General features: G+C 48.4%; 2 protein-coding genes across 31 annotated transcripts; one reads left to right on the top strand and one right to left on the bottom strand.

Moving 5' to 3' along the window:
• Positions 1 to 17,907: 17,907 nt before the first annotated feature.
• LOC136472960 (carboxylesterase 1-like) lies at positions 17,908 to 19,586 on the bottom strand. The gene has a single exon (XM_066470661.1). It carries the CDS (start codon positions 19,510 to 19,512, stop codon positions 18,514 to 18,516), a length of 999 nt encoding a protein of 332 aa, XP_066326758.1. The 5' UTR covers positions 19,513 to 19,586; the 3' UTR covers positions 17,908 to 18,513.
• A 1,091-nt stretch (positions 19,587 to 20,677) lies between these two features.
• LOC136476998 (uncharacterized) lies at positions 20,678 to 55,175 on the top strand. 30 transcript variants are annotated; one of them, XM_066474994.1, is made up of 6 exons: positions 20,678 to 22,434; positions 22,599 to 22,631; positions 22,749 to 22,785; positions 22,892 to 22,927; positions 23,006 to 23,058; positions 23,158 to 24,483. In XM_066474994.1, the coding sequence occupies exons 2-6, from the start codon at positions 22,623 to 22,625 to the stop codon at positions 23,251 to 23,253; spliced, it is 231 nt and encodes a 76-aa protein (XP_066331091.1). In that variant the 5' UTR covers positions 20,678 to 22,434; positions 22,599 to 22,622; the 3' UTR covers positions 23,254 to 24,483. The 30 variants fall into 25 exon arrangements, 5 of the variants coding, with proteins under 5 accessions (XP_066331091.1, XP_066331089.1, XP_066331088.1 ...); XR_010763808.1 differs by having other exon boundaries at positions 20,678 to 22,785; positions 23,158 to 23,373; positions 23,738 to 23,788; positions 24,121 to 24,483; XR_010763826.1 differs by having other exon boundaries at positions 20,678 to 22,631; positions 23,158 to 23,373; positions 23,738 to 24,483.
• The last annotated feature ends 16,472 nt before the right edge of the window (positions 55,176 to 71,647 follow it).

Raw genomic sequence — 71,647 nt, forward strand, 5'->3', positions numbered from 1 at the left:
GTAGGTGCCAACATTTTTACCCTACAGTGTTCTAGGCGCCATCAATTCTCATACCAGGCGAACACGATAAGACTCCCCCACATGCCTCTAGGCATCAACAGTGTTGTGGGCGCCGTCATTTACCATACATGGTAAATGCGGTAAAACCTCCCACATGCGTCTGACAACAACAGTGTTGTGGACGCCTACCATCATCTTATACCCGACGGCATGGGCAACAAGACTCAATAGCATACATACTCTCTCTCACTTGTAAAAGCCATCCCCTTCTTCTATAAAAGGGGATACGCTCTCTCCCAACAGGAGGATCCATCAGTTCACTTACATCGATTCACCCTCTGCTAGCATTAGACACTCTAAAGCTACATAGAGCGCACGCTCGAACACTTAGTACATAGCGGAGCTCCTGTCACTCTTGGCCCTTCAGATCAAAGTCCGACCGGACCTCTTGTACCCCCCCCATCTTACTCCCTTCCGTTTGTAACCCCACGGCAAACTTCGAGCACCTGGGCTTAGGAATAAAGTCACCAATCGACTTAAACTGGACGTAGGGCACGTTGCCTGAACCAGTATAAACTCTGTGTCATCGAGTGCTATGCCACGTCCGATCACAACATATGGCAAAACTACAAATATTTACGTGTTGGTCACTTTCTGCACCGACTCAAATAAACCTAAATATAGCACCAATAGATAGACTAGCTTTTTAGAAAAAATAGTACCAATTTCATTTTTATTTAAAATGAATAGTTATTGTTTTAGATATTTAATAATATATTTATTACTTTGCAAAAAATACATAGGCAAAACCAACTTTCAAACCAGCCTTATGTCTAAAGTTGTCCAGTTTTAATAGTTCGATTGTCAAAGATGGTTTTGAAGTTTGGTGTCCAATATTGCACTCATGTAATAGTTCAATTGCCAAAAAATAGACTTCTTCCTTCTTAGAAATATAGACACAGTGAGCAAACAAGCTACTTGTATCACATCATCAAATAATTCATACCGCCACATAACAGAAGGAACCACTCAAAAAATGCCTGTGTAGAGGGAAAGTATGTTGATTGCTAGTTTTGAGTTGTATACTTGTATCTGAGTCTAAGATTCCATGTTGCTTAGAGCATACTATATCCTCTTCTTTCTTCATTTTCTATTTTTCTTAATACTGTTTCTTTTGTAATGACTGTAATAAAGCTTTCTCTTTCCAAAAGATCCGCATTCCTCCCTAAAATCTGTTTCTTATTACGGAGGACACTTAGTGTTAGGCCAAATGTCCAAACACATAGTTATGAGGAGGACATAGGTCGAGTTTTCAATGGAAAAAGCTCCTTTTATACCTCCCTGAAATATCTTCGTAGTCTGATTTTCCTCCTCAAACTCTAGACCTAGGCATCTTACCCTCTCAACTCTCACAACCATTTAAACACCACGTTGCCCGGGTTAGAAGTGGTTTTCAATGCGATTCTATGTTTTCTAGTTTTAAAGTTTTTCTAATAAAGTACCTAATAAAATATTTAGAGCACATGAAATGTCTCTAAAATTTTAATAGTTATGGGAACATCCTAGAGATTATATTGGGACACGGCAAACCCAAATAAAGTTTTCAGAGCTCGCGGAATCATCTCTAAAAGCTAGGGAAAATGTGCACAATATCAGAAAAAATATGAAAAATTCCCAAAACATTCTAATTGATGGCTAAACACATTTCGAAAACTTTCGATAACAAAAATATGAGATTTAATCAGCATCAATGCGTAAGATGAGTGCATTCAACATTAAATTATGTTTCATTCTTGTTGGTTGCCTCTCATTTTTGTTGCAGAAAAAATTTAAAAACACATGTGGACATCGATTAGAATGTTTTTGGGAAATTTCTTTTTTTTTGCATATTTTCTCATTTTCCTAGAGCTAAATAAAAATTTTAGAAGCTTCTAGAGATATTTTCACAAGCTCTAAATATTTTATTCTGGTTTTCTGTGTCCAAATATATATCTAGGATTTTGTTTTCAGAATTCTTAGAAGCCTATACACTTTCCTCATGGGAGTGTATTTACTGAATTTTTTAAAACTAAAATAAGGGTGAAACTACCTTGCAAACTATTACTAACCAGGATAGGGAGGTAATTTAAATGGTTTTGAGAGTTGAGAGAGTGTATAAGATGTTCGGTTTTACAATTCGACGAGGAAAATCACATCACTACGATAGTTGAGAGGTGGACAGGACTTTTCTTTGCAAATCTGCAAGTATGCCACGGCCCAATCTACTCGTCCCACAGCAGCTGGAGTTCGGCCCGATATTGTGCGCACGGACTGTTGAAAAACTTATTGGGCCGGGCTGAAACTGCACAGCGCGGTCCACTGGCAGAAGTGAAGAGGACTCATCAGCCATTTCTTATTCAAAGCCCGTCACAGTTTCCCCTTTTTTTTTTGTTCAAAGCCAAAGCCCGTCACGGTTTCTTTCTTTTTCTTTTCTTCGTCTCCCGCTGTCTCGGTCTCACCATTGTCCAATCCGCAGAGGCAGAGATATGGACATTAAACAAGAAGAACAAGAAAAATCATGATTTTGCTGGGTGATTAACGAAGGCAAGGAATCCGAGGGTGTTTTCTCGGTTCCAGTTGACTCCAACTCCAGCTGATAGGCCGTAGCAGCCAGGCCTGTTCGCTTGAACTTATTAGCCGACTTATCAGCTAGAATATACAGTATTTTTCTCTCACAACAAATCAGCTTCAGCCGACTTTAATACCAGCCGAACAGGTCCGGACGCTGCTGTGACATCAGACAGGACATCTATTGATACATTAATGAATGTCAAATGGTGAAGCTGAGGTGTGCCAAACCGGCCCATAACCAAGGAGGGTCTTTTCTTCGTTCCAGTTGACTCCATCTCCAGCTGGTAGCAGCCAAGGTGACGCTGCTGAAAGCTGAGACATCATATCAGACAGGTCACCGATTCATAGATTAACGAATGTCAAATTGTACTGGACCAGGATAATGACATGATGATGCATATATGCACGCGAGAAACGAGATATCACGCGCCTCTTTATCTGGCTCACTGGAGATAATGAACTGGATGGAGAGCACAGATGAGACGTGGCTTTATAGGTTTTTTTGTTTTGTTCTTCTGCTACTGCTGAAACAGCCCTGGTCCACTTGATCTGTCGACTGTCTGTAGCAGTGTCGCGGTGTGCATCCGGGCTGCATCATACACTCGGTTAGAATAGCATGCAAGCATGTGACTGAAATTGTGGCTTAGTTATCCACAGGTGATAAGAGTGTCAGAGACATTCAGTGGTCAGCGCTAAACAACCAATCGAGATCAGGAGGCTGAACAACAATTTAGAGTACCTGTCAAGTCTCTTTCTGTCTCAACAATCAGTCGGTTGGCTGGTTCGTATCGTTGCTGGTTCGTGAAGAAGTACTGCTGGCTGGTTTATATGAAAGAAAAATAATGTTCCGGCTGGAAATTTACGATCGTTTACGATAAGCCATAGCCAAACGAACATGCTGAATATATGTCCCTATTTCAAGATATCGAACGTACTAGCTTAATCTGGTGCAGTATGCAAGTATGTGACTGAAAATTGTGGTTTAGTTACCATAGGTGATAAGAGTGTCCGAGACATTCAGTGGTCAGCGCTAAACAACCAATCGGTATCAGGAGCCCTGAACAATAATTTAGAGTACCTGTCCTGTCTCTCTATGTCTCAACAATATACTCTCTCTGTCCCCAAATAAATCAATTCATAGAATCCGTATCATTCAAACTAACTAACTTTATAGAAAATAGTAACAACATCTATGACATAAAATTAGCATATTATGAAGATATATTTTATGGTACATCTAATCATACAAGTCTGATATCATAAATCTTGATGTTTTTTTTTCTACAAATTCGGTCAAAGTTTAAAAAGTTCGACTTAAGACAACTCCAGGAATTTATTTATTCAGGGAGAGAGAGAGTATGTCTCTATTTCAACACATTGAACATTCGAACGTGGCTTAATCTGGTGCAGTCTTGAGTGTGATACCATAAATGTCATTACCTTGAATGTGATACCATAAATGTCATTACCTCTCGCTCCCTCCATTCCTGAATAAATCAATTCCTGAACTTGTGAGTCAGACATTTTTAAGTTTAACTAAATTTATAGAAAATAGCGCCATGATTTATGATATCAAAATATATTTTCATAATATACTCATTTAGTATCAAAAATAATTGTGTTCTTTTCCATAAATTAAATCAAACATAAAAATGTTTGATTTAAGATAACTCAGCATTGATTTATTTAGAGATGGAGAGTAAGGTTGGTCTTAATGGTAGTTTTATAAGAGTTTCATTGGCATTAAATAAGCTAACATAACATAGTATAAATGAAGAGAAAGATGGTAACAGTTTCGATGGATGAAATGGATTTCAAGGGGATAGAACTTAATTTACACTGTTTTCAACACCTGAAAGTCCTAGAAAGAGGGACATGAAACCCCGACCTAATATAATTGTTTGCTCACGACCAGAAAATTGATACCTCAATGCGAATACCAAGTCTGTAGCTTGTAAGAAAAATGGATCCTAGGCCCATTTACTTTGGATATTGGAGTTTGATAACCAACACAACCAAATTGGACTAATGAATTTGCAAGTGTTTATTTTGTAGTTCATTAGGATGCAAAACGTGACTTGGACGAAGGCGACGTGATGATCCGATGATTAACACCTCAAGAAAGGCATGTGTAGATGCATAGAAGACATATAATATCACGCAAAGTCCAAGCACGAAGATTGGAACCAAGCCGGACGCAAGATCGTGAAGAAACGAGTTCGACAGAAGTGCCCAGGCGCTGATCGGACGCTGAGCGAAGCACTGACCGGACGCACCGATGACACTATTTATCGTCTTGGTAATATGTTCAGCGTGACCGGACGCAGCAGCACTGGACGACCGGACGCACGAAGTGCAGCGTTCGATCGTTTCCAGAGAGGTTTCAAAGCGGCGCAGTTGCGACCGGACGCGTCCGGTAGCATGTGACCGGACGCCATCAGCGTCCGATCAGTTGATCGCGCCGAAGACCAAGTGACTGTTGTGAGTGACCAGACGCCGGCGGATGATTAACCGAACGCAGGAACTGCAGCGTCCGATCGAGTCCAGAGAGGTTCCAGAGCGGCGCCAGCGCAACCGGACGCGTCCGATCGATGATGACCGGACTCAGCCCAGAGTCCGATCAACGCGCACGCTCCAACGGTCGGGACGACCGGACACGTCCGGTCAGGACGTGATATGCGTCCGGTCAGTAGCAGAAAGCTGGGTTTCATTCCCAACAGCTACTTTCTCTGTGGGGCTTATAAATAGATCCCCCAACCGACCATTTGAGTGAAGTGGAGCTGAGGAAACATACCAAGGGTGTTGATACACCATTTTAGTGATCTCTACTTGTATAGTGCTTAGTGATTCATTAGGTGATTAACATAGGTGCTTTGCGAAGTGCTTAGGTTAATTAGACCACCGTTTATGCGCTTGCTCTAGGTTTAGGCCTAGTGTTTAGTGAGGTTTGCATACCTCTTACCACTCGGTGCTTGCGCACACCATTGTTGTACATCAGAGGAGCTTGTAGTCTTTCAACTAATCACGTTTGTGGTGTGGCCGCCACCGTGTACCGTAGGGAACAAGGACCGCGGCGTTTCGACCGAAAGCTTGATAGTGAAGACGGCGGGGAGCAGTCCGGGAGAGGCTTGTCGAAAGGCACACTGGAGACCCACTTGCGCGTGGGGAAGGCCTGAGGCTATCCATAGAGTTACCCATCCGGGAGCTTGGCCCTTGCGAGGGATTCCTTGCGAGGGTCTCCAACAAGAACTAGGGGAAAGCTTGCGCGCTTCTTGATACCTCGGTAAAAATACCGGAGTCGTCGACGGGAGTTTGCGTATCTCTACCTTACTCTTTAGCTTTCGCATTTACATTGTTTGAATAACTCCTTTTGCGGTAGAGATAGCAACACACTAGCAAAACCGAAATTGCACACTTAGATAGTTTATCTTTTTGCATAGGTTTTGCTAAGGTTAGAAAAAGAGACCACAGTTTAGAGTTAGAGTTTTAAGTTGCCTAATTCACCCCCCCCCCCCCCTCTCTTAGGCACCACAGTCCCCTTTCAATTGGTATCAGAGCCGGTTGGCTCAATTTGGACCTTTGGCTTCACCGCCGTTGAGCCGATGCTAATTAGAGTGGTTGGGATGGATACCTCTAGGCCTCCGCACTTTGACGGCACTAACTTCCCCAACTATAAAGCTAGAATGGCTTGTCACCTTGAGGTGGTAGATTTGGGTGTTTGAAGAGTCACTCGTGACAAGATAAAACCCATTAAGAATCCTGATAAACCCACAAAGAGTGAAGAAAAAGAAATTCACTTCAATGCTAGAGCTAAAAATTGCTTGTTTGAATCTTTTAGCATGGATGTGTTTAACCAAGTATCCACTTTAAATACGACACATGAAATTTGGTTAAAACTCTAAGAGCTCCATGATGGCACAACTAATGTCCGTGAGCAAAAACATTATCTAGCTAAACAAAATTATGATTCCTTTCAAATGAATGATAATGAGCTTGTTCGTGATGTGTATTCTCATTTGAATCTAATTATCAATGAGCTCCATTCAATAGGATTAACAAAGCTAGATGAAGCGGACATCATGAGAAAGATCATCTCCATGCTACCACAAAAGAAATATGCAAGCATCATCACCATCCTTCACAATATGAAGGATTTGAGCACCATGACCCCAACCATAGTCATTGGCAAGATAGTGGCATTTGGCATGTCACGCAAGATGGGTCAAGAAGAAGCCTCTTCATCAAGCAAAGGCAAAGCTCTCGCATGTAGTGAGAAAAAGAAGATGAAGGGCAAACGAGTTGAGACATGCTCAAGCTCAAGCTCCTCAAGTGAAGATGAAGAAGATGATGATGATAATGATGATGATGATGAAGATTCAAGTGATGATGATCAATCTTCCTCCTCCACCTCCGACCTTGATGAAGAATCAATGAAACTTATCAACAAGGTGTAGAAGATGATCCAAAGGCTCAATGTCAAGGGTGTGCCCATCCAAACTCAAGATTTCATCTTCACCAATCAAAGAAATGAGCAAAGAAAGAAAGGATGCGGTGAGTTGGGGCACTTTATGAAAGTTTGTCCAAACAAGCCCATACCCAAGACAAAGAAGAAGGTGTGCAAGGACAAAGCCCTCACATCAATAAGGTCATGGGATGATCTTCAAGTGAAGAAGTAGACCATCACAAGAGACGAGGGCACAAGCACTCATCATCAAGCACCTCACGTGTGTGCCTTATGGCACGAGGTAACAAAAAGTCTATCCCTAGTGATAGTGATAATGGTAGTGATAGTGATGATGAGCTACCTTCTTTATGATAAAATTGTGCAAGAAAATCTTAACTTTGCTAAAGTTTCCACTAGTCAACAAAAGAAGCTTGAAAAATTTAAAAAAAACTAGATAGCTCACAACAAGCTTATGCTACTTTGCTTGAACAGTATGAAACTTCTGCCAATCTTAATATGGAGTTATCTACTAAAATTGAGCAACTTGAGGCTAGTGCAACAAGTGCATGCACAATCAATGATGAGCAACTTGTAAAGAAAAATGAAAAATTAAAGAAAAAGTCAGCTAGCTCACAAGATGCTTATAAAAGTTTGCTTTCTAAAATGAAAACTATGTGCAAACATTGTGATGAGGTAACTAATAAAGTTTCAAATCTTGAAGCCGTCGGTACTACCCCACCGAGGCACCTAAAAAGGAAGGTTCTATTTTTTACATGCCTAAAAAGGATGCCTCTACTTCTTGTAATAATTTATGTTTAGACTCACCCTTGTGCAACTAAGTTTGTGTTGAGAAAATTATTATAGAAACATGCACACAAGAGGTCGCAAAGGAAAATGAGTGACTCAAGCAAGAAGTGGCTCATCTCACCAAGGACTTGACTCAAGTGAAAGGCAAAACGGAGCAAGCTCAACTTCGTCAAGATAACATCGTCAAGGGAATGAAGAAGCTTGATGAAGGACAAAATGTGGTTTGCTACGTATGCCACAAGAAAGGCCACAAGTCCTATGAGTGCAAGGTGAAGAATGGGGGAGGAGTTAAGAAGAAAGAGAAAAATAAAAAGGATACAAGCAAGCTCTCCAACACCTACACCAACAAGGTGGACAAGAAGGCCTCCACACCATACTTGTTAAAGAAGAAGAAAAATGACAAGGTGTTGGCCATTAAGGTGAACAAGCAAGCCAACAATGGGGTCAAATGCTTTTGGATGCCAAAAGAGATCATTTCAAATATGAAGAACACTAAGAAGGTTTGGATCCCAAAAGGGAAGTGAGAAGTCCGATGGACTACGAGAAATTTGGAGACTTGGTATAGTTTTGGGTGCATTTCATGGGGTGCATCACATTGGATCATGTCAATTGCCAAGTGGGTTAGTGAATACTATGGAACCAAATTCCCCTCCCCATGTTAGGTAACTAGATTTAATTTCTTGCAATTTCAATTAGCATCTAGTTCCTTTTTATGCCTATATTTGCATTTGCATGTTTAATGTTTTGTCTTGCATACACTAGATATATCTTATGGTAGGCTTGCTCGGTTTCACTCTTAACCCTTGGAGCAAATCTATGGTTTAAATTGTTTAGGAGCACGACACATAGCTTGTTTTACAATTGTTCATCTAATATGTGCTAAAGTCCAAATTGTAGATAATTTATCCTAAATATCACTTTCGAAAATGATTCTCACATTCATGTGATGTCATCTTTCAAGTGGTACTTTTGATTCTAAAATCAATGTGCATGTCTCCTACAAGTATTCCATACTTGTGTGCACAAATTTAGGGAGAGGTTACTCTACAAGTTGGATGCTTTGAGACTAACACCTTTTCAAGTTTATCATGTGTGCAGTAGTCTCATTGCAAGGAAAATAGAGTCCCCGGAGTTAAGCATCATACTTCAAATATCCACCACCTATTGCAAAGTGGTACAAATCAAACTGGTTTTCACATGTGGTATTTCTAAACTGATATCATCATGTTGATTTCATTTTGGTATTTATATGCTTTCTCCATGCATTATATAGATTAAACTTCTTTGAGCATTAATTTACCAATTATGCATAAACTTGATTCTCCATCATATGTATGCATATATTTAGGGGGAGCTTAGTCTATATAATGTGAGAGTCAAATTTTGTGACCTATTTCACTCTACATACAAAGGATCACAAAGTTTGACCCTCCCTTGTGCTACTAATATCTTTTTTTCGGGTGCTTGATTCCAAAGGGGGAGAATTTATAGGACCAAAAGCAAGCCCGATCATAATAATTTATAAGTGGTAATGGTCCAAGAAAGGGAGAATAGTGTGTAAGGAAAATAGACCCTAGGCCCATTTACTTTGGATTTTGGTGTTTGATGACTAACACAACCAAATTGGACTAATGAATTTACAAGTGTTTGTTTTGTAGTTCAATAGGGTGCAAGACATGACTTGGACAAAGGCGACGTGATGATCCGATGATCAACACCATAAGCAAGACCTTAGGAGCACAAGAAAAGACACAAGATATCAAGAAAAGTCCAAGCACGAAGATAGGAATCAAGTCGGATGCAAGATCGCGAAGAAACGAACTCACAGAGGGCACATGACGCTCCGATGCACCGGACGCTGCACAGGATGCTGCACAGGACGCTCCGATGCACTGGACACTGCACAGGACGTTGCACAGGACGCTTCGATCAAGCAACAGCAGAGTCAACAGCAGCGACCGGACACTGCACCGGACGCTTCGATGCACAGGACGCTGCACCGGACGCTACACAGGACGCTGAGTGCCAGAGTTCGGTCAACATCAGTAAGGTTCCAGAGAGCTGTTTTCATGACCGGACGCGTCCGGTCAGTGCTGACAGGACGCTGGTCAGAGTCCGTTCAGTAGCAGAAAAGCGAGATTTCGTCCCCAATGGCTACTTTATCAGTGGGGCTTATAAATAGATCCCCCAACCGGCCATTTAAGGTGTGTAGAGCTGAAGAAACATACCAAGGGTGTTGATACACCATTTTAGTGACCTCCACTTGCATAGTGCTTAGTGTTTCATCAGGTGATTAGCGTAGGTGCTTTGCGAAGTGCTTAGGTTGATTAGACCACCGCTTATGTGCTTGCTCTAGGTTTAGGCCTAGTGCTTAGTGAGGTTTGCATATACCTCCTACCACCCGGTGCTTGCGAGCATCATTGTTGTACGTCGGAGGGGCTTGAAGTCTTGCAAGATCACACCAACCGCGTTTGTGGTGTGGCCGCCACCGTGTATTGGAGGGAACAAGGCCCACGGCGTTTTGGCCGGAAGCTTGATAGTGAAGATGGCGGAGAGCATCCGAGAGAGGCTTGCCGGAAGGCACGTCGAAGACCCACTTGCGCATGGGGAAGGCCCGAGGCTATCCACGGAGTTACCCGACTGAGAGCTTGGCCCTTGCGAGAGATTCCTTACGAGGGGCTCCAACGAGGACTAGGGAGAAGCTTGCACGCTTCTCGATACCTCGGTAAAAATACCGGAGTCATCGACGAGAGTTTGCATATCTCTACCTTGCTCTTTAGCTTCCGCATTTACATTGATTACTTTACTACATTTGTGGTAGAGATAGCAACACACTAGTAAACCGTAGTTGCACATTTAGATAGTTTATCTTTTGCATAGGTTTTGTTAAGGTTAGAAAAAGAGGCCATAGTTTAGAGTTAAAATTTTTAAGTTGCCTAATTCACCCCCCCCTCTTAGGCGTCATGGTCCCTTCAATTGGTATCAGAGCCGGTTGGCTCAATTTGGACCTTTGACTTAACCACCATTGAGCCGACACTATTTAGAGTGGTTGGGATGGATACCACTAGGCCTCCGCACTTTGATGGCACTAACTTCCTGTACTATAAAGCTAGAATGGCTTGTCACCTTGAGACGGTTGATTTGGGTGTATGGAGAGTCACTCATGACGGGATGAAACCCATCAAGAATCCCAAAAAACCCACAAAGAGTGATGAAAAAGAAATGCACTTCAATGCTAGAGCTAAAAATTGCTTGTTTGAATCACTTAGTATGGATGTTTTTAACCAAGTATTCACTTTAAATATGGCACATGAAATTTGATTAAAATTCCAAGAGCTCCATGACAGCACAAGCAATGTCCATGAGCAAAAACATTGTCTAGCAAAGCAAAACTATGATTCCTTTACTATGAATGATGATGAGCTTGTTCGTGATATGTATTCTCGTTTGAATCTAATTATCAATGAGCTCCATTCTATAGGATTATTAAAGCTAGATGATGCAGACATCGTGAGGAAGATCATCTCCGTACTACCACAAAAGAAATATGCAAGCATCATCACCATCTTTCATAACATGGAGGACTTGAGCAACATGACCCTGGGCATAGTCATTGGCAAGTTAGTGGCATTTGAAATGTCACGTAAGATGGGTCAAGAAGAAGCCTCTTCATCAAGCAAAGGCAAGGCTCTCGCATGTAGCGAGAAAAAGAAGATGAATGGCAAGCAAGTTGAGACAAGCTCAAGCTCAAGCTCCTCAAGTGAAGATGAATAAGAAGATGACGATGATGATGATGATGATGATGATGAAGATTTAAGTGATGATGATCAATCTTCCTCCTCCACCTCCGACCTTGATGAAGAATCAATCAAACTTATCAACAAAGTGGAGAAGATGATCCAAAGGCTAAATATCAAGGGTGTGCCCATCCAAATCCAAGATTTCATTTTCACAAATCAAAGAAATGAGCAAAGAAAGAGAGGATGTTATGGATGCGGCGAGTTGGGGCACTTTGTGGAAGTTTGTCCAAAGGAGCCCACACCCAAGACAAAGAAGAAGGCATGCAAGAATCAAGCTCTCATATCAATAAGGTCATGGGATGATTCTTCAAGTGAAGAAGAACCCCATCACAAGAGGCGAGGCCGCAAGCACTCATCATCAAGCTCTTCTCGTGTGTGCCTTATGGCACGAGGTAACGAAAGCTCTTCCTCTAGTGAGTGTGATAGTGATGATGACATGCCTTCTTATCATGAAATTGTGCAAGAAAATCTTAATTATGCTAAAGCTTGCATTAGTCAACAAAAGAAGCTCAAGAGTTTAAAAGAAAAGCTAGATAGTTCACAAAAAGCATACAAAACCTTGCTTGAACATTATGAGAACTTTGCTAATCTCAATGTTGAACTATCTACTAAAATTAAGAAACTTGAGGCTAGTGCAACAACAAATGCATGCACAATCAATGATGAGCAACTTGTAAAGAAAAATGAAAAATTAAAAGAAAAGTTAGCTAGCTCACAAGAAGCATATAATAGTTTGCCTGCTAAAATGGAAACCATGTGCAAACATTGTGATGAGCTAACTAATAAAGTTACCAATCTTGAAGCCGTTAGCTCAACCCCCACCAAGGCATCTATAAAGAAAAGTTCTATCTTTAACTTGTCTAAAAAGGATGCCTCTATTTCTTGTAATGATTTATGTTTAGACTCACCTTTGTGCAACCAAGTTTGTGTTGAGAAAGTTGTTGTAGATACATGCACACAAGAGGTTGCAAAGGAGAATGAGCAACTCAAGCAAGAAGTAGCTCGCCTCACCAAGGACTTGACTCAAGTAAAAGGCAAGGCGAAGCAAACCCAACTTCATCAAGATAACACCAAGGGAGTGAAGAAGCTTGATGAAGGATAAACTGTGGTTTGTTACATGTGCCACAAGAAAGGTCACAAATCCTATGAGTGCATGGTGAAGAATAGGGGAAGAGCAAAGAAGAAAGAGAAAAAGCAAATAAGCAAGCTCCCCAACACCTACACCAACAAGGTGGACAAGAAGGCCTCCACACCTTATCTCTTGAAGAAGAAGAAAAATAACAAGATAGTGGCCATCAAGGTGAACAAGCAAGCCAACAATGGGGTCAAACGCTTTTGGGTGCCGAAGGAAATCATTTCCAACATGAAAAGCACCAAGAATGTTTGGATCCCGAAAGGGAAGTGAGAAGTCCAATGGACTTCGGGGAATTTGGAGACTTAGCAAAGTATGGGTGTATTTCATGGGGTGCATCATGATGGACAAAATCATTGCCAAGTGGGTTAGTGAATACTATGGACCCAAATTCCCCTTTTCGTGTTAGGTAACTAGATGTTATTACTCTTTAATTGGTACTTCTTTCAGTTGGTATTTCTTACAATTTGATATCTTAAGAATACTAGTTACTATTCATGCCTATGTTTGCATTTGCATGTTTATATTTTTGTCATGCATACATTAGGTATATCTTATGGTAGGCTTGCTCGGTCTCATTTTTAACCCTTGGAGCAAACCTACATGGTTTAAAATTGTCTAGGAGCACGGCACATAGCTTGTCTTATAATTGTTCATCTAATATGTGCCAAAGTCCAAATTGTAGATAATCTCTCCCGAATATCATTTTTGAAAATGATTCTCACATTCATGAGATGTCATCTTTCAAGTGGTATTTTGATTCTAAAATCAATGTGCATGATTCCTACAAAGTATTCTACACTTGTGTGCACAAATTTAGGGGGAGGATTACTCTACAAGTTGGATGCCTTGAGACTAATACCTTTTCAAGCTTATCATGTGTGTAGTAGTCTCATTGCAAGGAAAATGGAGTCCTTAGAGCTAAGCATCATACTTCAAATATCCACCACCTATTGCAAAGTGGTAGAAATCAATTTGGTTTCCACATGTGGTATTTCTAAACCAATATAATCATGTTGATTTCATTTTGTTTTTTATATACTTTCTCCATAGATTAAATTCCCTTGTGCAATAATGTGCTAATTATGCATATACTTTGCTTTCTATCATATGTATGCATATATTTAGGGGGAGCTTAATCTATATAATGTGAGAGTCAAACTTTGTGATCTATTCCACTCTACATACAAAGGATCATGAAGTTTGATCCTCCCTTGTGCTACTAATGTCTTCCTTTTCGATGTTTGATTCCAAAGGGGCAGAATTTAGAGAACCAAAAGCAAGCATTATTTATTGGACCTATTGGTCTACAAGTGGTAATGGTTCAAGAAAGGGAGGATAGTGGATTATGGATTAGTCTAAGTAATGGGGAGAACTTGTAGGAAACAAGGCTTAAATCCATAATGCCACATGGGGACATTTGCAAGGGCAAGATAAGGTTGCATATAGTATCTTGTATATAGTATCTTTTAGCATCACATAACCTTGTCCCTTGTATTGCATCCTAGCAAGTAGATAGTTTTTCAATTTCAAAAAATTTATTATTTGCTTGCTTTGGTCGTGTTGTCATCAATCACCAAAAAAGGGAAGATTGTAAGGAAAATGGACCCTAGGCCCATTTACTTTGGATTTTGGTGTTTGATGACTAACACAACCAAATTGGACTAATGAATTTGCAAGTGTTTGTTTTGTAGTTCAATAGGGTGCAAGACGTGACTTGGACAAAGACGACGTGATGATCCGATGATCAACACCATAAGCAAGACCTTAGGAGCACAAGAAAAGACACAAGATATCAAGCAAAGTCCAAGCACGAAGATAGGAACCAAGCCAGACGCAAGATCATGAAGAAACGAACTCACAGAGGGCACAGGACGCTGCACAGGACGCTCCGATGCATAGGACGCTGCACCGGACGCTACACAAGACACTACATAGGACGCTCCGATACACCGGACGCTGCACAGGACGCTCTGATTAAGCAACAGCAGAGTCAACAGCAGTGACCGGACGCTGCACAGGACGCTGCACTGGATGCTTCGATGCATAGGACGCTGCACCGGACGCTGCACAGGACGCTGAGTGCCAGAGTTCGGTCAATATCAGTAAGGTTCCAGAGAGCCGTTTTCATGACCGGACGCGTCCGGTCAGTGCTGACAAGACGCTGGTCAGAGTCCGGTTAGTAGCAGAAAAGCAGGATTTCGTCCCCAACGGCTACTTTATCAGTGGGGCTTATAAATAGACCCCCCAACCGGCCATTTGAGGTGTGTGGAGCTGAGGAAACATACCAAGGGTGTTGATACACCATTTTAGTGATCTCCACTTGCATAGTGCTTAGTGTTTCATCAGATGATTAGCGTAGGTGCTTTGCGAAGTGCTTAGGTTGATTAGACCACCGCTTATGCGCTTGCTCTAGGTTTAGGCCTAGTGTTTAGTGAGGTTTGCATACCTCTTACCATCCGGTGCTTGCGAGCACCATTGTTGTACATCGGAGGGGCTTGAAGTCTTACGAGATCACACCAACCGCGTTTGCGGTGTGGCCGCCACCGTGTATTGGAGGGAACAAGGTCCGTGGCGTTTCGGCCGGAAGCTTGATAGTGAAGACGGCGGGGAGCATCCGGGAGAGGCTTGCCAGAAGGCACGTCGGAGACCCACTTGCACGTGGGGAAGGCCCGAGGCTATCCACGGAGTTACCCGACCAGAAGCTTGGCCCTTGCGAGGGATTCCTTGCGAGGGGCTCCAACGAGGACTAGGGGGAAGCTTGGGCGCTTCTCGATACCTCGGTAAAAATACCGGAGTCGTCGACGGGAGTTTGCAAATCTCTACCTTGCTCTTTAGCTTCCGCATTTACATTGATTACTTTACTACATTTGCGGTAGAGATAGCAACACACTAGCAAAATCGTAGTTGCACATTTAGATAGTTTATCTTTTGCATAGGTTTTGCTAAGGTTAGAAAAAGAGGCCATAGTTTAGAGTTAGAATTTTTAAGTTGCCTAATTCAACCCCCCTCTTAGGCGTCACGGTCCTTTCATAGTGGATTATGGAGTTAGAGGGAGGCTTAAATCCATAATACCACATGGGGACATTTGCAAGGGCAAGATAAGTTTCCAAAGATATTTACATGTGGTACTTATTAGCATCATGTAACCTTGCCCTTTGCATTGCATCCTAGCAAGTAAATAGTTTTTTAATTCCAAAATTTTTATTATTTGCTTATTTTGGTCGTGTTGTCATCAATCACCAAAAAGGGGGAGATTGTAAGGAAAATGGACCCTAGGCCCATTTACTTTGATTTTGGTGTTTGATGACCAACACAACCAAATTAGACTAATGAATTTACAAGTCTTTATTTTGTAGTTCATTAGGATACAAAACATGACTTGGATGAAGGTAACGTGATGACCTAATGATCAAAACCTTAAGAAAGACATGTGAAGATGCATATAAGACATACAAGGTCACGCAAAGTCTAAGCACGAAGATTAGAACCAAGCCGAACGCAAGATCGCGAAGAAACGAGCCCGACAGAAGTGATCGGACGCTAAGCGAAGCAGTGACTGGACGCACCGGTGACACTATTCATCATCACAGTAATGTGTTTAGCATGACCGGATGCAACGACACTAGATGACCGAACGCACGAAGTGTAGCGTCCGATCATTTCTAGAGAGGTTTCAGAGTGGCGTAGTTGCAACCGGACGCGTCCGGTGGCATGTGACCGGACGCCATCAGTGTCCGATCAGTTGATCGCGCTGAAGACCAAGTGACCATTGTGAGTGACCGGACGCCGGTAGATGATCGACTAGACGTAGGAACTGCAACGTCTGATCGAGTGCAGAGAGGTTCCAGAGCGGCGCCAGCGCGACCGGACGTGTCCGATCAATGATGACCGGACTCAGCCCAAAGTCCGATCAACGCGCACGCTCCAATGGTCGGGACGACCGGACGCGTCCGGTCAGGACGTGATCAGCGTCCGGTCAGTAGCAGAAAGTTGGGTTTCGTCCCCAACGGCTACTTTCTCAATGGGGCTTATAAATAGACCCTCCAACCGACCATTTGATTGAAGTGGAGCTGAGAAAACATATCAAGGGTATTGATACACCATTTTAGTGATCTTCACTTGCATATTGCTTAGTGATTCATTAGGTGATTAGCGTAGGTACTTTTGCGAAGTGCTTAAGTTGATTAGACCACCGCTTATGCGCTTGCTCTAGGTTTAGGCCTAGTGTTTAGTGAGGTTTGCATACCTCTTACCACTCGGTGCTTGCGCGTACCATTATTATATATCGGAGGGGCTTGTAGTCTTGCGAGATCACACTAACCGCGTTTGTGGTGTGGCCGCCACCGTATACCGGTGGGAACAAGGCCCGCGATGTTTCGGACGGAAGCTTGGTTGTGAAGACGGCGGGGAGCGGTCCGGGAGAGGCTTGCCGGAAGACACACCGGAGACCCACTTGTGCGTGGAGAAGGCCCGGGACTATCCACGGAGTTACCCGACCGAGAGCTTGGCCCTTGCAAGGGATTCCTTACGAGGGGCTCCAACGAGGACTAGGGAGAAGCTTGCGCGCTTCTCAATACCTCGGTAAAAATACCGGAGTCGTCGACGGGAGTTTGCATATCTCTCCCTTACTCTTTAGCTTCCGCATTTACATTGTTTGTATAACTTTTTCTACGGGAGAGATAGCAACACACTAGCAAAACCGTAGTTGCACACTTAGATAGTTTATCTTTTGACATAGGTTTTGCTAAGGTTAGAAAAAAAGGTCATAGTTTAGAGTTAGAGTTTTGAGTTGTCTAATTCACCTCCCCTCTTAGATGTCACGGTCCCCTTTCATAGCTATATCGAACACATTCACTTTCAAGAAGCAACATTTTTAGGGAGTTGTTATATTTCAGGTGCTTGAAATTTTAGAAAATTTTAGACAACAGTCCTACATAATCAACTAGTACAATTAAAAGACAACTCACAAGGGACAATTCATATTTTTTTCTATAGCTAAACAATGACAAAATTGCATGTTGTCTCAAGCTCTCAACGACAATAAAAAAATCATGCATCTGATGTATAGGAGAAGTGACATTTTTATCTTGGAAAATACTACCTTTTTGCCATAATTTATGCTTGTTGTAAACCCAATATATGAATGGCACCTACCATTGTTCTTTGGCCGATGCCTTTTTTTAGATTTTTGAATCCCTAAAGTATACTTAAAATGGCTGTACACGTAGCAATGCTTTTCTACAATACAACATGCACATGGACATGGTTACCGAACCTATAACAGAATTCCACCAAAAAAATAAACAGGGTTCAGATTGCAGTCCTGTTCTACAATACAACATGCACATGGACATGGTTACCGAACCTATAACAGAATTCCACCAAAAAAATAAACAGGGTTCAGATTGCAGTCCTGCACGGCTGCTCCAGAATTTCAGAGTTACCTACCACTTGCACCACCTAATACAGAGACCAATAAATCTTTGTTGACAGAAGTAATGACACGAATTGTCCACTAAGATCCATGAAAGCGATTTTTTTGTGGACAACTGCACTCCAAACCACTCGCATGAACCAGAACGGTGCCAGGTTGCCAAGATTCAACACTACAACATGGCCAAGAATTATTGGCTTATTGCGCACGGTCACACAATGCACAGACCGATGCAACAGCAACACATCTTCGCTTCTGGTCACCGGGACGAGAATTCGACGGGTCAAGCGTCGCCGGTGGACACGAACTCGCGCATCGCGGCGAACAGCACCTCGGCGATCTCCGGCACGAACAGCTCCGACGCGTGGAACCCCGCGACGTCCGTCTTGACAACGACCTCCGCGCCGCCGTGGTCCTGCAGCCACCGAGCGAACTCCCGCTGCCTGTCGATGAGCGGGTCGTCCAAGTTGCCGGTCACCAGGCACCGCGGCGGCAGGCCGGCGAGGGCCCCGGGCGCCATGGCCTTGACGGGGTTGCAGAACTCGTGGTCCCGGTCGGCGCCCAGAGGCAGCGCGAGGCTCCAGAGCCTGTCGTTGGCCTCCAGCGGCAGCATGGCGTCGTCCACGGACCCGGCCTCCGACGGCGTCCGGTCGACGCCGCCGAGGTAGGGCTGGTGCAGCAAGAGGCCGCGCACCGTGGCGGGTCCCAGGTCGAGGCCCCCGGTCCGGAGCGCTGCGAAGAACGCCATGTTGCCTCCCGAGCTGCTGCCCATGAGGAAGCAGCGGGAGAGGTCCCCGTGCGCCGCGACCCAGGGGTCCCCCGGCGCGCCGTCGCGGAGCCACGCCACGGCCGCCGCGGCGTCCTCGTACGCCGCGGGCAGGCGGTGCTCCGGCGCCAGGCGGTACTCGAGGGACGCCACGATGGCGGGCACCGCGGCCGCCATCGCCTCGCAGTGGCCGTGGTAGAAGACGGTGGCCGGGGAGAGGATCACGAAGCCCCCGCCGTGGAAGTAGAGGACCACGGGGAGCTTGCTGGCGCTGGCGGCCGGCGCCGCGGGGGACGGGGAGGGAAGGTAGAGGCGGAGGTACGTGCCGGCGGAGGCGTCGAGGGGCACGTCCCTGGAGATGACGCCGCCGGCGACTTCGGAGGCCGGGACGAGCGGGACCTCGGGGCGCGTGACCGTGCCGTCCGGGTTGACGACGATTTGCATGAACAGGTTGGTCTCCTTGGTCAACGTCGGCGGGCCCGAGGCGTCGGCAGCGGCGTCGGTGATGTCGCCCATGGTCCTTCCTCCTCAGTCCTCACGACTTCACACGCTCGTCTCGCTCTGTTTCCTTGAGTCGCGGCTCGCGATGGTGGCTGCAGAGGTGAACTGTGGGGCACGGTTATATAATGCGGTGCGGGCGCTGCGCCGGTGCCGTGCGTCGCGCGGGTGGCGTCAAAATCAGGGGAGTTTCTGATGGAAATGCGTCGCGGGCGCGGTGGGAAACGTGGCCGCGCCAGCCGCCATAGGCTTACTGTCGCGGGCGCGATGGGAAACGTGGCCGCGCCAGCCGCCATAGGCTATAGGCTATAGCATCAGCCGAGCCGAGCCGAGCGGAGACGCCGATCGAGCCGCGGCGTGACGCCTGCGTCCTTGGCTCCTTGCCCGGCACCAGATCCGGTCCGAGCGCAGGCATGGGAGTAGAGCTGAAGACTGCCTCCGAATATGTCCGAGCCGCACGGGCGCGCCCGGCCATAGGACCGGGAGAAATGCTCCGAGGCCGATGGGACAACCTGTAGGTGCCTTGGAAGTTCTTTGCCTTGGAGGCGCGTGTACGTCTGCCGGCAGGCTTCGCTGTTGATCGATCGTCTCATTTGTCACGTACCGGCCCCGTTTGGGTTCAGGAGGAAATGTGATGTGCCCTGTGCTAGGAGACAAGGAAATGTGATGTGATCCATTTGGTCTTCGACGGCTATAGGCCGTGGCATGGCAAAAGGAGGTTAGCGTCACATGCGTTCCTTTGCTTTCTTGACCCTTGAGGCTCCGTTTGCCTTTGTCTCATGGGTATACGACATCACCATTACCTCAACTTTCCAAACAAAAAATTTAAACAAAGAAAGTTTGAATACTTTTTGGGAACATATCAAGTGCAAACCAACCTCTCCGTGCAAACCATGCAAACCAACTGCAGGGGAGAGGGGGATTTGCAAAATTGTAATTACGCCCGCTCCTAATCACACTTTTGCAAAATCCCCCTCCCACCCCTCCCCCGTAGTTGGTTTGCACGATTTGCACAGAGAGGTTGGTTTGCACTTGCAGTTTGGTCCGGCCCAACTAGCACTCCTCTGTCTCAATCTCTCGTGGTTAGCTTATCTTCTGCAACTAAAAAAAAGAGTGTAGATATTTTTTTTTGTGCGACTTTTGTTTTAGCTCGTCCGTTTGAGCACGACCGTGCGATACCTCGCTCACTTCATCCCTCTGCCTTCGCTTGTCGCACGTGCAGAGTCCAGGGGGCACCACCACCTCCTCCCTCCTTCTACCCCGATCCGCCCGCCCCGTCGCTCGCCGCACCCTGATGTCGGCCGCCGACCCCTCCGCGGCTCCGGCTGCGGCCGCGGTCGCCGACCCGGATGGCCCTGACGCCGTGCGGCTTACCTGGAACACGTGGCCACGGTCAAAGGTCGAGGCCAGCCGCTGCGTCGTGCCGCTCGCCGCCACCATCTCGCCCGCTCGCGTCCCGGACCCCTCGGCGGCGTCCCCGCCGCCGCTCCCTTACCCTCTGCTCCGCTGCAAGCCTCCCTGCTCCGCGCTCCTCAACCCCTTCTCTCGCGTCGACTTCGCCGCCAAGAACTGGATCTGCCCGCTCTGCTTCTCCCGGAACCACTTTCCCCCGCACTACGCTGCCATATCTGAGTCCAACGTCCCCGCCGAGCTCTTCCCGCAGTGCTCCACCGTGTCCACAACGTTGCCCTTGCCCGCCTACGTCGTTTGCCATCGCCCGCCGTGGCCACAATCGCCCATCGCACGTGTGATCCAGGTGAGTCTTGCGGCTGCCTTGCAACTCCCGCGGTAGGGCCACGATGTGGCAGACGTCGGCGACAGGCGGAGGCGGACCTGCAGGCAGGCATCGACATGACGGTACACACCCGATCCCCTTGTCCCCGGCTGTATTCCAATCCTGCACGGTTAAATTTGATGGGAGGATCATGGTTCGATTGTGTTATGGTTTGTTTTGATGGGGATCTGACCATCGGGTGGATTGAATTGGGGATCGGGTGCCTTCATGATTCGTGATCCACTAACGTTATCTCTTGTTTATGCACCAGTTTGGTGATTTAAAATATTTTTTATGATTGGCTCAAGGCTTTAGATTGTTTATTATCTTGATGATTTAGGAGTGTTTGTTGCTTACGAGTTGGTTCAGTAATAGGTTTTTGCAAAGTTCGGACCTTTTGGGGATTTTTTTTTTAACTTAGACCTTTTGGGGAATTTCAGCGGATTGTCATTGCTTTGGTATACGGTCTGTTGCGGGTGCCTTGTGAGTGCACATATTGTTAGTTCAGGTATGGTTGAATGATAATGTGTTGTCTCGCTGCGCTTGTTTTTTTTTCTTTGAGAGAGAGAGAGAGAGAGAGAGAGAGAGAGCTTGCTTGCTTACTTGAGCACGGATCATGCTTGGTTCAATATCATGTATAGTCGTCTAGACCATATTGTAGTTGGGATGGCATAACAGCAATTACTATAATTGTCAATTAATGCAATTACTATACTTCCAAATTCGCTTCATGCCACTAAAATTTCACAAGATATACTGCCTGGTCGTCAAATATGGAGATAGTGTTTTCTGAAGCCTGGTGGGTTGGAACAAGATATGCTGCCTGCCCATTTGTTTTCTTCTGCTTTCAGTTCTCTAGGTGCGTATCATATATGCCTCCCCATTTTCAACTTTGAGGATGGCACAACAGCAGACTGTGATTTCAAAGGTGGTGCAGGTGCTGCCATCGATGAAGCAACTGGAAGCAGAGCTGGAAAGGAAATCATAGAACCTCGTTCCCTGAAGTTTGCGTCTGATGATAATGCTTCTAAGGATTCAGATCATAAGGATGAGAATAACACAGAGACTATGAGTGGAACACCAGTTAGACAGTCTGCTAGGAATACAGAGATGATCTCACTTTAAGATTATCTGACTTCGCTGTGCAGTGCAACAAGCTTTGAAAGGTAGCTGCAGTGGTGTATGGGTAAATTATTTTATAGACGTTTTTAGTGCTTGGGATCCTGTACTTCGCACTTATGCAGCGTGCCCAACTATATTTCATGCACATGGTTTCCCAAATGCTGGACAACTTATATTGACATATCCCTGGATTTCGCCAAAATGTCAGGTTCATTTTTTAGAGCACTCAGCCATGACAAATGTTAGTCTGGTTTCCAGTATACAGGCCTTAGCCTTTAATTAATCATTTTGATCATTAATTAACCATTTTTATCTAGATCCATCCATTGAAGCTAATAAGCATGTCATTTAATTGCAGATTAAGCAGTATACTGGGCTGGGGCTCACGAGGCCAGGTGGGAAATTCTCATCCCTCGTCAGTTGTCTAAGCTCATTTAGTTAGTGTGTAGCTTCGATTGTTTTCGTTGCTCCAAGGTCCGATTCGTTTGTTTGTTTATGTAGATATGGAAAATACAAGCCCATTGTTGAGCCAGCAAGGTGTTAAATCTCTTTCTTTGTATAACACATATACTGAGTAGTGAGCAGAGGTATAACATGTTTTTTTTGGTTTGGCAGCCATAAGTGTGGTAAGCAAAACGTCCGGCAAGCATACCATAATGTATGCAGAGGTGAATTTTGGCCGCTCAATCTCTCGTGCCACTAGGTATGGTTGTTAAACATTGATATGTTGGATTGTTACTGATTCGGGTTGCCGCTGCTTAATGCAGATTACTCCAAAGATTGCAAAATATCTCTCTCAATATACACTACACCATATCTTTGAATATACTTGGATTGAGGAGGCAAAAGCATGTGTGGATTGAAAAGGTGTGAATGGTGTTTTACTTCAACTCTCTGTAATTATAGACATCACCAACATGGAAGATGGCAACCACGGATTGGACGATTTGCAGAGAACAAGAATCTTTACTTGGGAACCTTCAGTAAGCAGCAGAGATATTTTTTCATTGTATATAGAGTACTCCTATATATATATTCACCACAAACAAGCATATTCATAGTATAGCACACGGTTAAACTATTTTATCTTGATTCAGTGTATGCAAATGCAGTCGAGATCCAACAGTTTATTCTTCACTGCAGAGTTATATTACTTGCAGCAAACAAACACTTCGTATATTAAATATTTGGAAGTACTTATTATAATTTTGGTTCACAAATAAAAACAACAATGAGCTAATGCTTCCTAAGGCAAAATTTGGGACTCCATTTTTTGTTGAGCAATCATGGGCAATTTTTGTGTGCGTTGCTCTTGGATTGAATATCAATTTCCCCAAATTGTTTCAGATTACCTGGTCACTGCGGCATGCCTGTCTGTGTGTTACAATAAGCAAATTGGTATGGCCATGGTTTTCACATATTATTTTTGCTGTATTTTGTAATCCTGTGACATGTTAGTATGGTAATTTTATGGTCATATTTTACCTATATTGTTTTAGAGAGTGCATACGAGCCTTCATCTTGGCAACATCAGGTTGTGACAATCACCATCTATCACAATTTTTTTATTTTGTTGTTAAGTTCTATCTTTATCAGATTGGAATTTTTTCAAGCATCTTCAATCCTTAGCTGCCCATATAGTAAATTTGACATATCACTGATCTTCATGGGTGAAAACCAATATAGTTTCAATGAAGCTTGATTCCTGTATGATCTATTGATCTGGATAGTGTTTACACCGGAATTTGGAAAAAAGGATCTCAGAAGCTCGGGAGCTCCCAAGATCATGACAACAGGGGATCAGTTGCGTGCATATCGAAACCAGCTGATTCATATGCAACGTCAGAATCGGCTTTCTTCAGATAGCGCCAGCAGATAACGACAGAAGCTATGATCGGCGCTGAGACGAAACATGCTGGACTCTATAAAAAGGGAAAGATTTGAGTCCAAATTATCTTAAATTAGGAATGTTTTAATTATGCCAAAGATTGTATTGAGTCATACTCGAGTAGGGTTTGTTTTTAGACTCCGGGTATAAATACCAAACCCCGGCTATTGTAAAGGACATCAACCAATCAAATACAAGTCAATTACTTTTTTCGGCTCCGGCCACCCCTTAGGAGTAGGAGTAGAGTAGATCTCGGCGAGTTCTTCAGCAAGTACAGCTGCATCGATTCGGTCGATCTCCACTGCTTGTCTGTAAGTACCGCCATGGTTTATACCTCTGTTCGTATGGCTGCATCGATCCGGTCGACCCCCACTACGACTCTGGTATAGGCTAGTTATCGACTCTTGTCTAATTCAAGTATGGCCTGTGTGATTCTGCCTCACACCCCACTGCTTGAATTAGATCAAGGTCAAGTTATCGGCTCTACCTTAGTATGACAATCTTTGGTAGATTCATTAAATTACCGATATTGCTTATTGCTTTCATTGTTTAGCTAATTACAGCAATATCACTCTGTCCGATTGAGATTGATCTGGATCGGTCTTATATCTTGTTTAACTCATCGTTTGCTAATCTAAAACTGATCTAATCTATATCTTAAACGTGAGTTATGTGTTTTATCGGTTGTTTTGCGTCAATCTTAATCGTGCATAGCGTGCGGTTAAGGCATGTTCGATCTCGAGTAGATCTATTAGTTAATGAAAACCGTTCCATGGCCCGTCATCACGGCCTGTGGGATCCTACCTCTCACCCCACTGTTGGCACCGTGGAGTGAGGATCGTTGGTTGGTAGACCCGTTCCTGAGGAGGCATGACCTTAACTGTGCGCTATGCCTGAATCGGCTGTTTAGCCGATATCGAATGCTTTCACGAACTGTTCACATTACGAGATCATCGAAGTAGAGATAAGTTGAAAGATATGTTAGCCCCATGATCTTGTTATTGTATTACGGCCTGCATGATTCTGCCTCATGCCCCACTGATATTAGTAATGAGTTAGGGTTGTCGAGTCTTTTGTTGTTTCTACGGCCTGCATGATTCTACCTCATGCCCCACTGGTCATGGCGATAGATGAGATCTAATATGTTCATTAGATTTATCTTTATTAAATTGTTAAGTGATGTTGAATTATTTCTTTATATAAAGAGGAGTTCGGTTACTAATAATCATTGGCTCAGTACAAACCAATCACTGTTGATATCTTATTGCTATTGATTAATATTTGCTTAAGTAACATTTATCCTGAATGACAACCGATTCTTCTTATACAACCCCATGAGCTTTAACCGATTCATTCTTGCGAATATGTTGAGACCTCTCATATCGGCTCTCAGAGCCACACATTCGGGACTGTCTGGCAAAACCGACACGTTTCGCCCTTAATTACTGATGAGCTTTCTCTCCTTATCAATTGCAGGGTCAAATTGATTGGCACGTCTTGGGAGGATTGCGCAGGATCGACCACCCTTGCGCTGAAGCTAGACGGATCTGCTTCATCGAGCGGACCCTTCCGGCTTGCTACGTGTGACCTTGGCACAAAGACAAAAATTTTGTGTCGACACACGTTTCTGGCACGTCTGGTGGGACACCACAATCGTCATGGCGGTTCACAACAACGACAGCATCCTTATGGTACATTATGAAGACCTGCCTGATGAAGATAACGATACCATCAACAAAGCTACGGAAGAATTTCAGAAGAAGTGTTTGTTGTCCTACACCAAAACACGTGACAACATAATTATTCAGAAATTTCCACTACCAATAGTTCTACTACATGGGCAGACAGATACGGTCTAAGCTGAAGACAGACGTTTCTTTATGGAAGCCATAGACAAGTCTGTTCGTGATGCCATATCAAGCCGCAATGAAGCTTTCGTTGACGCGTTTCACAACGCCATGAAAGAGGCGATTCATGGAATTCCAGTTGGTCAGGTTGGATCGACTTGTTATAATATTCTAGATCCGTCGACTCAAGGGACTAATCAAGTCGGTACCAGTCATCAAAAAGCAGCGCCAGCTGGTAATGGTGACGTCCAAACACTTCAAGGTTCATCTGAACAAACTCCCGATACTGCTACAAATCAGATACAGTACAATCCTGGACCATCAGTACAGCATGTGCAACAGCCGGCGGGGCAAAGTCAAAACCAGATGATCAATTTTGGCACATCAGGTCACATACCGTCATCGGCTTAGAAGATAGCACCATCAATTCAAAGGATCCATAGAGATATAGATCCTTATGTCTATAATCAGAGACTTCAAGAAGCAAGCTAACAAAGGACCCAACAGATTGAGATTCCATAAGGCTATCACTATGGCACGGATTATAACACCCTCCACATGATACCAAATCTAGGATATCAAGGCATGTGAGATTTCAATCCACAGATGGGTCAGCAAATACTGAGAAATCCAAATCCACAGGCTGACGAGTTGCTGCTCAAGGTGACCGAGATGATGAAGAATCAGTTCGGTCTAAAGCCAAAAGGAATGACTTTTTCGTACAAACACCCATATCCAGAATGGTATGATTTGGTCGCTCTTCCTGCAAATTACAGGCTCTCAGAGTTCGCCAAGTTCACTAGTCAAGACGGTACAAGCACAATAAAACATGTCAGTCGGTATCTTACACAATTGGGCGAAGCATCAGTTGAGGATGCCCATCGAGTTCGTTTCATCTCCTTGTCCCTGTCAGGGCCGGCCTTCACTTGGTTCTCGTCATTACCAGTCAACTCCATTGCCAATTGGGTCAACCTAGAGAAGAAGTTTCATACATATTTTTACACTGGGACTGGAGAGAAGAAAATAATCGATTTGACAACCATGAGACAAAGGACTAATGAATCCGGCACTGAGTTTCTTCAGAGATTCCGAGAGACTAAGAATCTGTGTTTCTCATTGAGCTTGGCCGATGATCAGCTAGCTGCTTTAGCCGTCCAAGGAATGCTGTCAATGTGGAAAAAAAGCTGCTAAAGCAAGAATTTGACAACTTGGGTTAATTGGCTCAACGAGTAGTAGCGCTCAATAGCCAACTCCAGAGTATACACAGAGATACCTGATTCCAGAAGAGCACCACAGTAGCCGAAGCTTATGATCCATACTCAATTGATGACGGCTATGAAGATGAAGAAGAAGAGGTTGCTGCAGCTGAATGGAATTGGGGCAAGAAGACAGTAATGGTACCAAATCCTTGGGGAATAGGAATCGAGGAGAGCTATGACTTTGATGTCACAAAATCGGACAAGCTCTTTGATTTCTTACTTGAGAAGGGCCAAATCAAATTGTCGGACAATCATGTTATGTTACCCCTGAATAGTTGAAGAATAAGAAGTTCTGCAAGTTTCATAATGCTACTTCTCATTCTACCAATGAATGCAAAATTTTTCGGCAGCACATACATAGAGCTATTCAGCAAGGGAGGCTCAAGTTTGATACGCCTCAGAAGATGAAAGTTGATGATAATCCTTTCCCAGGAGATCAAAATATGGTTGATGTTGGACTATTCAAAGGAAAAACTAAGGTTCTAACATCGGCTAAATCAAGAGAAGCTGGAACAGTTGATCCCAAGATGCAAATATCGGCTGATGAATGCAGAGAGATTAGACGACGTCGTGATCAGCAGAAGAGCCGATATGAGCAAGGGGAAACATCGAAGAGTGGAGCGACGAAGCCACGAGTTACATCTCGGATCCTATTGAATAAGTGGTAGCGACAGAAGGAAAAGGATTATCAGCGATGGTTAGAGGATCAAGAATACCAGCGTCAACTGGAAGAAGAAAGGTATGAAAGGAGGCAAGCCGAATTGCACTGGAATTGTCCTTTCTTCAGATACTGTTGGAACGAAGATTTGAAATTGCCTACCAGACATGACTGTCCAGAATGCAACAATCAATATTGGGGATTTAGGCAATCTCAAATCAACCACCGGTCTATCCATGTCCAGGACTCATATCATCATAATAACATGGATCGGTGCTCAAAAAATAAAAGTATTCATGATCGGCTGAGAAAAAGAGTTGTTGACCAAGACTGGGCTGATCATGAAGAAGGAAGCAACAAGAAAGAATACATTTGGCAGGAAGGCCAATGGTGCCCCGGAGGACTAACAAGGAGCTAGAAAAGAAGGGTGCAGCGCCTAAGGAATAAGGAGTTGGAACAGGCTCAGGTATCTGGTAAAACTCCAGTATGGCGTGCTAAACAAACAGCCGATAGAAAACAACCATCGGCTAATATCCAAATGGCTTCTCTGCTGCCATCGAAATTTAGAGCTCCGACAGATCAGGAAGTTTACTCAGACTTTAATGAATCAGAGTGTGAAGAGATGGTTGCCAAGTTAACGGTTGTGCAGCAAGCGATATTTGATAAGCTAGTCGAGCATCGGCGCTTAAAGGCTTTATATATGAAAGGTTTTGTTGACGGGAAGCCGATGAACAAAATGTTAGTGGACGGAGGTGCTTCTGTCAATCTTATGCCTTACACCACTTTCCGTAAGCTTGGCAAGGGACCAGGAGATTTGCTTGAAACCAACATGATGCTTAGAGACTTCGGAGGTAATACATCTAAGACCCAGGGGGCAATGAACGTCGAACTAACAATCGGGAGTAAAACTCTGCTCACCACGTTCTTTGTCATCGATGGAAAAAGATCATACAGTTTACTCCTCGGTCGTGACTGGATTCACGTAAACTGTTGTGTGCCATCAACCATGCATCAGTGTTTGATTCAATGGTACGGAGATGATGTCGAGGTGGTTCGCGCTGATGAGTCTGTGAGTATTGCGATAGTCGATCCAGTATTCTAGGAGCTAGGAGACTTCGAATGCCTTTCTAGCAAAACATGGGAAGGAGGCTTCATCAGGATTAATAATGAAGGCCAACAGCCGGTTCAAACAATCGGCTCTGAGAGTTTGTCTTGATCAATAGTCGTGGCGTTGCGTCGGTCATTGAGTTAAGGAAAAATAAGCATTGAATCTTGGAGATGGGTTTAGACCGACGCACATGAATGCTGAGTTAAAGTGTAAGTGCGATTCAGAGTTAATGGATTTCTTAAGAGAAGTTCTGTTTCGCTTAATAGGATGCTTGACTTGGATTGATCGATTGTTTGGAAGGAAAAAATGCATGAAGGAAATGTTATCCTAACATCTGGACCTGATAGCCGATCCGCTCTTGGCTCTAATAGCCGATACCAGGAGTATCACCTCTAGTGCAAAAAGTAAAAATCTTCAAAGACAGCAAAAGCCGAGACGATATGTGTCGCCTATAGAGCGAAAACAAAAAGAAACATTCACAGTCATTGCACTGAGGCGCATTCATGAAAGAGAAGTCTTTGTTCATTGGTTCCCCTAAGTACAAACTAATCAAAGACCTTGTTTACCATATCTCGAGCGGATGTGATGTCCACTATGGCCTCCGCTGCCATGGTAAATTCTCCAAGCAGGTCCTCGTGCTCCTCAGGGCCGTCACCTACTAGGAAGCCGGTCTCCATGGCGTAGAGCTCGTACCCTATCTGAACCTGCACCGCGGTCAGCGCCACTGATGCGCCGTGGCAAACACCGTGGAGGGCGATTTCCTGGACACGGGCCGGAATGTCTTGAAGACGAGCGTCGATACAGGAACCCTGAGCATTGACGACATCCACGGCCACATTCGCCGCCAGTTGGAGAGACTCCAACCGCGCCATCAGGGCTGGTGATCACAGAAGAGGAAAAGCTATCAAGATAAAAACAACCGAGATCAGAATAAAGATGTTCCTGAGGCTCATTGTACCTACCACCGTGGCATCTGATTCAGTCAGCCATGCCCGAGCGGCGTTAGCCTCTTCCTCGGCCGCATGAAGAGCGGCCTGGGAAACCCTGAGGTGGATCTCCAGTTGGCCGGTCTCCCAAGTCACCTTAGAGTAACGGTTCTGGGCCATCCTCCACTCATGAAGGTAGCGCCGGGCGTCGTCGCCATTGTAGGAATCAGAGGAGTCCGACGACGAGGCTGGCATAGAAGATGCGGCGTCAAAAGGCCCGCCGGCCCAAGGAAGGGGACGGAGACTGTCATTCACAACAAACCTGTAGGCGAGTCAGAACTATTCATCATCATAAACAAGAAATGTCAATCTCACCTCATGCGCCGGAGACGCTGGTTCATCAGCATATTCTCTTCTGGGATTTCCTCTGCCGCACGTTTGCCTCGGTGGTCTTCGCCGGCCATGAAAAGTGATTGGATCTACGAAAGGGAGAAGAAAGAACCGCTACAGGGTTTTCAGTGGGCAGAGAAGAGTAAAGGAATAGTTGTGGATGGAGATGTGTTCGAGGCAGAAGCCATCGACTGGTATTTGAAGACATGAAGCGAAGGGACGGATGCCTCGAAACGCGTAAAAGGCAACCGTAATTAATAGGAAGCGAAGCGCCACTTCACCAATGTCGAAGAGAATACAGCATCAGATGACCGAGGATAGCAGATTGAAGGACTCTCTTAAATGAAAGCCATATCTCCAGACTTAATTAAATTAAGATCAGGAGTCCTAGATCGGCTGTATCGAATTGGCTCTTTGCCTGAAACAAAAATCCAATTGAACAACAGGGAATATGATCGATTCTACACAAGCTGATGATCTTGAGATTGATTTAGATAGCTCAACCTGTTCTGACCTTAACCAGCAGTTCCCGTTTCTCTTGTTGGGTGACATCAGGTATCTTAGCTAGACTAGGCTTGTGACAATCAATGGCAATAAGACTCTAGAAAAGACCCGGCATGGACTACTTTTGAGAGCCAAGAGCGGAGGAGCCGAATGATTTGTCAAGCCGAAGCCTACTAGAATTTTGTGATGGATGACTTTAAAGACTTGAGTTGCTTTTAGCTGCATGCTCTTGAAAACATTGAAGCCAATAAACTAAGGATTGCAAGATATTACGATTAAAAGGCCAAGATCAAGCAATTTTCTGAAGGAGACTTAGCCTGGAAATAAAATCACCGACCGGGGCACAGCAAGTTCGGCGGAAGGTCACCCAACTGGGAAAGGCCTTGTCGGATCAAATGTTATGCGCTTGGTAATGCTTGTATTTTGGGGATACTAAGAAGAAAAGGGAAATTCGACAGAGCAATCAAATGGGAAATATTTGAAGGAATATTACCCTAGCATTTGGATTGGTACTTAACAACCAATTTGCTCGATCATCAGTTTTAGTAGCCGATGCCGGAAGGGTATCATTGCTAGCAACAAAGTAAACCAAAGGGGTGAAAACCGATACAATACGTATCGATCGTGCCTACAGAGTGATGTGCACAATATGGAGTACAAAACAAAAGAGAAATCACTCAAGACGAAGAAATTGTTTGCTAAATACCGCCTATTACAGGTTATGGGCCAGAAAACACTTTGCCTACTATGTCATCGGCCAGGGTATTGAAGGCCACAGAGTCGGCGGTGCTAAGGAAATCTTTAGTCAGACGCTCATGATCCCCAGGGTGCACTGCATCTAGGAAACCGTGAGGAAGAAGCCAAAGATTGTGGCCAGAACGAGCCTGTGCGGCAGCCAACTCCACAGCAGCACCATGACGAACACCATGAAGAGCGACCTCCCTAACGCGATTCAGGATGTCATACAGGCGAACTATTGGGATGGCTCCTCTAGCGTAGACAAATCCTGCCGCGTACTCCATAGCTAGTTGAAGGCTCTCCAGTTGGGCAGACAAATCTAAAAGGTTCGGAAGGGAGATGATCAGAATCCTGAAGGTGAAATTGAAAGGAAACGAAGGTTATGATATCTCACCCATAATTCTGGCCTCGGCTTTGGCCAATTTTTCATCCACTGAATCAGCCACGGGAGGCGATCGGCGTTGAGCCATGGCCAGGGTTGATTCTGCAAGAGAGAGACATTCGGCAAGTCCCTGACTGTGATTATCGATGGTGGCAAGCAGATCATCATTGCCAATCCGCCGCCTCGGGTAGCAAGGAAGCTAGCGATAAGCTGTTGATGAGGAAGACCCCAGAGGCCGAACGGAGTTGGCCCTATAACCCGAGGCAGTGGGCGCATCACGAGCTACACCCTCTTAACGATGAAGGCGCTGGCACGATGATGCATATCTGTCGAGAGCCCCCTCGGTAGACCTTGTGTTGTTCTCCATGATCTCAAGCTTACGGAAAAATAGGGACTATACTAAGGATGCTGAAGGATTGAGACGAAGTGGGTTGTTACTCGACCCTCAGTCGTAGCCCGTATATATAGCCCGAGGAGGCAAAATCAGTTTCGCTAGAGGTATGGAATTGAAATCAGAGACGGAAATGGATCGACACTCTAGGAATTCAGGGGATGGATAACCGAGAGATAATAGATTCGAACTTATCGCTTTCCTAAGTTACGAAGCATCGTGGGATGGGTGCAAAGAATTTGCATGGATCAGAGATCAACCCCACCAAGGCTTCTTTTGGATTGAAGGGAGTCTGGGTCCCCACAAGGCCGAGGATCGTCGTAAGCCAAGTTACATCGGCCCATTAGTAAGATTATGCCAAAGAAAAGGAAAAGCCGCCTGACTAGCAGATACCCAGCTGATTTCTCTAGGAAACCGCTGGAAAGAAGCTTGTGTTTTTCCCGATAAGCATTTGATGGAACAAACAAGGGAAAAGTGTCCACACATTCGAGCCCTTGCAAACACTAGAATAGCTCTGTGAGCTTGGTAAGAAGATGCAGGCGACATCACAAGACTTCTTCTAGCCGCAGCGGCTGATTCTCTTGCTCGACAAGGTGCTAGAATGAGCGACACAATCACCCTACACACAAGAATTCTTCTAACCACTCAAGATCTTTATCGCAAAGAGATAGGCCATGGAGGGTCCAGCGGAGTTGGGAGCACTCGAAAAGACAGATGGAAGAGAAATAAGACAGAAACGGTGAGTTGCTCTCGCCAGGGGCAGGTAAGCGTTTTATAGCCAGCCTAGGAAGATGAATCCAAATGCCCGTGAAACAGTGGTACTCTTGAAAAGGTTTTGAGGCACAGGCTCGTGAATGGACACAAGCGGCGACAAACGGTGGACCCCAGATCAAGGTTCTCTACCCATGATTATGGACTAATCAGGGATGCGAACAGGATAATTTTGGAATAAAATTACTTTTATCCCAAAATTGGGGGGCATGTGTTTACACTGGAATTTGGAAAAAGGATCTCAGAAGCTCGGGAGCTCCTAAGATCATGACAGCAGGGGATCAGTTGCATGCAGATCGAAACCAGCTGATTCAGATGCAACACCAGAATCGGCTTTCTTCAGATAGCGCCAGCAGATAACGACAGAAGCTATGATCGACGCTGAGACAAAACATGCTGGACTCTACAAAAAGGGAAAGATTAGAGTCCAAGTTATCTTAAATTAGGAATGTTTTCATTATGCCAAAGATTGTATTAAGTCGTACTCGAGTAGGGTTTGTTTTTAGACTCCGGGTATAAATATCAAACCCCAGATATTGTAAAGGACATCAACCAATCAAATACAAGTCAATTACTTTTTTCGGCTCCGGCCACCCCTTAGGAGTAGGAGTAGAGTAGATCTCGGTGAGTTCTTCAGTAAGTACGGCTGCATCAATCCGGTCGACCTCCACTGCTTGTCTGTAAGTACTGTCATGGTTTATACCTCTGTTCGTATGGCTGCATCGATCCGGTCGACCCCCACTGTGACTCTGGTATAGGCTAGTTATCGACTCTTGTCTAATTCAAGTATGGCTTGTGTGATTCTGCCTCACACCCCACTGCTTGAATTAGATCAAGGTCAAGTTATCGGCTCTACCTTAGTATGGCAGTCTTTGGTAGATTCATTAAGTTACCGATATTACTTATTGCTTTCGTTGTTTATCTAATTACAGCAATATCACTCTGCCCGATTGAGATTGATTTGGATCGGCCTTATATCTTGTTTAACTCATCGTTTGCTAATCTAAAACTGATCTAATCTAGATCTTAAACGATGAGTTATGTTTTTATCGGCTGTTTTGCGTCAATCTTAATCGTGCATAACGTGCGGTTAAGGCATGTTCGATCTCGAGTAGATCTATTAGTTAATGAAAACCGTTCCATGACCCGTTATCATGGCCTATGGGATTCTGCCTCTCACCCCACTATTGGCACCGTAGAGTGGGGATCGTTGGTTGGTAGACCCGTTCCTGAGGAGGCATGACCTTAACTGTGCGCTATGCCTGAATCGGCTGTTTAGCCGATATCGAATGCTTTCACGAACTGTTCACATTATGAGATCATCGAAATAGAGATAAGTTGAAAGATATGTTAGCCCCATGATCTTGTTATTGTATTACGGCCTGCATGATTCTGCCTCATGCCCCACTGATATTAGTAATGAGTTAGGGTTATCGAGTCTTTTGTTGTTTCTACGGCCTGCATGATTCTGCCTCATGCCCCATTGGTCATGGCGATAGATGAGATCTAATATGTTCATTAGATTTATCTTTATTAAATGGTTAAGTGATGTTGAATTGTTTCTTTATATAAAGAGGAGTTCGGTTACTAATAATCATTGGCTCAGTACAAACCAATCACTGTTGATATCTTATTGCTATTGATTAATATTTGCTTAAGTAACATTTATCCTGAATGACAACCGATTCTTCTTATACAACCCCATGAGCTTTAACCGATTCATTCTTGCGAATATGCTGAGACCTCTCATATCGGCTCTCAGAGCCACACATTCGGGACTATCTGGCAAAACCAGCATGTTTTGCCCTTAATTACTGATGAGTTTTCTCTCCTTGTTAATTGCAGGGTCAAATTGATTGGCACGTCTCGGGAGAATTGCGCAGGATCGATCACCCTTGCGCTGAAGCTAGGCGGATCTGCTCCATCGAGCGGACCCTTTCGGCTTGCTGCGTGTGACCTCGGCACAAAGACGAAAATTTTGTGTCGACAGATAGTTAATTTTTACTTAGTGACTCAGTGTTGTTTATAAATACAAGCCGTCGTCTAATTGCAGCAAACAAGTCTGTTGACACTTCTCTTTTCAGTTATATTTTGAGCTTGAGGACAATAGTGGATTTAGCCTTGCTTTACAGGTATGAATGTGTGCAGTCAGCTTATCATTTCTTCAGTATGATTAGCAACTGGAAGCCATTATCAACGGATTCAATTTAATTGTACAACATTGGATTAGATTAAATCGTACTGTGTAGGCTCACACATTCAGATATTTTTTGCAAGCTATTTCTATAAGTGTTGGACGAGAGGGTATATTCTATCAGTTGTTGGTTCACTACTATTCTTGGGCAAACAATATATTGCATTGCCCTTGTTGCTCTGAATTTTCTAGACAATATGGAATTCCTGTATAGTTGTTTGCATCTAGGTCGAATCTATTATATGGCAATACTGACAAATGTAGAGGCGCCACAAATTATGATACTGTGTGCCACTGGTCTGTGGCCACCACGCCTCAGTCTTTTGTTGTACATAAGATAAGAGCTTGCATTAATTGAAAGTGGCATAGGTAAAAGTATTGCATGACATACAAAAATTTAGTTTGAACAAGCTGAGTTCAAGACATAGCTGCAAAAATTATGTGAGGAATCAACTTATTCCTTGTTTGTGACTTTGTGAGATAGAGTTTATTTGCATTAGGTCAGCAATCAAGTTACTTGTAGTTGTAGGTGGGCTATTGTTTCCTTGTGTCGGATTTGATTCATCTAATCTTGTTTCGCTCATCAGTACTCTACCTACTGCGTGAGAACTCAAAAGCAGTTTAGGAAGAGATGAATGGAATATATGTGTGCACTGAAGACTACTACGGGAAGAGTAGTGTCGGTGTTTCGAATAAGCACCGGCGAGTAAATTTGTATTTATGTACGTTAGGCCCGGATGGTGCGCTAAAGGACACAAGATTTATACTGGTTCGGGCTGAATGTTCCTACGTCCAGTCTGTTGCTGCTCGTGTTATTAGCACCGAAAAATGGTTCGTAGTAGGGGGTACAAACGGTCGAGAGAGGGACTGGTCCCAAGTCTCTGATGGAAGGGTCGAAAGGATGCCAAGAGCCTGGTAGCAGCTTGACTATGTGTGATGTGTGTTGTGTTGTCTGTCAAAAGTCAGTCCCTTTGTTGGAGGAAGCACCTCCCCTTTTATAGATGAAGGGGACGATTTTACAAGTGAGAGGGAAAGGGTGCGTATGCTACTGAGCCTTGTTGTTCACGTCTACCCAGCCTTGTTGTCCATTCCGACGGATACCAGATAATGGTAAGCGCCTACAAAATTGTTGATGCCACTATAGAATGTCAGGATGGCTACAGAGTACAGCTCCGCACAGGGTATGGACTCTGGTATAGTGGTTTTGACTTATGAGCCTTGCCCAGCCTTGCTCCGCATGCCTTCTGGTACTTATGAATCCCCGTCGGAGGGACGTGGGGTTGGAGTCTAAAGTAGCGCTATGGGCAAGGCCTTCCGATCGGAGAGGGCGTTCGGAGGCCGAAGCGGGTGCTCTGATCTGGTGGGCCCAAGGGATCATGGAGCGGACACCGCTCCCTTGAGACCACAGCGCGGTGACAGCACATCCGTCATTGTGGAGGGCACGAGTCCTTTCCTGGACCGTAGTGGTTGTCGTACGTCTACGTCGGGTTCCATGTCTGAGGACTGAAGGCGGCGCCTACAACTCTGTAGGGCGAAGAGCACGTGCCCGCAACACTATTTAGGCTCTACCACGCCTGGAAGGGTCTAAAGCACCCATCCCGTCGTTCCCTGGCAGTACTTTTCCTGCCGGGGCACAGGGTATGGTCCTCGAAGCCATGGTTGACCCGAACGTCTTGTCCTACCCTGTACCTATCATCATGTGGGAGCGGGGAGAGGTTGGCAGGTGAGACGAAACCAGTCTTCGGACATCGGGTGAGGCGAGGTCCGTCCTTGGACGTCGGGTGAGGCGGAGTCTAGCTTTTATCCATCGGGCGCGACCGAGCCCAGCCCTCGGGGGTTGGGCGAGGTGGAGTCTAGCCCTTAGCCCTCGGGTGAGGCGGAGCTGGCCTAGGGACGTCGGGCGAGGCAGAGTCTAGCCCTTAGCCCTCGGGCGAGGCAGAGCTGACCCAAAGGCATAGGGCGAGGTGGAGTCTAGCCCTTAGCCCTCGGGTGAGGCGGAGCTAACCCAAAGGTGTAGGGCAAGGCGGAGTCTAGCCCTTACCCTCGGGTGAGGAGGAGCTGACCCAAAGGCGTTGGGTGAGGCGGAGTCTAGCCCTTAGCCCTCAGGCGAGGTGGAGTTGGCCCAAGGGTGTCGGGCGAGGCAGAGTCTAGCCCTTAGCCCTCGGGCGAGGCAGAGCTGGCCCAAGGGCGTCGAGCGAGGAGGAACCAAACTCCCGTCATTCGGGCAAGAAACGCAGTGGTGCCCTTGTCCGTCCAGGAGTTTTCAACATTCGATGGTTATTGGTTCCACCTTTTGGGGTACCCCGGTATTAGGTCCCCGACAGTAGCCCCGAGCCCCCGGGTGATTCGGACAGAATCGCCCGGGGGTTGTTTTCGATTTCGTCGGAGTTAATTTGCCAGAGGGTACGCGCGAGCGCACTCGATGGGTGTAGCCCCCGAGCCCCCGGGTGATTCGAGTAGAGTCGTCCGGGGGGTGTTTTTTATTTCGTCGGAGTTAATTTGCCAGAGGGTGCACGCGAGCGCACCCGATGGGTGTAGCCCTCGAGCCCCCAGGTGATTCGAGTAGAGTCGCCCGGGGGGTAGTATCGGACCCTTCGCGGGTAAGGCTGAAAGACTTGGTTTTTCGTCAACTAGATATTTTTAAGGGAATCGTGGTATTCCATTCGCGGGAATTTTATTCAATGCCGGCCCAGTTGGGACCCGACTGCTGATCGAGGCCCTGGTGATGCTTGCGTCCTTTAGTCCTAGTAGTTTGTGGGCCTATCCCTCGTTGGGATGGCCTTTTGGCTCCGGGACCCTAGGTGGGCTAGAGGGAAAAGCTCTATTACCCATGTCCCCTCGATGGAGAGAGAGTCCTGGTCCGCCTGGGGAAGGCGAACCATCCGTCGCGATTTTTTCAGGAAGGGATAGGGATCATGTGCGCGTATGCCACGAGGTGACGCGGCGGTGCACGTGGCAGGCTTGGAGATCGAGGCGGACGGTTGCCCTTCTCGCATCCGTCGCCCCTATAAAACCATGGGGTTCGCCCCTAGGGTTCTGCATTTTTGCCTCCTGGACTTCGCGTCCTCAGCCTCCGCCGCCAATCGCCTGCGCCTCTTGCACCCGTACTGCTTCCGCCATTAAACTCGCTGTTGCCCTCTTCCCCATGCTGCTCCTGCCGTCGCAATGGACTCGGGGTACAAATCCAACATCTCACCTCAGTGCTTAGAGGGCCTCGTCCACCGAGGCCTCCTTCGCCTGTTGACCGCTGCCGAGGAGTGGCGGCTGCCCGGTGAAGAGGAGGAACCGGAGCCACCCGAAGGGTACGTCGTTTCTTTCGCCCACTTCCACAAGCGAGGATTCGCCACGCCCGCCCATCAGTTCCTTCGAGGATTGATGGACTACTACTAGGTGGAGCTTCAACACCTTACCCCCAACGAGATCCAGCACATTGTAGCGTTTGTCGCCCTGTGTGAGGGGTTCTTGGGGATCAATCCCCACTTTGACCTATGGCGGTATCTCTTTGCCATCAATCTCGTGAAGAGGTAGGTCGGGAAGCAAGATCTGCACGCGCCGGTGGGGTGCGCCAGTATCCACCTCCGCAACACCCGGGCGGGGGCGTATCTGCTAATGCGTCTGGCCACCTCCAACAAGGGGTGGCATTCGCAGTGGTTCTATGTCAAGAATGACGCCACCGCTCCCTTGCTGTCCTTCACTGGGCGCTACATCTTGGAGGCCCTAGAGTCGTGGGGGTGGGGCGTTCAGGCCAAGAACAAGAAGCATCTCAATGGCCTTCTCGCTGCCCTCCGAACTCTGAAGGAGAGGGGTGTGAAGGGGTCGGGGATTATTGGTGCCTACCACGCGAGGAGGGTTGCGCCGCTGATGGCGTGCGTGCTTCCCCTGTATCAGATGGTGCCTGAAGCGTCGTTCGAAGGGACGGCGCTTGCTGACAAAGCGCTCCCTCCTTCCGTTAGCGCCGTCCTCGACTTTGTGTACCCAGTGCCAGGGCATCCCCCAATGCGGCCGGAGCTAGGGTTTGTTGACTTCGTAACTTTTCTTTTCCCTTGCTCCTCTTTTCGCTTGAAATTTCTGATCCCCTGATGCTAATTGTGGGATAGCGGGATCAGCCGGGAGGACTATTCTTCAAGGATAGACCGGCTCCACTGCCGAAGGACCCAACCCGGGCGGAAGCAAACCGTGCCCTGGACGGTTGGGACAAGAAGACGAGGGAGCTTACGAAGAAGAAGGCGATACGGAAGCAACAAGCTCGTGATCGAGGAGAGGAGACTAGTAGTGATGACGACAATGACGATGATGATGACGATGACGTTGATGATGAAAATGATGATGAGGCGGTAGCCAGCATGGATTGGGGTGACTTGGAGAACGAGGACTCGCTGTCCATGCAGGGACCCCTTCCATTCCACGTGGAGGGAAGTGAGTCCGCGGGGACGGTGGAGCTAGGCCTGCCTTTGGGTCCGGCTGGAGCCAGAGGATCCGCCGTCACCCATGGGGTGCCGATGAGGATCGGTGGATGGGAGGGGATGGATCCGAGGCCGTCCCCAAGGTATTGGCGAATGGGGGCAGTTCCGACACTGTGCCCCATGAGCTGATGGAGGGGGGCGGCTCTGGCGCCACGCCCCATGAGCCGATGGAGGGGAGCGGCTCTGGTGCCGTACCCCCGGAGACAAGAGAGACAAGCCTCCCTGCCTCGGAGCAAGGGGTAGGCTCAAAATGGTCGCGCCCACATGAGTTGGAGCAGGGGTCCGGGGGTTCGTCCCTAAAACGTACCCGCCGACCGAAAGCGTCAGAGTATGTCACCGATTCCCCTCATTTGCTTCCTTTATTTTTCCGTTCTGACCTTATGCCCTTTTTTCATTTTGTAGATTCTTGAGACAGGGCTGCCCTTTGGGGCAGGCGCCCAAGAAGAGCCTTGCCCTTCAGGAGGGACGGATGGCGCTGCTCAACGTCGCCCCTGTTTCGGGTAGGAGCGGCGCTCACATTGGGGCCTCGTTGGCTGGTCCGGCGGCGTCCGCGGTGGCGCCCGTGCCCTTGGTGGTTGTCAAGCAGGCGGCCGCGACCGCGATGAGCCGGGAGCAGCCGGACGCAGCCACGGTGGCATCTAAGGGGGTGGCGCATTCCGTGCCCCCAGCGGCCCAAGTGACAGCGCCTGACGTGGGCCGTGCGGAGTTGGATGTAGCCACGGTGGCGTCCGATGGAGCAGCGCAGTTCGTGCCACCGGAGGCCCAGACGGAGGTGGCCGCGACCGTGCAAGCCCGACGGGGTCGGACACCGCCATGGTGGCATCCAAGGGGGTGGCACAATCCGCGCCGCTGGCGGTCCAGGCCGTGGCGCCTGGGGCAGGCCAGATGGAGGAGGACACGGCCGAAAGGTCTCCGGGCATCGTGGCGGTGGTGGGAAGGACCATAAGGGAGCTACCTTTGGCCCTGTTGTTGGGAGGCAGCCGCTCCCCCATACGGGATGAGCCACCGGTCCAGTGGATGGCCGCTAGGACCCAGCGTCGATTCTTTTTTCGCTTGACGATGCTGCCGAGAGCTTGGAGCGGGAGAATCTTGACATCGGGTTCTTGGCGGTGACGGGTGCCTTGAGGGAGGCCAGTGGTGCCTTGCGCAAAATCCTCGTTCCTTCTAGCCGGGTGTCTGCTTGATCTTCTTGCTTGTTTTCTTCTTTCTTCACATATTTCTATGTTTTCATGTCTTCTGATTTTGGTCCTCCTTTCAGAATATTGTTGCTCGTAGCTGGGACAAGTCCCGGTTCCTTCGTGAGCAAAAGGCGGAATGGGACCACCTTACCGAGGAGGCCAGGCTACAAGGAGATGTGGGCGCGCAACTCGCTGCCGCCCAGCAGCGGGAGGCTGAGGCGTGCTGGCACGCGGAGGAGGCTCATGGGATGTTTGAGGACCTATCGGCGAGGGTGAAGCTGGACGAGGAGGATGCCGCTAGGCTTCGAAAGGAGCGGGATGAGCTGCTATAGAAGGACGCCGTGGCCAATGAGCGGGCTGGTGAGCTCCTGGCGAAGCTGGAGATGGAGCGAGACCTCAAGCTGAAGGCTAAGGAGAGGTCCACGGCGTTGCAGCAGAGGGCGGACCAGGATTCCGAGATGATCACCCGATTGCATGAGGAGCAGGATGAGCTATGTCGGACCGAGGAGAGACTTCGCTCGGAGCGTAGTGCAGCCCGTGAGGTTCACGATCAGGCCATCTAGGAGTCGTGGTGAACCGAAGGTTGGAGGTTGAGAGCGCTGCTGCCAGGCTGGAGAAGGAGCTTACCGAAGTGTGAGGGATCCTCCGGGTCGAGAGCGACGAGCATGACCTTCTATAAGCCGCTGTCGGAGTGGTCACCGACGCCCTAAGGGTGGCGCTGCCAGAAGGATCCAGCTCGCTTGCACCTCGTGCCGCAGGAATCATGGCGCAGGTAGGCCAACTTGAGGAGGACGCCTTTCACACTGGGATCACCCAAGCCTTTGTTGTCGCCCATTCCCATTATGATCGGGAGATTAACCTGGAGGTAATGAGTCATGGCTTTGCGTCTGTCTATGATGACGATGAACTAGATGAGATGGAAAAGGCAGTGACTCCCCTCGTGCGAAACCTGGCGAACAAGCTAAAACAAGAGGTTCTCCGTTCACGGAAGTAGTTAGCTTGATAAACACTTATTTGTAATATGTGAACAAGTGTCCATACTTTTGTGTCCTAGAAACGGTTTCATAATTTTCGTTTCGTTTGTTTGATTTTACCTTCTTCTCTCTGTATTGTTTTTCGAAAAAAGAAAGGAGGTACCCATACCTTTATCAGCCCCCGAGTGAGATCCGACCTCTTGCGGTTGCTGGGGTCAGATGTTACTAGAGACCTGAGCGAGGGAGGTGAACTTACGTTTTGTATTTACTCATACCCCTTACCTAGGACCTTGATGATCATTGCGTGACCGTGTGTTCAGTCTTATCGCTAGTCCTGCCTTCCCTGAGCCCCCGTGCGTGGTGGGGATTTGGTTAAGGGCCGGTTCACCTGTGATCGTCGTCCTATCAACATTTTTTCACAACCGGAGGGGTTAAGGCAACGTGTCTTGCCTCGATGGCTCGAGCGATGTGCTTTATGAGCTTGCTAACGGGGATGTTTGGACAGAATCCGATCCCGTTTGCTTCGCGGCAGGGTCAGCGAAGCCCCCGGTTGGCGTTCCGTTGCTCCTTGGCCCGCCTTCCAATAGATTCCCCCTCAATGGGGTTTCTATGGGCTTAGCTAGAGGCTGGATTGAACAAGAAGGTTGAGATGACCCTATTCATCTTAATGCAGGTTGGGTAAAGGCCGTTGAGGCTCATCTGTGTTTTCTCCCCTAGCTCTTGTTTGACGCGAGGCGGCCCCAGACCCTTTGCTGGTCAGCCTTCGAACCTCTGTCTCTCGATCTTGGATCGAGCGGCTCGTGTTTTCACGTGCTACCCTATCCTTGGTTTCTGTGATCGGAGGGGCTAAGTTGATGACACTTGCCTCGATGGCTTGAGTGTTGCGCTCAATGAGCTCGCTAACGGGTATGTTCATGTGGAATCTGGATCCATCATTTGCTGATGGGGTTGGCAGAACCCTCATGTGGCATTCCACAACTTCTTAACCTGCCTCCCGGCAGATGCCCGAGCCATTAGCTGGGCTCAGGTGGCCCGTTGGCCTCTCCTCGATGGAGATTCTGTGGGTCTGGCTCGAGATTAGAATCGAACGAGAAATGTCGAAATGTCTCTGTCCGCTTCTGAACGGGGTCGAGCGAGGCCGCTGGGGCTCATTTCGGTTTTTCTCCCTGGCTCTGTTTGACACGAGGCAGCCTCGAGCCCTTCGCGGGCCGGCCTTCGAACCCCGGTCAGGTGTCGCTCATATTGAATGAGGCGGCTACCGCTTCATGACGCGACACGAAGTGTTGAGATGCAAGAATTTACATATGCAACATTTGGATGTATGGATTTAGCATATAGTTTAATCGAAACGAAAGCGGGGGTCAGTAATGTTACCTTGGTGGTATGAGCCATTGGAAGCTCCTACCAGACATGTCCGTGCCAGGTTCGGGTCCGACGTTTGCGACGAGGTCGGCGTAACCTGCATAAGTTTTGCTATTTTTGTTTCTATCTCTTGGTGGCTATCCGAGCTGCTCGATTGATTTTTAAACTATCTGTCAGCCTCCCCCCTAAAAGGGGGTCCGTAGGTGGACCCCTCCAAACTCCTTTTGGGAAGGCGGGAGCTAAGGCTAGTAATGTGAGGAACTGTGAATGCGATTATGCTGGTGAACAAAAAACACCGTAGCCATCGGGGCGTAGGGTCTGGTGGTTTGTCCAGTTGTATTTATGGTTTTATTCTCACACGCCGTGCTTCCAATTTCTCAAACGTAAGGAGGGGTCGGGCTAAGAGGGTGTTTAAACAAATAGGCGCCCTTGGCAGCCCCCGAGCGATGTCTGTGCCCCTGTCGTTGTTGGGGTTGGAGGCTCGGTAAAGAATTTAACACTCAAAGTAAGTAAACAGGGGTGCTTATCTTTCAATTGGTCATTCGTTCGTTGTTTTGCCTGGGCCACCCGATCGACCCTGGACGCCCATTGGGCTCCCCATGGAGGGAGGTTCCATCGTTGGGTCGTTCCATGGTCTTGCCTAGGGAAGCGGAGAGTTGCCTATAGGTGAGCGTGCCCTGGTTCTCACGCCCAGGACACATTAGTGGTGGGCCATGCCCGGGTGACATTCTGACTTACCGGGCGGTGTCCCGTCGACCAGAGCGCGTCCCATCGTTTCTGGCGTGTCCCCTTAGATTTCTGTCAGCATTGATTTCGCATTTGTACTGAATAGGGGAAGGCAAAGAGTTTTTCGTCTGAACCTTTCGCCTTTCCTTAGCTGCTAAGCCCCCTCTTTAAATAGGGGGGAAGAGGTCTCGTCCCACCTCTCCACCAGCCTCAGAGCCGCCACCTCTTCTCCTTGCTTTTCACCGAATGCATCGGCTCCTAAGTAAGAGAGGGTAATGCGAGGGAGAGAAGAGCTCACAGATCTGCTTGTGAATCCGGAGCGTGATATCGAGCTGGAGGTCATCCAACATAGATGAGATGACGCGGTTTGCCTGTGCTGAGGAGGGGTTGCCGCTACCGAAGGAGGAAGGGCGCCGGAGGGTGCTGAGTGTTGTCGATTTTGCCATCGTTGGTTGTGGCCTTCCTTCAGCGGGAGGCGCTTCCTCCCCTGACGCCATTATCAGGGTTGTGGCTGATGATGATGGCATAGTCCCTGGGCGTCCCGGTGGAGGCGCCGTTATCGGGGTTGCGGCCGATGACGATGGCGTAGTCCCTAGGTGCCCTGGCGGAGGGACACCATAGTCGCCAGCGTGGTGTTCGTCATTGCAGATGACGGCGTCTTCGAGGATCTCGCGAAGCGATAGGACGTCGCCGATGGGGAGCAGTGCGTGGCGGCCGCAGTAGACAAACTGGGCCATGTACATGCCCGGTCGTTGCCGATGGAGAGCTTGGCGCGGCGACCATAGTAGTACTTGTAATAAAGCTAAGCAGAGACTGTAATTGAATAAGTTAGTGGGGAGCCCCCGAATGAACAGTCCTTTGAATTTTAGGAGTACATTAGTCCTTTGCGTGATGAAATTACTTTGTAAGTGGTGAACTTGTGCAAAAATGAACGTATTTTCCATCTTTGGTTGCGGCAAACAGCTTTTCAGCTTCCTCTTTTTGTAGAAGAGGTTTCGATGCCATCCGACCCTTCCCATGGCTCAAGTTGCAAAAAACTAGGAGTGCGGGTGAATTAGTTCTGATTACGCTGGTGAGCAAAGAGGTCGTAGCCACTAGGGCGTGGGTCTCCCGCAGTCCTACCAGTTGTAGTAAGAACTTGTTCCCGAAATCTTAGTCCTTAGGACTTGTTATGAGAAGAACGGAAAACTTAAAGAAAGTTTGCAAAGATAACACAGAAAGTTTGCAAAGATAACACAGAAAGTGTTTGCAAGATAAATGTACTTGTATTATTTGTATCAGCCCCCGAGTGAGATCTGGCCCCTCGTGATTTGTAGGGGTCGGATGTCACTAAAGATCGGAGAATTGTAAAGACAAAAACTGATAAGAAAAAAACATGTGTTTATTTAAGGGTAAAAACGACGTAGCTGCTCAATGTTCCAAGCGTTGGTGAAGACCTCGCCGTTGATGGTTTTCAACTTGTAGGCACCTAGGCGGAGTACCTCCGCGATGACGTACGGCCCCTCCTAGGGCAGGGAGAGCTTATGGCGGTCCTTGTTGCTCTGCACAAGACGGAGGACAAGGTCCCTGACGTTGAAGGCTCGGTCCCACACCCGTCGGCTATGGTACCGTCGTAACGCCTGCTGGTACTTGGCCGAATGGAGGAGGGCGATGTCGCGGGCTTCATCTAGCTGGTCCATGGCGTCTTGGTGGGATGCCTCGGCCCCCTGTTCGTCGTATGCTCTGATTCTTGGTTCCCCATAGTCAAGGTCTATTGGGAGAACGGCCTCGGAACCATAGACCATGAAGAAAGGTGTGTAGCCGGTGGCCCGGCTAGGAGTTGTCCTTAGGCTCCAGAGCACCGTCGGGAGCTTGGCGAGCCAGCGCGCGCCGAATTTGTTCAACCGGTTGAAGATCCTAGGTTTAATGCCTTGCAGAAGCATGCCGTTTGCGCGCTCGACTTGTCCATTCGTCCGGGGGTGTGCGACGGCTGCCCAATCGATCCGGATGTGTTGTTCATCGCAGAATCGAATGAATTTCCTACCGGTGAACTGTGTGCCATTGTCTGTGATGATAGAGTTCGGTACTCCAAAGCGATGGATGATGTCGAGGAAGAACAGCACAGCTTGCTCGGATTTGATCATGGAGATCGGTCGGGCTTCGATCCATTTTGTAAACTTGTTTATGGTGACAAGTAGGTGGGTGAAGCCCCCGGGGGCCTTTTTGAGTGGCCCAACCAGGTCAAGTTCCTAGACCGCGAAGGGCCACGTGATGGGGATCATCTGGAGCACCTAGGCAGGGAGGTGAGTCTGTCGAGCGTAGTACTGACACCCTTCACAGGTGCGTACAATTTGCTCGGCATCGGCTACTATGTTGGGCCAGTAGAAGCCCTATCGGCCTAACCAGGTCAAGTTCCCAGACCACGAAGGGCCACGTGATGGGGATCATCTGGAGCCCCTAGGCAGGGAGGTGAGTCTGTCGAGCGTAGTACTGACACCCTTCATAGGTGTGTACAATTTGCTCGGCGTTGGCTACTGCGTTGGGCCAGTAGAAGCCCTGTTGGAATGCGTTTCCAACCAAGGTCCACGGCGTGACATGGTGACCACAGACCCCGCTGTGGATGTCGCTCAGCAGAAGTCTTCCCTGTTCACTGGGGATGCAGAGCTGTAGGATCCTGATGTGGCTTCATTTGTAGAGTTTGCCTTCTATAAGAACGAAGGACTTGGCGCGACATGCGAGCCGTCAGGATTCCATCTTATCTGCCGACAATGTGTTGTAGAGGAGGTAGTCAAGGTAAAGCATTCTCCAGTCGTTGAGAGGGTCGGGCTCTGCTCCTGGATCTTCTTCAAGCTCCATTACCTCAGGGTCGGGCGGAGCAGTTGGCGGGTCGACACCCGGGGCCAGATCGGATGGGTCATCATCGGCCCGTTCCAACCCCTTGTAGCGCACCGAGGGCTTGTGTTGATCGCTGGCGAAGACACCCGTCGACACTGGCTCTCGGTTGGATGCTGCTTTTGCGAGCGCGTCGGCTGCTTCGTTGAGGCGCCTTGGGATGTGATTGAGTTCGAGTCCATCGAATCTGTCCTCTAGGCATCGGACTTCTTGGCAGTATGCCGCCATCTTGGCGTCATGGCAGCTGGACTCCTTTATGACCTGGTTGACGACCAGCTGGGAGTTGCCCCTGATGTCGAGGCATCGGATGCACAGCTGGATGGCGATTCATAGGCCGTTGATGAGTGCTTCGTATTTGGCAATATTGTTTGATGAGGGGAAATGGAGCCGAACCATGTACCTCATGCAGACCCCAAGGGGTGATACGAAGACTAGTCCCACGCCGGTGCCCTTTTTCATTAGCGATCCATCGAAGTACATCGTCCAGTACTCCTGATCGACGACTACTGGTGGCATCTGGACATCGGTCCACTCCATGATGAAGTCAGCCAGCACCTAAGATTTGATTGCCGTTCGGGGGGCATAAGTAATGCCTTGATCCATCAGCTTGAGTGCCCACTTTACGGTTCTTCCTATGGCGTCCTGGCTATGGACGACCTCGCCGAGGGGGAACCACGTCACGACTGTCATAGGGTGTGACTCGAAGTAGTGGCGTAGCTTCCTCTTGGTGATGAGGATGGTGTAGAGGAGTTTCTGGATTTGAGAGTAGCGGGTTTTGGAGTCGGATAGTACCTCGCTGATGAAATATACAGGGCGCTACACCTTGAAGGCGTGCCCCTCTTCTTCTCGCTCTACCACTAAGGCGGTGCTGACCACTTGCGTGGTGGCCGCTATGTACAACAGGAGAGATTCTCCATTGCTCAGAGGAATTAGGACCAGGGGTTTTGTTAGAAGTAGCTTGACCATGTCAAGCACCTCCTGGGCCTCGGCTGTCCACTCGAAGCGGTCGGCTTTCTTTAGAAGTCGATAAAGGGGGAGTCCTCGTTCGCCGAGGCATGAAATGAATCGACTGAGGGCAGCGAGGCACCCTGTGATCCGCTGAACCCCCTTTATGTTCTAGATCGGGCCCATCCTTATGATGGCTGAGATTTTCTCTGGGTTGGCTTTGATGCCACGCTCGCAGACAATGAAGCCGAGCAGCATGCCCCTCGGGACCCTAAAAACACACTTTTCAGGGTTGAGTTTGATGCCATTTGCCCGGAGTCTCGCAAAGGTTTGTTCAAGATCGGCGACAAGGTGGTCAGCCCATTTGGACTTAACTACGATGTCATCGATGTAGGCCTCAATGGTCCGCCCGATGAGGTCCCTGAAGTAGTTGAGCATACAGCGCTGGTAAGTTGCCCCAGTGTTCTTTAGATCGAACGACATTAAGATATAACAGAACGATCTGAAGGGGGTGATAAAAGACGTCGCGAGCTGGTTGGACTCTTTCATCACGATCTGGTGGTAGCCGGAGTATGCGTCAAGGAAGCAAAGGGTTTCACACCCTGAGGTAGAATCAACTATTTGGTCTATGCGTGGCAAAGGAAATGGGTCCTTCAGGCATGCCTTGTAGAGGCCTATGTAGTCGACACACATTCTCCATTTCCCACTCTTCTTCGCACAAGAATGGGATTTGCTAACCACTCTGGGTGGTGTACTTCCCTGATGAACCCAACAGCCAACAGTTTTGCTATCTCTTCACCGATGGCCCTACGTTTTTCCTCGTCGAAGCAGCGCAGGCGTTGCTTCACTGGCTTGGAGCCTGGGTGGATTTTCAAGGTATGCTCGGCGACCTCCCTTGGGATGCCTGGCATATCCGAGGGTTTCCACGCAAAGATGTCTTTGTTATCGTGGAGGAAGTCGACGAGCGCGCTTTCCTATTCGGAGGAGAGCGCGGTTCCGATGCGGACCTTTTTGCCCTCGAAGATGCTAGGGTCCACGAGGATCTCCTTGGACCCTTCGGCCGATTCGAACGACCCGGTTGATTTCTTGGCGTCGGGCGTTTTTTGGCAACCTCCTCCCTGAGGGTGGCGAGTTCCTTGGAGGCGACAACTGTGGCGGCATGGCCACAGCATTCGACTTTGCACTCGTAAGTGCGCTGGAAGGAGGTGCCGACGGTGATGACCCCGCGGGGACCCGGCATCGTCAGCTTGAGGTATGTATAGTTGGGGACGGCCATGAACTTCGCGTAACATGGTCGTCCTAGGATGGCGTGGAAGGTTCCGGGGAACCCTACCATGTTGAAGGTGAGGGTCTCAGTCCTATAATTGGACTGATCCCCAAAAGTGACGGGCAGATCAATCTGTCCCAGTGGTATGGCCTGTCTGCTATGCACGACACCATGGAAAGGCGCTTGGATGGGGCGGAGGTTCATTCGGTCGACGCCCATCTCGTCGAGCGTCTTGGCGTACATGATGTTGAGGCCGCTGCCTCCGTCCATCAGTACTTTCATGAGTCGCTTTGGACCGACGATCGGATCGACAACAAGCGAGTACCTTCTCGGGTGTGGGATGGCATCCGAATGGTCGGTTCGATCGAAGGTTATGATAGATTCTAACCACTGGAGGAAGGCAGGTGTGGCCGGTCCGGCCGTATAGACTTCGCGGCGTGTGACCTTCTAGCGGCGCTTGGAGTCATAGGCTGCTGATCCTCCGAAGATCATGAGGGCGCCATTCGGCGTTGGGAAGGCATTGTCCTTCTCCTCGGCGTCGTCTATGGTGGGGGTAGGTTCCTTCCCCTGCTCCCATTTGTTAAGGCCTCCGGACAAGTATTTGCGCATGAGGCCACAATCCTTGTATAGATGCTTGGCCAAGAAAGCATGGTTTGGGCATGGCCCCTCGAGCATTTTCTTAAAGTGGTTCGGAGTGCCCTCCGCGGGCTTTCGGTGACCCTTGCGGTCGGCAGCGGCCATGAGCGAGTTGTCATGCCATTGCTTCTTATTCTTTCTTTTGGCAGGACGATTGGAGGCGCCTTCATCGGCACCCTCGTCCCGCCTTGCCTTGACGTCGGAATGGTCGAAGATGGATCTGACCGCCTCCTCTCCTGAGGCGTGGCTGGTGGCAATATCCAGGAGTTCCTTGGTGGTCCACGGGCCCCTGTGCCCTAGCTTGTGAACCAAAGACTCGCAGGTTGTCCCAGATAGGAAGGCTCCTATTACGTCGACGTCGGCGACGTTAGGGAGCTCGTTGCACTGCCAGGAGAAGCACCGGATGTACCCGCAGAGGGTCTCATCGGCCTTCTAGCGGCAGTTCTTGAGGTCCCATGGGTTTCTAGGGCATTTGTACGTGCCCTAGAAGTTCCCCATGAAGATCTCCATCAGATCCGCCCAACTTTGAATGGCGTTGGACGGTAGGTGCTCCAACCACGCTCGTGCCGAATCGGCCAAGAATAGCGGGAGATTGCGAATAATGAAATCATCATCACTCGCACCACCGGCTTGACAGGCAAGCCGATAGTCTTCGAGCCAAAGCCTAGGGTTTGTTTCCCTAGAATATTTAGGGATATTGGTAGGTGGTCGGTACCTTGGTGGGAAAGCAGCGTTGAGGATGTGTCGGCCGAAGGCCTGAGGGCCTAGCAGGCTGGGGCTCGGGCTTTGGTCCTCGCCGCTGTCGTAGCGTCCACTGCATCGAGGATGATAGCCGCGGTGGGCTCCTTCCCTTGCGTCGCCATGGGTGCGCCTGCGGGCGTCGATGGTGCTGCGCACATCGCGGTTGTGGCTGAGACGTTGATGTACCGGGACAGCGGTGTGCTGCCTGCCGCCTAGCGGTGTTTGGTGAACGGACGCATCCTTGGTGGGGTGCACCGAGGGCGTGCGCTGGCTGGCGTCGGGCTCACGTCGCCGAGACAATGAGCTTTCCACCTGCTGTGCCGCCGCACGCTCGAGCAACGTGTGAATTTCTCGGTGGGCCCGGTGATCCTCGGACGTCATGGCCTCTGGAAGGCCGTGCAGTAAGGCCGTTGCAGCGGCAATGTTTTGGCTCACCCGAGTGAAGTGAGGGAGTGTCCCGTTGTTGGTAAGGATCCTCTGGTGTACAGTGCGGGCCGTGGTGCGCGTGTGCCCACCATCTTTGCGATGTTCGATCTCGCGATTGATATCCGCATACTCCCAGACGAGCCCTTGTCTGGCCTCATCGATCTCTAGCTTCCAGGCTCTCAGCTGCTCCATCCTCAAGAGAGATGGGGCCGCTGCCTCCCCCCTGGCCCTGCCGTCAGGGTTGCTTGTCGGGGTAGCCTCCTCCCTGGAGACGCTTTCGACGTGCCCCTCGGGGGTTTGCGCCATGAAGCATTCCCAGGAAGGATGATGACTCCCCCTGCTGGAGTCAGAGCTGGAGGACGATCCTGGCTCCTTCGTGAGGAGCCTGTGGAGAGTCTCCGTATCGTGTTCAATTGCCCCCCACGAACTCGCTATCCATGGGTGGCTGAACCATGCATAGTGCCAGAAGGTGGCCAGCGGTCGCCGCAGCATTGCGAAGACCGAATGGAAACGCTGTCGGGGCGCTCCGCACATGGCGTTGCAGAGAGAGGGTGATGCAGCGCGGAGCCTCCCTAGAAGACTGGGGTCCAAGGGAGATGCCGGGCTAGCCCTCAAGCCTCCGGTGGCTGAAGTTGATGGAAGGGAAAGGCTGGACGGCCATGTGGGCCAGCGCCAGCTCTCCTCCTAGTGTGACAATGAAATCTAGGTCATCGAAATGCACATGTGCGCCCGGGACCTAGTTGATTGCATGGTTGGCCATTCAAGGCCTGATTTGGAACGCGCAAAGTCCCCTACCTGGCACGCCAACTGTCTGTGTTTCGAATAAGCACCAGCGAGTAAATTTGTATTTATGCACGTTAGGCCCAGATGGTGCGCTAAATGACATAAGATTTATACTGGTTCGGGCTGAATGTCCCTACGTTCAGTCTGTTGCTGCTCGTGTTATTAGCACCGAAAAATGGTTCATAGTAGGGGGTACAAACATTCGAGAGAGGGACTGGTCCCAAGTCTCTGATGGAAGGGTCGAAAGGATGCAAGAGCCTGATAGCAGCTTGACTGTGTGTGATGTGTGTTGTGTTGTCTGTCAAAAGTCGGTCCCTTTGTTGGAGGAAGCACCTCCCCTTTTATAGATGAAGGGGACGATTTTACAAGTGAGAGGAAAAGGGTGCGCATGCTACTGAGCCTTGTTGTTCACGTCTACCCAGCCTTGTTGTCCATTCCGGTGGATACCAGATAATGGTAAGCGCCTACAATACTGTCGATGCCACTGTAGAATGTCAGGATGGCTACAGAGTACTGCTCCGCGCAGGGTATGGACTCTGGTATAGTGGTTTTGACTTATGAGCCTTGCCTAGCCTTGCTCCGCACGCCTTCTGGTACTTATGAATCCCCATCGGAGGGACGTGGGGTCGGAGTCTGAAGTAGCGTTGTGGGCAAGGCCTTTCGATCAGAGAGGGTGTCCGGAGGCCGAAGCGAGTGCTTCGATCTGGTGGGCCCAAGGGATCGTGGAGCGGACACCGCTCCCTTGAGACCACAGCGTGGCGACAGCACTTCCGTCATTGTGGAGGGCGCGAGCCCTTTCTTGGACCGTAGTGGTTGTCGTATGTCTACGTCGGGTTCCGTGTCTGAGGACTGAAGGCGGCGCCTACAACTCTGTAGGGCGAAGAGCACACGCCCGCAACACTATTCAGGCTCTGCCACGCCTGGAAGGGTCTAAAGCACCCACCCCGTCATTCCCTGGCAGTACTTTTCCTGCCGGGGCGCAGGGTATGGTCCTCGAAGCCATGATTGACCCGAACGTCTTGTCCTACCCTGTACCTATCATCATGAGGGAGCGGGGAGAGGTTGTCAGGCGAGACGAAACCAATCTTCGGACATCGGGCGAGGCGAGGTCCGTCCTCAAACGTCGGGCGAGGCAGAGTCTAGCCTTTATCCATCGGGCGCGACCGAGCCTAGCCCTCGGGGGTCGGGCGAGGCGGAGTCCAGCCCTTAGCCCTCGGGCGAGGCGGAGCTGGCCCAAGGGCGTCGGGCGAGGCGGAGTCTAGCCCTTAGCCCTCGGGCGAGGCGGAGCTGGCCCAAGGGCGTCGGGCGAGGCAGAACCAAACTCCCGTCATTCGGGCAAGAAACGCAGTGGCGCCCTTGTCCATCTGGGAGTTTTTAACGTTTGATGGTTATTGGTTCCACCTTCTGGGGTACCCCGGTATTAGGTCCCCGATAAGTAGTTACAGGAACGCTGATCTCTAACTTATGTATGCTTGCGCTTGTAGCTGTAGTCCAATTTGGCCATACCCAGTATGTATCCGTCTATGCTTGATGCTGCAGGTGTGCTAAACAAACAGAGGTATTGCATAGCCAAGAGAATCTTAGGGTTGTCATTTGGCAGATGCAGTAGTGGGTAGTTTATAGTTCAGATTTACTAGCATCATTGCTGTTTGCTTATTTATGGATGTCATGTTTCATACGTTGTCTTGCTGCATAATTCTGTGGCTATACTCTTTAGGTCTTAAGTATCATATTACATGGCTAAAAACATCCACACGTTAAATTATCTGTACAGATCTTATTAAGAATGGAGCGAGAATAAAAAGTGGCAGAAGACACCCACATACCAAGCGAGATGCTGCTGAACAAAAACATGCTACTCGCTCCAGGTTAATTCTTGGACAAACTTTGGTGAGCAGTCTTTTAAAAGTTCTGCTTTGTTACTTGGTGAGATGCACATTTTCTTATGAACTAGAAGGTAAGATGCCTATTTTTTGTACCTTATATATGTAGGAGAAATATGGTGACGTCAATGGCAGCGCCTTCACAAATGGAGAAGAGAGTTGTAATGGTGGAAACAGTGCTGGACGTCACAAAGCAATACCGTGCTGGGCTGGTCAAAGCAAGCCAACCCTCCATTTCAAGGTATTTTTGGTTACTACATTTTTCTTCCACCTTCCAAGCTTCTAGATCACTAACGAGCTATTACCAAGACATGAGTAATTTTCATGTCTCGCTAACTTATGTGTCCCTGCTGAACCAACAGCTTCACGATTGCACATATTATGGACATACCCAGGCTACGGTGGATGCTGGACTGCAAATTGCACAAGGTTAGTGATTACCCCATTCGAATTCCCTTCATGATTTGGTAGATATAAGGTTGCTTGAGTTACTGTAGTGGTGAATTCTATGTCCAAATCTCCAAAAAGGCATTAGTGTTTGAAATAGGAAAGAGTAATCTGTCAATGGCAAAATAAGGTAGCATGCCAATCAAGTATTGAGCTGCACATTATGAAACCATTTTTTTTAAGTGTGAGTGATTTACAATTGAGATATATGATTCATCTGCAACCTGAAATAAATCTCTTGGAGTTTGGCTATTAGAAAATAAATTACATCAATGATTTATTGGAGAGAATAATATTCTACTAGAATTTACTATCGAAACTAAATCCTAAACCCTATCTATATAGTCCCATTCTAGGCATTTAAAGCAACTAAGAACAGGGCCAGAGTGCCTAAAATATCAAATTGACATTTCACTCGGTAACATGACCTTTGAGGTGAAACCATGAAAACACTGGTTAGCTATAGGCTATAAACATTGCCATGGCCGTGGTGAAATGCTGAATTGGAAGCCCCAACTTCCCAAGCCATGCGTCTACCTGATGATATTTTGTAAGTTGAGAACTTGAGATATTTTGTAAACTTCAAGTTCTTAACTTGTTTTGGTTGCTCATCCATTGTTGGTGCACATACAACATCCATTTTACACTAATGTTGAGTCCGGATAGGCTGTTTTACACTAATGCACATACAACAGCCATTGTTACTTGGGATAGGCTATTTCAGATTGTGCAAGGAATCGCCTTCATTGTATTGTAGAAGAGCCATAACACAAGGCCATCCCATAATAGTAACAAATATAAGGGAAATGTTGAGCCAAGTAAGAGCTTGGAACCATGAACTTATCCCCTAATGTTTGTTTATGGAATTATGGTATTCTCTTTTGATGGTCATCTTGGTTACATTTTTGTAGGCACAACGGTTTATAGGGAAACCAACAGAATTTAGTTTCTTCCTGTGCAACCATCCTAGGATCAAAGTGAAACGTCTACGGCATCGCTGGTAATTTGAACTATCTTCTTGACAATTATATCCTAAAGGCTAACTGCTTATGCAAATGCAGGAGACAAGCGTTCCTGTGTAGTACCTTGTGTTGCGAGATGAGAGTCACATGATGTATCACTCTGTACTTGATTAAAATTGATGCTACGGGAACTACTGAATTTGTTATTTTGGAAGAGTGGCTAGGCGATTATTGTGCAAGTCTGATTCCTGAGCTTGTCTTAGTCAGATCATGGCATCTACCTGAAGATATGGTTGTATCCATATTTGATATTTTAGATACCTTCATACCTTTATGATTGCAAATCATCAATGAGAATTTTAGCCATGCACAAAATTCAATTTGTAATATGACATTCCAAACATCACATTCGCATTATTGTTTTTTTTGTAACAATATAACACGTTCATGCTCAAATTATCAGGGCATTATTTGTTTCCGTTGCAACGCATGGCTAGGTCAATAGAGTTGGTGACCCTGTGACGCCGCACTCTCCGTGATTGTGTTAATTTCATGTACTTTGCAAATTGAATTAAATGCCACTTTACTGTCGGTATTTAATTCACAGTATTGTTATCTTATTGTGCGATTTATGTGTTTTTAGTATAAAAGCTTAGCTGTTCCGTAGCAACACACGGGCACGCTACCTAGTAAAAAAAAGGTTAAAGACTAGAATGACAGACTCTCTGAATTTAGGGACCCGGACGACACTAAAATAAAAACTAAGCAAAGTTGCAAGCGCCTTTTCGAAGCTCATGAAATTTCTTGGTGGGGTCACTAGGCCCTGCCCCCTCTTGTATAAGCTGATCAAGATATTTGTTTCTGCAATCAGCCGATAGTGCACTCAGCACCATGGCTCTCCTGAACTAATGGGCTAATGGCATGGCACGTAACGTTTCACCCAATCTTATAAATATGATAAATGTCACGAGGGAAATGAGAAACGTAGAAAATGACCGTATTGTTGTTGTACACTGCATGTGGACACAAAGCAGCCAGCAGATGGGATTGGACAGAGCCGATTTTATTTTCTGACACGGAATGATCGAAAGACGAAAGGGACCTGTTGCACTTGCCAACAACAACAATGATGCGGTTAGCCGACAAACACTCTAAGGGAACGAAAGCCATGCAGCAGTCAGCAGGACGGATAAACTCATGATATGATATTGTTCCTGCAGCCCCGCAGATCTCGTTTCCTGCAAAAACAAAGCTTAGATGACGCTTGGAGTGGACAATCATGGCTTGCTTTGGCATTTGATTATTCAAGCTGTACTATGTGACAAGATTGGCTTGTTTCCATAGCTTCACTGTGAAGAGTTGACAAGATTGATGGCGTTGCATTATCTGTAGCTTGTAATATCAAGGCATGGGCTATATTGATCGTGATTGCTTATTAGTGTGTACTGAATTCATCAATTTTACTTTCAGAATTCATACCCAAATTTCAATATTAGGCGTACGTACAGACATGAATATATCAAGATGGTCCTATTAGAGGTCACTGTACCACGAACCTGTTCGTTTCACTAAAATTTAGCTTATGCTGATGCTTATGATAAAATATTATAAAAGAAAAATACTATTTATTCTCTGAAAAGTACCGATAAAGTAGTGCTGCAGAACATTATTGGTCATTTGGGCTACTCCTTTTGAACAAGAAATAGCAGGTGCTCTACTTCCGCAGTTTGTATGTTTTTTGTTTCAAGTAAAGAGAGCTATATTATTGCTAGTACAATCGGTATTGATGAGATCCTAGATACACGCAGGTGCTTGTCCCATCCAAACTACAGAGTGTTTGTTTCGTTTAGCTAAAGCAGCAAAAGCATTTGCTACTTAATTACAATCTCTCTTTACATGAAGTATTTTCACTCGCTTAGGAGCAGGGCGAGTTCCCTTGCTTCAGCGATCACAAATCTAATCTCCGATTTATTCGCTGCTGAAGTTCTCATAGTGTCGACGATACGCGAATAATCCAATTTGATGATGATCAGAGAGTGACACCATTGCGTGGCCAGGCGTAGACCCTCGACGCAAGCCTCTGTTTCCAGTGCACTGCCACATCTAAAATGATCGCACCAAGATGTGGAAAAGACGACACCTTTGTCATCTCTTGCTATTACTCCAACCCCTATCTCCTTTCGATTGTTCCATGGACGATCCTGTCTCTAGTTTGTATGTTTTATACTTGAGTACCTGACATGTCACGAACAGTGGAACAGGGTTCAAAAAATCGCCAAAATTTCATGAATTTCGAAAAAAATCAGGGGTGTTCGAAAGAAAATTCCAAAATTTCGTATTACACTAATACATGTGCTATATAACTCTAAACTCGTATTTTTCTATTGTTTATGTTGTATATTCCTCTAACTCAATATATATGTAGGCATAAATCATGTTAATATTATGTTTAGATATAAAAATTTTAGAGAAAAAAACTTAATTCATGTTTAAGTATCTAAAAAAATTTGTGAAATTTTGAGCGAATTTTAAGAAATTCCGGTGGCTGAAAATTTTCTAATACCGAAATCTAAAATCTTGGTCATGGAGCAATATATATATAAACTATATTCTCAATAGATATTTATACAAACTATTTTCAGCTAATCTACTTGTCTTTTTCCCTTATATCATCGACTTATCACATACTTTTCTATCTTGGTTTCGTGTATACCATTTTTCCTCTATTTCTTAATTCCAATGCTATATTATCACTTTGCTCACTTAACACCATAATTAATATCATAAATTCCTCTTTCACTACTGGGTCCTAACCAACATCACTGTGCTCATCTTCGCAAAACGTCAACTGGTTATGAACCTACCCAAAAGAAGGCTCACAAACCAGGCAAAACGAAGAGATTTTTTTGAGTGGGCAAAACGAAGAGATGTCAGCTTCAGAAAGATTGCACGTAGTGTGAACCTTTTTTTTTAGCAACACGTAGTGTCAACCATTTGTGCTGTATGTATCTCCAACCAACTTTAGCAAAGCCCACATAATATAGGCCTGACAAGTCATGCAATACTGGGCCACATTAGCTTGGGCGCATGAATCTTGCGTCAGCCTTGAGGTAAAGGAAAGGAAATAGTGGGTTCTAATCTATTTGCGTCTGCCTGGCCTCTTACTCACGCCAGGCCCATTTTGCCAATCATTATTATTAGGAAAAAGTCAATATTACCTCCTTCAACTTTTGCGAAAGTTTATTTTTCCTCCTTTAACTCTAAAACCGGGTAACCGCCTCCCTGAACTTTTAAAATCATTTGTTTTACCTCCCTGACCGGTTATAAGCGGTTTTCAAAGGCGGTTTTGTCTTTTTCTTTTTTATTTATTTTAGCTAAATTTTTGAAAAATCATAATAAATCACAGAAAAATCATAAAATAGAAAATCTAATTTTGTTTGACTCCACATGAGTAAATCCATACAGTGAACATATAATATGGTATGCTTTAGTATAAATTTTTTGTTGTACTGTCGGTGCAGAAAGTGACCAACATGTAAATATTTGTAGTTTTGCCGTACGTTGTGATCGGATGTGGCCTAACACTCAATGACACAGGGTTTATACTGGTTTAGGCAACGTGCCCTGCGTCCAGTTTGAGTCGGTCGATGACTTTATTCCTGAGTCCAGGTGCTCGAAGTTTGCTGTGGGGTTACAAACGAGATGGAGTAAGATGGGGGTGCAAGAGGTCCGGTCGGACTCTGGACCAAATGGCCGAGAGAGACGGGAGCTCCTACGTGCGCTAAGTATTTGAGCATGTGCTCTATTGGAATCGTTCGAATCGTAGGTTGTTCGACTCTGTGAATCGATCTGGATTGATCCGTCTGTTGTTCGAATCGTTTGTTGGGAGAGAGCGCATCCCCTTTTATAGACGAAGAGGATGGCCTTACAAGAGAGAGAGAGTGTGTGTACGTTGCTACTAAGTCTTGTTGCCCACGCCGTCGGGTACAAGATGATTGTAGGCACCCACAACATTGTTTATGTCAGACGCATGTGGGAGGTTTTACCTATGTTCACCATGTATGGCAAATGACGGCGCCCACAACACTGTTAATGCCCAGAGGAGTGTGTGGGGGGGGGGGTTACCATGTTCGCCTGGTATGGGAATTGATGGCGCCCACAACACTGTAGGGCAAACGTCGGCGCCCACAACACTGCTTGGGTTCTGACATGCCTAGAAGGTTGCAGGGCACCCTTCTGACATGCCCTGTCGGTACTGTCCTACAGGTATACAGGGTACGATCCTTGGTATTGCGGTTGATTTGAGCGCCCTGCCTTACTTGCTCCATTCATTTTCTGGGTCCTCACCGAGCGGGCGTCCTCGGTCGGTTGGTCTCAGTCAGCTCTGCCTGCGCTTGTCGAAGAAGAGCCGTAAGCAGAGGTTCGACGTATCTCGGTCGGAGACACGGGTCGGAGTCGGAAGCAGCGTTGGCCAGGCCTTCCGGTCGGAGTAGCGGGTTGGAGTTGGAAGCGAGCGCCTTTCCTTCTTGGCTAGGCCTTCTGGTTGGAGAGATAGGCTAGAGTCGGAAAGCGAGCGTCGGTCAAAGAGGTGGGCTAGAGTCAGAGGCGAGTGCCGTTCCTCCTTGGCCAGGCCTTCCGGTCGGAGAGGCGGGCCAGAGTCAGAAGTGAGCGTTGTCCTTTCCTTGGCCAGGCCTTCCGGTCGGAGAGGCAGGCCAGAGTAGGAAGCGAGCATCATTCCTCCTTGGCCAGGCCTTCCGATCAGAGAGGCGGGCCAGAGTTGGAAGCGAGCGTCGTTCCTCCTTGGTCAGGCCTTCCGGTTGGAGAGGCAGGCCGGAGTCGGAAGCAAGCGTTGTCCTTTCCTTGGCTAGGCCTTCCGGTTTTTGGGCTGTCCTAGGAGTTGTACGTCGTTCGCAACGTCGTTTGCTGGGGCGATCTTTTGCTAGGAAGTAGATCCATGAGGGATGTTTATGAACCCGATAGGAGCCCCCGAGCCCCTGGACGATTCAGGTAGAATCGTCTTGGGGATTTTTGGTTTGATGGCGGGTACGCGCGAGCGCACCCGCGGGTGTAGCCCCCGAGCCCCTAGACGATTATGGTAGAATTGTCTGGGGGGGTTTCGTGTTGCTAATGGGGGAATTTTTTTGTTTTCAAAAGCGGGTTGAAAGGTCCTAATGGCTAGAGGGGGGTGAATAGCCTAATAAAATTTCTACAACAACACTTAACAAAATGGTTAGACAATTATGAGGCGAAGCAAGTGTTGTGCTAGCCTACTCAAAATGCAAGCCACCTACTACAATTCTAGTTTAGATAGTGTCTATTCATACAAAAGTTATGACACTATTCTATGTTGGTGTGCTCTCAAAGGCTAACTAAAGAGTCACACCAACCAAGCAAGCAAGCTCTCACAACTAACTGCACTAAAGAGCTTATCAACTAGTTTGTGGTAAAGTAAAGAGAGTGATCAAGAAGGTTATACCGCCATATAGATGAAAGAACCAATCAATCACAAAGATGAATAACAATGAAGACCAATCACCTCGGAATCAATGATGAACACAATGTTTTTTACCGAGGTTCACTTGCTTGCCGGCAAGCTACTCCTCGTTGTGGCGATTCACTCACTTGGAGGTTCACGCGCTAATTGGCTTCACACGCCAAACCCTCAATAGGGTGCTGCACAACCAACACAAGATGAGGATCACACAAGCCACGAGCAATCCACTAGAGTACCTTTTGGCGCTCCGCTGGGGAAAGGTCAAGAACCCCTCACAATCACCACGATCGGAGCCGGAGACAATCACCACCCTCCGCTCAACGATCCTCGCTGATCCAAACCATCTAGGTGGCGGCAACCACCAAGAGTAACAAGCAAAATCCACAGCGAAACACGAACACCAAGTGCCTCTAGATGCAATCACTCAAGCAATGCACTTGGATTCACTCCTAATCTCACTATGATGATGAATCAATGATGGAGATGAGTGGGAAGACTTTGGCTAAGCTCACAAGGTTGCTATGTCAATGAAAATGGCCAAAGGTTGTGAGCTACAGCCGGCCATGGGGCTTAAATAGAAGCCCCCATGAAATAGAGTCGTTATACCCCTTTACTGGGCATATCATGGGCTGACCGGACGCTCCGGTCCAACTGACCGGACGCTGCTCCTCAGTGTCCGGTCGCTCGATGGCGGCCACGTGTCTCTTGCGTTCAACTGTGAACGTTTGATCTCAACGGTCGAAAAGTTGACCGGACGGTCCGATAGAGTTGACCGGACGCTGAACCCTCAGCGTCCGGTCGTTTACAGTAAGGGTCCAAAATGAGTTTTTGCCGACCGGACGCGTCCGGTCAAGCTTGACCAGACACAGCCCAGCGTCCGGTGCTTAACCCTAATTACTGTGCCGACCGAGAACACGACCGGACGCAGCCCTTCAGCGTCCGGTCGCAGAGCGACCCAGCATCCGGTCAGTTGACCGACGCCAGCATCATTGCGACCAACTCCATTTCACCTCTAACTTCTTCACCCTTGCTCCAATATGCCAACCACCAAGTGTATCACCTTGTGCACATGTGTTAGCATATTTTCACAAACATTTTCAAGGGTGTTAGCATTTCACTAGATCCTAAATGCATATGCAATGAGTTAGAGCATCTAGTGGCACTTTGATAACCGCATTCTGATACGAGTTTCACCCCTCTTAATTGTACGGCTATCAAACCTAAATGTGATCACACTCTCTAAGTGTCTTGATCACCAAAACAAAATAGCTCCTACAAGTTATACCTTTGCCTTGAGCTTTTTGTTTTTCTCTTTCTTCTTTTCAAGTTTAAGCCCTTGATCATCGCCATGCCATCACCATTGTCATGTTATGATCTTCATTAGCTTCTCCACTTGAAGTGTGCTACCTATCTCATGATCATTTGATGAACTAGGTTAGCACTTAGGGTTTCATCAATTCACCAAAACCAAACTAGAGCTTTCATGGGTGCGTGCGAGCGCACCTGTGGGTGTAACCTCCAAGCCCCTAGGTGATTCAGGCAGAATCGCCTAGGGGGTTTTGTCAGCGGGTGCACCTTGGTGGGCGTAGCCTCTTCTTTCTAGTTTCTGACCCATCATTTCTAGGAGCGTGGTCTCAGGCGTTTGGTCACGACCGAGGGACTAGGCAAGACGGAGTCGTCAACCAGCGCATCGGGCGTGTCAAGGGTTCATGCGAGTCGAAGTCATGGATCTAGGGATTGGGCGAGTCAGAGTCACCAACCAAGGCGTTGGGCACGCCGAGGGTTTGGGCGAGTCAGAGTCGCGGATCCGGGGATCAGGCGAGTTGGAGTCGCCAACCAAGGCATCGGGCGCTGAAAGGTCCTAATATGGCTAGAGGGAGGTGAATAGCCTATTTAAAAATCTACAAACCAACTAGAGCAATTTGATTAGTATGACAAATAGCGAAAAACAAACTTGCTCTAGCTCTACAAGTGTTGCAAGCCACCTATCCAACAATTCTAGTTGTTATGATCACTAGGCACACAATCTACTAGGTCACTACTCACTAAGAGCTCTTACAATTGCTATACTAAAGAGCTCCACTAGATGAACTTAATCTACAAAGCAAGCTCTCAATTCTAGCTACACTAAAGAGCTTGCTATAGCTAGTTTGCGGGAATGTAAATGAGTAAGGGAGGTGATTATACCGTCGCGTAGAGGAGTGAACCAATCACAAGATGAATACTTAATCAATCACTGGGAGAATACCAAGGGGCAAGACACAATCAATTTTCTTCTGAGGTTCACGTGCTTGCCAACACGCTACATCCCCGTTGTGTCGACCAACACTTGGTGGTTCGGCGGCTAAGAGGTGTTGCATGAACCTCGTCCACACAATTGGACACCGCAAGAACCTACCCACAAGTGAGGTAACTCAATGACACGAGCAATCCACTAGAGTTACCTTTTGGCGCTCCGCTGGGGAAGGTACAAGTCCCCTCACAATCACCGGAGATGACCATGAACAATCACCAACTCATGCCAATCCACCTCCGCTGCACCAAGCCATCTAGGTGGTGGCACCACCAAGAGCAACAAGCGAATCCCGTAGCAAAACACAAATACCTAGTGCCTCTAGATGCAATCACTCAAGCAATATACTTGGATTCTCTCCCAATTTCACAAAGATGATGAATCAATGATGGAGATGAGTGGGAGGGCTTTGGCTAAGCTCATTAGGTTTCTATGTCAATGTAAATGGCTAAGAGAGTCAGCTTGAGCTAGCCATGGGGCTTAAATAGAAGCCCCCACGAAATAGAGTCGTTGGCTCCACAGTCCACTGAAAAACGGGGCGACTGGACGCGTAGGTCAGATCGACCGGACGTTGGACCCTAGTGTCCAGTCGCGCGATGCATGCCATGTGCCCCCTGCTTCAAACGCTGATCGCTCGATCTCAATGGTCATCAGTACATTTACGTTGTGACCGAACGCGCTGCTTCAAAGTGACCGGACGCAGGACCCCAGCGTCTAGTCATTCCAATAAGGTACCAGTCACGACCAGAGGTGTCCGGTCACACCTGATCTGACTCACTGAGTGTCCGATCATCCTCCCTCATCTCTATGTGCCATCACATCAGCATGACCGGATGCTGAACAATATTCAGCCAGAGTCCGATCACTTTTGAACTCAGCGTCCGGTCAAGAGACCGAGGGCGGACTTCACTGTGCGCCACTGACCGGACATAGGACCCCAACATCCGATCACCGCATGACCAGCGTCTGGTCACTACGTAAAATCATGTCTTTTCTGTACAGGGTGCCAGTGGCACCATCGGACTGTCCGCAATCTATGGGCGGACACTCCGTCAGTGGAGTTTCAAACCCTTGCTCCCAAGTGCTAAACACAATGTGTATCACCATTGTGCATGTGTGTTAGCATATTTTCACAAGCATTTTCAAGGGTGTTAGCACTCCACTAGATCCTAAATGCATATGCAATGAGTTAGAGCATCTAGTGGCACTTTGATAACCGCATTTTGATACGAGTTCACCCCTCTTAATAGTATGGCTATCGAACCTAAATGTGATCACACTCGCTAAGTGTCTTGATCACCGAAATAAAAGGCTCCTACCACTTATACCTTTGCCTTGAGCCTTTTGTTTTCCTTTCCCCTTTCCAAGTCTAAGCACTTGATCATCACCATGGAATCACCATCATCATGTCATGATCTTCATTTGCTTCACCACTTGGAATATTGCTACCTATCTCATAATCACTTTGATAAACTAGGTTAGCACTTAGAGTTTCATCAATTAACCAAAACCAAACTAGAGCTTTCAGGCATGCCGAGGGTCCAGACAAGTCGGAGTCATGGATCCGGGGATCGGGCGAGTCAGAGTCGCCAACCAAGGCATTGGGCGCGCCGAGGGATCAGATGAGATGGACTCGTGGATCTAGGCGTCAGGCATAGCCGAGGGATAACCGAGGGATCGAGAGAGATGGACTTGTGGACCCAGGCGTCGGGCGTAGCCGAGGGACAGCCGAGGGGTTGGGTGTCTTGAGCCCCTAAGCCTCGTTGCGCTCAGTAGGGGTCAGTTGAGTTTCATGCATTACCCCGTCTATGGTTTTCGCAACCAGGGGGCTAAGCTAACATCGCTTGCCTTGGCGGGTTGAGTGACACGCTCATTGAGCTTGCTAACGGGCACATTTGAGTGAAATCTAGGTCCATCGTTCATGACGGGGTCGACATAGCCCTCATGTGGTATTCCACTGCTCCTTAACCCACGTCTCAGTAGATGCCTAGGTCATTCTGGAGACCAACCTGAGTGGCCTGCTGGCCTCCCCTCGATGGAGATTCTGTAGGCATGGCTCGAGGTTAGGATCAAACGAGAAGGTTGAGATGACCCTGTTTGCTTTGGAGCAGATTGGGCAAGGGCCATTGGTGTTTTCTCCCCCAGCTCTATTTGACGTGAGGCGGCCTCGAGCCTATCGTGGGCCAGACTTTGAACCCCGGTCGGTCGTTGCTCATGTTGAATGAGGCAACTGCCGCTTTGTGACACAACATAGAGCATTGTGATGCATCAATTGCATATGCTATGCTTCGGATGTATGGGATGAATGAATGACTTGTATGAATGAATGTGTGAATGTGTGTGTGAATGTATGAATGACAACAGATGAATGGATGATCATATAGAGAAATAGTGGGGGTTGGTAATGTTACCTTGATGACTTGAGTGATGGGGTTTGAGGAGCTCCTATCAGATATGTCCGATCAGGATCCACATTCATCGTTCATGATAGAGTTGGCATGGCCCACATGGGGCATCCCTCTGCTCCTTACCTGTCTCTTGGTGTTCGCTTGAGCCATCCGATCGACTTAGGAAGCCCATTGGTCTTTTCAAGTCTTGCTTGGGAAGGTGGTGGGCCGCCTACGTGCGGTTGTGCCTTGTTTCCCGTGCCCGGTGTGCGGTAGTGGTGGGCCATGCCTAGGCCACATCCTGTCTAACCAGGCGCCGTCTCATCAGGCAGGGCGCATCCTATTAGTCAGGACGCGTCCCATCGCATCCCATCCGCATTAAATGGGGGAAGGGAGAGGGTTTTTTGCCCCAGTCGTTTGCCTTTCCCCAACCGCTGCGCCTCCACCTTAAATAGGGGAAGGGAGAGGGTTTTCATCCTGTTCCTTTGCCTATTCCCCAACTACCGCCTCTCCTCCTTCTTTCTTCTAGCCAAGAGTGTTCGTGTGCCACGGCGGTTCCTAGGAGAGAGGGGGTAGAGCGAGGGAGAGGAGAAACTCATAGACCTGTTCATGAATCCAGAGCGTAATATCAAGCTGGAGGTCATCTTGTGTGAGCGAGTCAGTGCTGGCCGCCTTTGTTGAGAAGGGGGTGTTGCCGCCGAAGGAGGTGGCGCACTAGAGAGCTCCTACGAGGGAGGCTTTTCCACGACCTCAGGTTGATGTGGTTGTCTCCTTCCTCGCCTTCCACGAGCGCGGGCTAGGATACCCCGCGCACTGGTTTATGCGCGGGCTCCTCAATGAGTGGGGCCTAGAGCTGTAGCACCTCAATCTGACTGGGGTGCTGCATATTGCCGGCTCCATCACTGTCTGCGAGGCCTTCCTTAGGATAGAGCTGCATGTGGACTTTTCCGGTGGCTCTTCTCCGGGCGAGCCTTGTCGAAGGGGGACCCATATAGGACCACACCGATGGGGGGCTTCACGCTGTAGAAGAAGCTGAGTTCATTGGGCGCCTACCCCGCGTACTCCCCCTACAACTCCAACTAGGGGTGGCACGGGGAGTGGTTCTACATTAGGAACCCGGTGGAGGCGCCATTCCTGTCGTTCACCGGTAGAAGGCCGGAGGGGCAGGACAACTGGTTGTGGGGCCCTTCTAGCCGACACAACAAGCTGGAGATTATTGGGGCGGAGCTCCAGAAGTTGGTGCAACAGGGCCTTGAAGGGGTGCAGGTGTTCCACATGTTCTTCCACCATCGGGTCACCCCGCTGGTGGAGAGGACGCAGCTGATATGGATGTACACCGGCCTGATAGAATCCAACCGCGCATCGCCAGAGGAGTTGGCGAAGGATGAAGTCTAGAGCCAACTCGATCGGGTGCTGCGACTGAGGGCTAAAGAGTCCCTCGACAGAAAGCCCAGAGCTCTTCATGCTTTGAAGCTATCCAACCTGGTACGTTCTCCTCTCCTTATTTCATGTCCCTTTTGATCTGGCTCTCCTGTAATCTTGACTTCAAGTCATCCATTTTGTAGGGACTCAAACGTTACCAGTCCCGGTCGCATCTTCTGAAGGGGCTGGAGGGTGTGGCTTGGCTCGCCACCCTGAAGGAGGCGGTGGACGCCAAGAAGAAGAAGAGAGCTGAGATGACTCAGAGGAAACATGGAAAGGAGATAGAGATAGCCCGGCGGGTGCGGGCCAGTGAGAGTCGGAGCGATGTTGAGGCAGAGCTTGAGTTGGAGGACCCCATGGAGGTGGGGGACAACGCGAGCTCTTCCAAGGATGGTGGAGGCTGGGACATCGCCATGACCTTGGTGGAGCATTGCGAGCCTATGGCCATGTCTACCAGGAGTGGGCGGGACGTAGAGAGGTGTGGCGACGTTCCCACACTAAGGAAGCACGCCGTGAGCTCGGACGCCATCGGTGAGTGGGAGGCGAAGTGGACGTGGTCGCCACGCCCTTCGGAGGAGTGGGCTCGCACCCCTACATCATTGGGCCCGATGCCGACGTGCGACCCACAACGCGGGGATGATCCGCCAGTGGCTCTGGTCGGTGTGCCTCAAGCCGACGGTCGCAGCGACTCATAGGCCGATCAGGAGCCAACCGAGTCGATTCCCTCCCCCCCGATCGAGGTGAGGGGGCGTAGCTTGTGAGCTATGAGCAGCCCTCGTCCAACGGGCCCATTGCCAGCGGGTTGGGGCTTCAGAGCCCTACCGCTTATATCTCAGTATGTATTCTTTGTTGTTTTATCTCATAGTTGAGTTTTTGGAGTGTGACCGACCTATTCTTTTCGACAGCGGCTAGATGCTAATAGGACTAAGCATCGCCCCAACCCCCATGCGGGTGGAGTGGACACCTAGCCTGCATCGAGCCACGGCAAGTGGTTGGGAGAGCAGGTCGGTGGTGGCGCGTCCTTCCCCTCCAGGGGTGGTGCCTTCCCAGCCGGTCGCAAAGTACGGTAGCGATGGCGGAGGTGATGGTGGTGATCCTAGTGGTGGCAGAGGCTAGGTCAGAGGTGACCCTAATGATCCCTCCTGCACCAACTACGGTGGAAGAGGGGAGGGAGACCGGGCTCCCTGCCTCGCCAGTCGGAGGGCCGCATGGCTCACCCTCTTGGTCAGAGCTAGAGGTGTTAGGGGGAGACGCGGCCAGGCCAAAGGCAGAACATCCACCGATGGGGTGTGAAATCAAGATAGTGGAGGTCCCCTCCGACGGCGAAGCAGGTGATAGGGTGGAGCCACCGGCACCGTCATAGGAGCTGGCGGTGGTCCGGTCATCGGCTGGGCCCTCTAGCATGTTGGGGGCGACCACCGACCTAGTGTGGCCCTGCCCTGAGGACTCAAGGAAGGTTTGATTCATCCTTTGGCATGAGCAGGAAGTGTAGCTCTAGGACGTGCTTGGGGAGAGGGCTCGCAATGGAGTTCGATCTCACCCAAACCAGGGCAAGGCTTAAGGAGGCCTTAGAGTGGCTCAAGTCCATCCATCAGGCGGTGATGGTCGACCTGCCTTGCGTCATAGAGGTAAGTTTTCTATGTTCGTCCTTGGCTCCTTGGTCTTTCAACGGTTGTCTCAGCATGCCTGTTTCTTGCTTCGTAGGGCTTGGAGGAGATGTCAAGCCACAAGTCCCATTTTCTCTAGGACGAGCACGCTTGAATGGAGCGGGAGGCCACGGCATCGCGGCGAGTCTCCAAGCTAGAGCGCCAACTGGAGTCCACCCACCGTGAGTCTCAAGACCGGGCAGCCAAGGCGACAGAGGCACGGGCGGTGGAACTACTCGCGGTGGAGCGGGAGACCACCGCTGAGCGAGGAATTGAGGCAGTGAAGGCCCGCCAGGTGGAGACCAAGGCGGCGCTCTAGAAGTCCCTGGTGGAGACTAAGGCGGCGCTTTAGAGTTCCCTAGAGGCACTAGAGTTAGAGCGGAAGGCCTGATCAGAGGTCGACCAGGAAGTGCTCACGCTCCGGGGCCAGATGCTTGGGCGGAGGAGTCGAACGCCTAGCTGCAATGGGTGATGGAGGCTCATCGTGCGGGCATGGCTGAAGGCATGTGCCAGGAGGACGTCGCCCAGCCTACGGATGGAGTGCAGCCAGGATCGGAAGCAAATGTCACCCCACCTCCGACCGAGCCGAGCATCGCCCCATCGGAGAACGAGCAGCCCTTGTCTTTGCCGGTAGCGCCGTCAGCCGATGCCGCCGGGTGGCCATAGTAGTATTTAAAGTAGAAGGAAATCAGCATATGTAAGGGATAAGTTCATGGGGGAGCCCCCGTGTAAATGTTTTTGTGTATTAATGAATACAATCAGTTTTGTTTTTGTGATGGAATCACTTTGTTCGGGGAACCTTGTCCCATCCGTTCCTTATGTTTACCCTAGCATAACTTTGTTTTTTATTCTTTCTTTTTTGCACCAGCCCGTTTGAACCATAGGCTGCAACCTTAAGAACCCGAGCGTGGCCCGTGAGTCTCAGCTGCTCATAACTGTAGGTCATGGCGGGGTGAGATCGGTCGGAATGTTTAAAGCAAATTTACGTAAGGTAATTAAAGGAATGGACTACCCTTTTGTTCAGGTGAAAAGTATTTACCATATGATAGTAAAAAAGAGAGGTGGTATCGCACCCCCGTGGAGCCCCCGAGCGACCCGAGCCGATGGTGTTCGGGCGTGGCTGCTTTGTAGGAGCAAACGTTGAATGAAAGAAAGCGGTAAGACTGATTTTTTAGGGGAAGAAACGACGTAATAGTTTGATGTTCCAAGTGTTGGTGAGAACATCGCCGTTGTCATCCTTCAGTCGGTAGGTGCCCGGTCAGATCACTTCGGTCACCGTATAGGGTCCTTTCCAAGGCAGAGAGAGTTTGTGTTTCTCTTTGGTTTATTGAGTCCTTCAAAGCACAAGGTCTCCAACCTCGAGGATCCTTCCTCTGATTTTCCTCTCATGGTACCTGCAGAGAGTCTGCTGGTAGCGAGCGGAGTGAATGACGATCATCTCATGGGCTTCCTTGAGTAGGTCAACTGCGTCTTGTTGAGCCTCCGTGGCTCGGTTGTGGTCGAAGGCCTTCACTCTTGGGGCATCGTGGTTGAGGTCAGAGGGCAGCACTGCTTCAAGTTTGTAGGCCAGGAAGAAAGGTGTGAACCATGTGGATCAGTTCGGGGTCATTCGCAGGCTCTAGAGGCAGCCAAGTTTGTGGATCAGGGACTCGCAGCTTGTTCCGGGGAGGAATGCGCTAATGACGTTCGCGTCGACGACATCAGGAAGGGAGTTGCACCACTTTGAGAACCTACGGATGTAATCCAGTAGGGACTCGTTGGGCTCCTGCTGGCAGCTCTTAAGGTCCTAGGAGTTCTTAGGGCGGACATACATCCCTTGGAAGTTCCTAATGAAGACCCTCTTGAGGTCCGCCCAGCCGTGGATGTTGTCGTGCGGGAGGAATTCGAGCCATGCTTGAACATGTTCCCCCATGCAAATGGGGAGGTACTGGATGATGAAGTGGTCATCATCCACTTCTCCAGCTTGGCAGGTGAGCTGGAAGTCTTCGAGCCATATACCAGGATTCGTCTCCCCGATATACTTGGTGATGTTGGTAGGCGGTCAGAAGCGCTGTGGAAACGATGCTCTTTGGATGCGCCGGCCAAAGGCTCATGGTCCCAGGCCATTTGGACTGGGACTCTGGCCATTGGGTCAGTGACCATGCTTAGGGTGCGTTTCACCGGTCCCCTCGATGGTCCGGCCAAAGCCCATGTCGTCTACTCTCACCACCTCCTGATGGACATCATCAGCAGGCCAGGCCCGACGCCAGTTGCTGATGATGCTACGAGCATCTCAGTTCGGCCTGAGGCATTCACGCATGGGTGGCCGGTGTGGAGCGAGTGCCGAGTCAGGCCATGGCACGACTGCGCCCTCCTGTTCCACGCACGGCGGCCGTAGTGGTGAGCGGATGGAGCGGTTGGACTGGTGCGCCCCCATTCCCCTGGTAGGGAAAGAGGCCGTGAGTCGGTGGCACGACATGGAGCTTTCCGCCTGTTGAACGACGGCGGCCTCCACCAGCGCCCAGAGGTTCCGGTGGACTGCCTGCTCCTATGGTCAATAGGCTCAGGAAGGCCACGTTGAAGCATCATCGCCACGACGATATTCTGGCCAACCCGAGCGAACTATGGGGGATTGTTCCCCCCGTCGATGATGTTGCGCTGAACCTGGCGGGCGTGACCCCGGGCGCTGCTCACCGGGTTATGCGCACGAGGCACAGCATGATGCATCGAGCGCACCAACGTAGGTGGCGGCTGATTCTGCCGCCTTTGTCGTAGCTCCTCACCGTGCTCCTATGCACACGTGAGGGCCTCCGCGTGAGGGTCTACAGGGGTGTGGGTCTGTAGAGACTCTGCCACCATCGACGGATGTCCCAGAGCGTCTATCATAGCGCACTCCCAGGATAGAGGGTGGCTAGGTGCCACGACGTTGCCGATGCTGGAGCCGTCGCTCTCAACATCTTCATCCACGAGGTCATGAAAAGAGGCGGGAGCATAGCTCGTCATCCCCATGAATTTGGATATGAGAGGGGGCGGCGCCAGCATCCTTTGGAGCCCCTGGGCGTCCGTGGAGGATGCGAGGCCATAGGGGAACCGGTCGCATGGTGGTCGTAGCGGGGACAACGGTGTCCCTTCAAAGAATCAGCAAAAAATAGTAAATAGCGAGTAAATAACAGCATGTACGTTACTCACAGTGAGGTTTGAGACTAGCATAGGCTCGGAGCGAAGTGCAGGCGCCTCATCGTTGAGGTCACCGAGAGTCCCAGAGCCGATGAAGGAAGCCCCTCCGATGGGCGCCGGAATAAGTGCATTCTTGCGA

This window comes from Miscanthus floridulus, chromosome 8, assembly GCF_019320115.1.
Source record: "Miscanthus floridulus cultivar M001 chromosome 8, ASM1932011v1, whole genome shotgun sequence".
Classification (NCBI taxonomy): domain Eukaryota; kingdom Viridiplantae; phylum Streptophyta; class Magnoliopsida; order Poales; family Poaceae; genus Miscanthus; species Miscanthus floridulus.

Bases quoted from the DNA above. Each gene is read 5' to 3' on its own strand.
- LOC136472960 (XM_066470661.1), bottom strand. From the start codon at position 19,512: ATGGGCGACATCACCGACGCCGCTGCCGACGCCTCGGGCCCGCCGACG.
- LOC136476998 (XM_066474991.1), top strand. From the start codon at position 21,294: ATGTGGCAGACGTCGGCGACAGGCGGAGGCGGACCTGCAGGCAGGCAT. The intron at 53,687-53,810 runs GTTAATTCTTGG...TTATATATGTAG, and splicing joins AAACATGCTACTCGCTCCAG to GAGAAATATGGTGACGTCAA. The intron at 54,131-55,059 runs GTTAGTGATTAC...ACATTTTTGTAG, and splicing joins TGGACTGCAAATTGCACAAG to GCACAACGGTTTATAGGGAA.